Source organism: Pseudopipra pipra, chromosome 3 (assembly GCF_036250125.1).
Source record: "Pseudopipra pipra isolate bDixPip1 chromosome 3, bDixPip1.hap1, whole genome shotgun sequence".
Taxonomy (NCBI): Eukaryota; Metazoa; Chordata; class Aves; order Passeriformes; family Pipridae; genus Pseudopipra; species Pseudopipra pipra.
Genome location: NC_087551.1, coordinates 107,596,789 through 107,668,877, shown reverse-complemented (window position 1 = coordinate 107,668,877; position 72,089 = coordinate 107,596,789). Strand labels below are relative to the sequence as shown.

The window sequence follows — 72,089 nt, the reverse complement described above, 5'->3', positions numbered from 1 at the left end:
AGCCAATCATCTTCAGAACGAGATCATTTCCAAGCAGCAATGTACAACTCATGTACAACCTCTGTGTGCACCAAACCATTATAACACCATTAAAAAACCTACCTCCATCAGAGAAGTATAATAGTATTTATAATTTTAGTATACATTTTTTGTCTGGATTTTAGGTGAGATTTGTGAGAAGGAAGTTCTCCTGTCCTGTGTTTGGTTGCAATATATTATCAGCTTTATTAAGAGCTCCCAGTTAAGAGAAGCTACATTATATTGTTCTATTGGTCAATGTATTTGTAAATTAGCACTCAACCTAATGATGCTTAATCTGTGTAGGAAAAGCAGGTCTGTGTTTATTACAAGTGGCAATTTTCAGGTCTAACTACTTCAAATCATTATTGGTGCCTGCTGTGTCATTTTCTGTTTCTGAGAATGAATGTAACATTACAGTGCTCTTATGGACACTTTATTTAAGACGACAAATTACAAATATTTTGTATGTAATGAGAATCTTATTCATATGTATATTTTATTCAGTATAATAAATATATATATCTTTCCTGAATATTTATTTCCCAAATAATGCTATTGTGAAACCCAAACTTATGCTTCAGACAGTTCTTGTAGGTTTAAAAGTGAATGACTTAAAATAAAAAATTAAGTTCTAATGGTTTTTTTCCTAGGTTGAGCTTAATTAAATGTTTGTGTTTGTGCTAGTGTTTGTTAGTTGCTTTGTACAATTGACCCCTCACAATCTTCATGAAATGTTGACTGTTAATTCATGCATCAACTTCCATAATCTATGGATAGAATTAAAAACAAGATACAAACAAAAAGAAGAAATACTTCATTATCTCTACCATAACCAGTAGTTATTTCAAGGCTGAATTTAGATAATATTTTGTGAAATTTGCACTTAGGTTATTTTCAAAATAGGAAATGAATGGGTAAATAGGAAAATATATCCTATTCAGATTTTAATCCTAAATATTCAGATTTACCATTGAATTTGGAAAGATCTAGATTTTTTTTTTTAGTGGCAGGTCTTTCTATTTTATGTGAGATTTGAGCAGAAAGAAAACAATAAATTCTATGATTCTGTTAATTCTTATGTATTGAGTATTCCTTGGCATGGTTTTGTCTTGAGCCAGCAAACCTTCGAAAACTTCCTGGCCATGATTATAACTTGTCTTGGGGACTATTTTACAGTAGGCTTGGATGCACTCACCTTGTTTTGGAGAATAAGGAAGTTTAATGATGAGGGTGCAATTAGATTATACCAGTTGAGTGAAGGAGCAGAGAATAATCCCAGGTCCTGTTTGGAACACCTGGGGCACAGATGTAGGTTTTTTGTGTGGTTTTCTAAGAACCTGCCTTTGTTCCCACTGGAAATGGTACATAGTGACTTTTCTAGATATTTCATTGGATAAACTACATTGTCACTTCCTAATATAAAAGAAAGGTTGCTGAAAGTACAAATTACTCATTCTCCTCTGTTTCTGCGGAAAGCACATCCTTATTAGAAGAAAGCAAGCAATTTCCATTTTGTCCAAACAGAATCGATCTGAAGCTTAGCTGACAGGTTGTTACTGCAATTTTCTTTGTTTCATGGGATAATGCAGGGGACTGGAAAAGGTAGGAGGAGCTTGATGGTCACATTCATTCAAATGATCAAGCAGTTCATGGAAGTGACTTATTTTCTTTCATGTGCTCTGTGTCAGGGTGATCTTTCAGCTGGACAGGTCAGTTTGTTCTGAAATTGGGCATTATCTGTTGATCTGAGGCCTAAAGTGTTTGCTTAATTCTTATCATTATCCATGTCAGTGTTGTTGTCCTTCCTTCCCACACACCAAGAATTACACAATGTGAAATACCTTCAGAAGGTCTTATCAGGAATCTTTTGTGGAAAGAATAGACAAGTCTGTAAAGGCAAGAAAATAAGTAATTGACAAAATATAACATTATCGAAGAACTATATACCACTAGGAGTACATATCCAGCGAAATAAATATCAGAATATAAATATGTATTGAATATAATGAATTTATAAAAGTGGTAGCTTTGAACTGGCTACCATAGGTAAACAGGAAAGAGGTGATTGCACAGATTTCACCATGGTTTGTGCAATTGCATGTAGAACCTTAGGCATATGCTTTAGTTGCTCTCCTACTCTGACGTTCACAGTCTTCAAATAATGTGTTTGGTGCTTCCTCAAACTATTTATTCCCCCATGCAGTGGCACATTCGTTGCAGTGTCAACAGACACAGAGAAAAACTGCTCTAAATTCTCAAGACTGAAAGTCAAACTACATACTAGGCTCTTTTAGTATTCAAAGAATTTGTAAAAAAAAAAAAAAGGAAAAAAGTTGGAACCAAGGATTGTTTCACCGAGAAATATCATTTTGAAGATTTATGTTTTTCTTAACAATCTTGGCATTTTGGAGACTTTTCCACCCCTCCAAAAAAAAAACCAAACTCAACAAAACCAAACCAAACAAAATATAATATAAGTACATATTTGGGAACAGTTAAGAATTTATTAAAAATGAAAATCAAACACAAGTATAAAAATAATTTTTCTTTACAATCCAGAAACTTGCTGAGAACTTTAACAGACTCAAGAATTTTTCTGCTAAATAAAATAAAAATATCTGTAGTAGGATTTTTGTTCCGATTTTAAATTTTCCTTGAATAGTGATTAATAGCTGAGAACTTCTGAGACTCTTTCAGAATTCTGTCCTGATGTGTCTTTGTCCTTGGCTTTGATGCTGGGACACAGAAATTTCAGGACCAAAATGACCATAATGTATGTAATGCACTGAAGGGGTTGAAGTTGCATAAAAAATCTCCACTTAATGGGTTTTGAGGTTGTATAGACTTTCCAGATTTCTCTCTTAAGTAAATAAATCCTGCCTATTTTGCATTTTAAATGCCAAACTGTCTTCATGGTATCCTTTTTCAGTTCTTATTAAGCAGATTAATATGCCTAGTTCTGATAAATTTATTACCATTTAGACTTTTAATATATAGCAAAGAACTCTAATTATACTTGGATATTAACCCAAAATCTGACTTAAATGCTAAAAGACGGGTAGGGAAGTGCTGTGATACCAATGGTTCTCTTAAGATCAGTTCAATTCACAAGGCTTCCACCTTCATGAACTGAGTTGAAATTTTGTCTCTAAAGCTTTATTTCACCCTGAATACAAAAAATTCTTATGGAATTAACGACGAGATACTTAGTGCCATGTAAAGCTGTGACTGTCATTTTCTATCAAGCTAAAAGCAATATTGGGATGGGAAGATCCAATTCTATATCTTCTTTTCCAGCTACTTCAGAATTGGGGAAGACTTGATAATGGACACCTGTTAATTATGCCTGTTCTGGGAAAGTCTTACTGTATAAGATATTCAAAGCTGCTTCAGAAGTATATATTTATCTGATTATTTTAGTTTTCCCTCATAGGAGATGATGAAACATAATGTGTGATAATTAAGTCTGTTTGCCCGGGTGGGCTGAGGCCACATTTTGAAGAGTGTTCTAATATCTGATTAAAGAGTGACTTAAGAAAATGGTCCTTGTAACCAAATGAATGGTAAGGATGTACTGATAATTTTCAAGGAAAGAAAACCACAAACTTTTACAGACAAGCTTCACAAGCCAGGCTACAGAAAATAGGCTAAGAGGTAATGATGCTAGTAATGTGACTTCTTACATCAACCTTTCTTTGGAATCAATAAAATAAGTCACAGTCATGGTAATTTCACAGGAGGAACTCACTGAAGATAAGCAGTATATGCTTGATTGAATGATAAAGCAGAACAAATGAAGATAGCTCAATCTGCAATGCAGAATCTTAAAACTTGGGAGATTGTCCCTTGAATTTGGTAAACACCTACACTGTGACTATTTGAGCCAACTCACAATAGAAATTGTGAGTATCTAGAAACTGCAAATCCTGAATTTATCTTGAAGATTGCTACGTCGCTATTGATTGTACACTATTACCATGCAATTAATGATGCTGTTAATGACCTTCATTTTCTTCCTGAGCCTTGGTAATCTCTAATTTACCTTTTTTTTTCCCCCTGTGTCAGAGATATAGATCTTTTATCGTTTATTTAATTTGATTTTTATTTTTCCTCTTTGTTTACCATGTCTCAGACTGCTAAATACTTTCTATTAATTGCAATACAGGATTTCTATTTTGTCACAATTGGGTATTATGGAGCTAAAAACATATATGTTGCCCTAAAAATTTACACATTGATATCGTGACTCTGTCCCTAAGAAACTTGATTTAACTTTGAAGTCAGCTCTGTTCTGAGAAGTGATTGCACCAGATGGCATCCTGAGTTTTCTGCCAGCTTAATTTCCTGTACAATTCTATGATCTAACCAGTAAGAGAGATCAACCATTCAATGCCTAACTCCCATAATTTATGGACTTTCCTGTACACAGTTTGAATTACAGGATTGTTACTGCCACAAATCAAGACAAAATGTATGTAAGATATCCATAATTGTAAAAATAATTTACTTTCTGTATGAAAAAACAGGAAAACTAAAAATTCAACTACATAAGTAGTGCAGATCACTCAAAATTATGAAAGAAATGTAATGTTAATGGCACAAATTTACAAAACATTTTATCTAAGTTGGTATTAAATATAAGAAAGAAATATCTTCTATTTGGGTGGTCTAGATTTGAAAGATCCAACTTTTGAAAACATTCTTCAGCTGTCTCAATTGGATGCTTTTAAATTCCTGTAATGTCACAGAAAGGCCTCTGTATCCTGAAACCATTTTTAAAACATTTCCTTCCATTCGTAATAAAAGAATATAGTTCAGACTTGAAAATACCTTCTCACCTTAAGTAGCAATAACTCTGATATTGCTAACAGCATTGTCATTCCTCTTAGTGCTTCTTAACCAAAATATCCAATGTAACATAACAATATCCAATCCAAAGATATGGTATTTACACTGTATCTTTACTAAAATCCTAAGTGCTTCAGGGATCAAATGTTCTTCACTGCCAGTTCAATTTAGAAATGATAAATGACTGCCTGTCATAGGAATTGGTTCTGGAAGAAGAGGTAATTTGCTTTTGGCCCTTTCCAATAGCAGCCTGTTGCCTGATCTTATGGTAAGGTGGAGCCAAGGTGTTGTTGCTCTCTTTTTTCTGTTTATTTCCTTCCCACCTGGGGATGAAAGCAATGAACATGCACTGAACCTACCTATGTGTAATGCTAAAAAAAAGCCACCTGGTACTGGGGAAAAAACAAAACTGAAATCTGGCTAGGGCCTGTCATAGTCTTATACATCAGCACATATCTGAGCCATGAAACAGTACTGGGCAGAGCCACCACTGTGTCACCAGCTGTCATAAGAAATTAAAGGGAACCTATTCTTTGGAAGCAGAAAGACTTCAGTCCCAGTTATGAATAGTGTATGATGGTCTTGTGGGTCATTAACAAACATGACAGTGACAACTCTAAAAACTGGAAAATGGGCACAATAATAATTAGATTTTAATAAATTTGAACTGTTTCTCCATAACACTAAGACCTGTGAGTGGAACATAAGTCAGTTCTTTTCTGTACTGTCTTAGGAGTATGTGCATTTAAACAACTCTTGATGAGTGTATAATTACTCACTTGTTTATCTCACTTTTCTGACTGGATTTTACAATTTCCTCTGTGAAGTATGAGGTGGGATGAATACTTCTGACCTCTAGTTAATGGTAGACAATGAAACTGTCCTAGATATAATGGTCCAGATTCAGTTTCATTGAAAAGACAACAACACTATCTCCTGGTACTTCCTGTCTACTATGTGGACGTGCAGGTGCTCAGACAGGTTAGACTCTGAAGATGCAGGGGCAGTACAGTAGGTTTTTCACAGAAAATTACTTCAACAAGCAGCCTTGGGAATCTTTTCAACTGCAAAGGCCTGTGTGAAGTATTTGTACAGGGAGCAGGACTCTTATCAGTACTGCTGAGTCCACCACTGTTTATCAGTATTGCACATGTAGGTTAAAACTGGTGTCACTGACAGAACGAACTCAAGCCTGAAACCAGTGACTGCCTGTACCTCCTATTTACCCCATTCCTTATCAGGGAAGTTATAAAGAAGCTGTTCTACCTGAGCTCATTTGGATTATAAAGAAGCAACAAGGAATTCCATGCTTTAATTGCTGAGATCCCAGATACCTGGACTTTGCACATAACAAATCTCTGTTGGCTGTAACCTTTGCACAGCACAATAAATACGTCTGCTGTGTGGCAGTGAGCTCATTGAGTTAGTAAGAGAAAAACAAAGAGACTGCTTGAAATTAGTCATGTAAAATTACTCTTAAACACAGAAGGAACCACAGCTTTACAATGTATGCTTTAATTTATTTGAATAAAGGAAATACCTTAATAGAGGAAAAAAGTTTTTGTCTTTCAGTATTGTTAATTAATAACAGTTTTATAACAATGTTTGAATTTTACTCAGACACGAAAGTCAGATATAAATAAACAAAAGAAAAAAGTACTTTTTGGCTAGAGAAAGCATTTAATATGTGCCAACTGTAGTGCCAGATGTATGCTGATACACTTTTTGGAAAACTAAAACCAGATAAGTAATTCAAAGAGTATTGTATTTGTTTTCACCCAAACTTTTTTTTTTTTCCCTGGGAAAAGCAAAGAAAATATATGTGGGATTTTCATAAATTTTCCCTTTGTATTTTTCAGTCAAGTGAAAAGACCTATAGTTTTACTGTTAAGAGTTGGAATTTCAAAGAGAACTGGCCCTGGAAGAGAATTTCTTAAGGCATCCAGGCAGAGAAGTACAAGTGACATGAATGCTTGAAGTAGTGACATAAATGGAAAACTTAAACTGTTATTCCTGTTAGGTGCCCTTATGTATCACAAGATTCTTAAATGCTTTTGTAAACTGGCTGTAGACATTATTCTCTTTTCTTTGGGTTTAATTGTTTTAGATTAGAACAACAATGCAAGCTATTAGCAAATTAATATTCTTTTTCCTTTAAAAAAGTAATGCAGGTGTAAATTTCAAGACTATTCTTTTTGTTAATTCCCAATGTTCAAACTTATCTTGTTATTTTTAACATACATGTTTTACAGGGAGATAATGCAGAATTCTGTTCATGGAAATGCATTGGACTAATGCATTGGACTAACCCAAAGCTTGGATTTTATCAACTTGCTTTCAAAGGTTGAGGTAAAAAAAAAGACCTTTGAGCACATGACATTGAATGCAGTTAGGATTTTAGGCAGCTGATCTTATTAGAGTTGTTTATATAAATCTTATTTGGGCACATGAGGTCTTATGAGTGCTTATTCTTATAGTGAAAACTAAATTTGGTGCCAAAATGTTTTATGTTCCCTGAAGCATCACTGTCTTGGCTTCTCAGTGCTGCTCTCTCCTTCAGGCTGTTTATGATTTACCAACAAGGCATTTCATAGTCAGCTCCTCTGGGAGGTCAGTTCAACCAGTGGTCTCTCGGCACCTCTAACACACATGGACAGCATTTATTTCAACACGAAGTACAGCAGTCACAGACAGTTTCATCCAAAAGTACAGCTGGAGGAAGCATCAGACTTGTGTATAACAGTCTAGAGATTAAACTAACTGTCCAGGAAATGGAAGTCAAGGTTTCCAGACTCTCCTCAGTCCATATATGTCCTGACTTTGCTCAGCTTTCAGGTGACTGCTTAGCCCCTTAGCTGATAGACAAATATGCAATGCAATGCAAACCAGTCACCACTTCTCTTACTCAATTATTTAGTAGATAAATTTTAATAACATTTTATTTTTACTTTTACTCAGATATTAGGTCTGTGTAGCATAGCCCAGCGTTGCATGCTGAGTCAAAATTCCCATCCAGATAAGGAGTCCTGAGCAAGCAAAGGCTAAGCTCTGTTTCTTACAAAGGAACACTGATGGGCTAACATCATCTTTTTAATTTCTAGGGAGATGATAATAATAGTGATAACATACTGATTCCTTAAATATCCTCAGTTTAAAATACCACTTTCTGAGAAGTTATGCTTCATCTTACTTGTTCTTTAGTGGAAGAGACACTGTAGCTCTTTTACTTTCCAAAGTACACAAAATAAAAGTAAAGAAATAAAAAGGAAGCAATCAAAACAAATGGGAGAAAAAAAAAGAAAAAAAAAGCAATCAAATCACTGAATGGTCAAGGAAGTTAAGAAACAGCTAAACTTCCTGGTGACAGCTGGCAGCTGCAGGGGTAAAAGAAGATAAAAGACACTCCTTTAGGCTATTTTTCAGGCAATCTCTCTTATGAGGAAGAGATAGGGAAATGAAAGTGGGTTGTGATGCAGGTAGCTACTCTAAGAAGGAGCGAATCACTTCAGACAATCTGAAGATGCAACTGTGAAGATCCACTTCTTAATCTGGATCCAGCACATGCTCCTAAAGCGAACCTCCTGCTTACTCTGGTTTGATTCACATCACAGAGCTGTCTTGGAGTGCACGGGCTGTATTCCTTTGAAATGAGGTTAAACCAGGAGTCCACCTTAAGATCTCCAGTCCTAACTTGGGTTGTCTGTGAAATGGGTTGTGAAATGGGTTGTCTGTTTTGATGAAAACTAGTCTGAAGTCTACAAAACATGCATGCCATGGCTACTTGGTCTTCAGCATGAACAGTTCTGCTCCGCTTGTCCACTCCTTTGGATATGCAGTATTTGGTGGTGAAGGTGTAGCAAGATAAATGCTCAGGAAGAAAGTACACCTTTCTGATGTCTATAGGTGAATTTGGAAGGATTTGCCAGGTCAGTGCCTAAGAACAGGAAGCTGAATAAGCTCAGTGAATCTCAGGGTTTTTTCTACATTGGCACTAGCCACTGCACAAGCCTCCAGCTCCTTATTGTCAGTGTGAGGCAAAGCCAAGGTTCAGTTCCAAAAGAGTACCATAGTTAGGAGTAATTTGAAGATTAATATGAAGTTGTTTCTTTCTTCAGCATTTGTTGTGCCTTCACCTAATTTTTTTCCTAGTAGGAATGTGTTGACCATTTGTTACCACTTATACAGCTTTTAGGAGTAGAAAATGTAAAGTGCAGACAGATCATAAGGATTGTAACCAAATTCTGGACCATTTCAGAAATCCATGACCAAAATACCATATTTATTAAAATAAAAATAAATAAAATCTAAATATTAGTGTTCGACTTTTAACTCAGATATGAGCTCAATTTATTCTGGCTTCAGAAGTTACTTCATGTCAGCTAAGCTGATCTAGCTGTCGACATACATATGCTTAACCCTATGGAGAGGTGAACTTAACCTGACATTGAGTTGCATTTGCTGCAAGCTGGGATTGAGCAGATGGAGAATTACTCTGGTAACTTGGCTTTTCAACTAAACCTTCATTCTATTCCTAGTGGATAAGCATTCAGCCATATGAAAAAAAAAATGCAGCCATGTACCTTGCATGTTATTTCTTTTCTTTGAGGTAATAGGGATTTATATGTTTTATGATTCACTATAGAGCACTAGGAATGGTTCATGACCTAAATTATATTGAGCTGCAAAACCTAAGATTTCATACAATGAAAACTAGTTCTGCAATTTATGTTTAACAGGCCATGCTTCCCTACACCCCTTTGAAGATGAATAGTATGGCACACTCACTGGCATTCAGAGAAACAAATGGTTAATGGTGAGGATAGCAAAATAAGCTTTGTAGAAACAGTGGTCACCAAATAAATGTTTAACTAAAATAAATTTGCCCTGGATTTCTTTGGCAAAATAACCAGGACACTGAAAAACACACAGACGTTTTCCCAGCAGTTTTCATTGCCTTTTTATGGAAAACAATAGTTTAAAATTCAATAAAAAAAACTCCAGTCTCAAAATACTTTGCTTTCTATTAGTATTTGTTCATGAGAAATTCTTCTTGAGTCTGTGGAGGGTTTTCTAGGAAAAGTTTTCTGTCTTTAAAAGGCATTTAAAAACTCACAAAATACATGATGAATCTCAGTTTAAAATATTTGAGTTCTGTGTGTTGTTTTTTTGTTTGTTTAGTTTTTGTTGGTGGTGGTTTGGGGCTTTTTATGATGCATCTTTAACTATAAATATTTGTGGCTTCCGTATAATTGTTGGAAGGGAGTAGAAGTGCAAATCCACCACTGGGAGCGTCCATGGCAACATGGCACATGACTGCTTTTAGCCAGAGCACTCTGGGAGAGCTGTAATCCCTAAAGACCCTGACTGTTACTTTGGGCCAAAATCTTTATATTTCAGTAGCCTTTACCTGCTGTCCACCTATTCCCTGACTTGTTTGAGAGTTTCAATCTGAGTTTGATCTGTGCCAACCCTCATCCAAATCAGAGATCTAGGAGTGTGCTGATAATACAAAAATAGAACAACCAGGATTTTTGGGCTTAACCTCTTCCTTTAGCAGATTTTTTTAATGGATAAGTAATGAAATCCCACAGGACTGAAAGATTCTCAAAGGCCTTTCCTAAGGGCCTTCTATTTCCCTCTGTGAACAAAAACTCAAAGGATGAAATCCTGGCTCTCTCATAGTCGATGGCAAAACTCCCATTGAACTTCAATGGGAATAGGATTTCTTCCAAAGTGCACAGAGTATTCCCAAGTCGAAATGTAAGCACACTGGCTTATTAATAAATGCACAATAACACAGCAAGCCAAAGGCAGTATAAATACTTAGATGGAGTGTGATTCAATTTAAATGCCAATAACAGACTTACTTTTGGAATCTGCGAAGCATCCAGATGCCACAACTAAGATCTCTCACATTCAGACATCTGGATTCACTGATTGCTATTCAAAAGGAAATAATTAATAAGGAAAAAGTGGCAGAGTGGTGCTATATATCTAATGGCACAGGACTTTATAGTGATTATGAGCTATTTGCTAATGCTTAAGTAAGTGAGAGCTGGATTCTTTTTTTACAGTTCTTATTCTACCTTTTTCCAAGAGAAAGTGATAAGTAACAACTGGAGTTAACGGAGTGCATATGAAAATGTCAGGAAATTTTAGAATTACAGTTTAAAAACATCAGAGAAGGTGAGGATTTTGCTTAATTTGCTTTCCATGTTATAGCTATATCTACAATTTAGTTGGCATTTATGTGTATGTTTGAGTTAGAGAATCCCACTATTGACTTTCTACAAAAAAACCCAAGTCATATATGTTCAATAGATTTGATTTAGTATGGGGACATCTTTCCTGTAAGGAGTGTAACTGAGGCTGAGTGCAGTGGTCTGTTCATTTTCTTTGTGCTTCAAAGGAACTGCTAATTAACTTGATACAAATAAGAAAGTTGTCATAAAATAGCTGAATTTGCTTGTTACTTTTTAGTGTTTCTTATCAAAGAGGAGTCTTGAAAATATTCTTCCTGCCTGTAAAGGCCACAGAAAAGATGATTCATGCCTTTGAGAGAGAGAGAGGGGGAGAAAAGTCTTTTACATAGGCTTTTTTTCCTGGTTTTTTTTTTAATCCTATCTTTGCAGGACTGGTGACCCTAACCAGGGGTTTTAGCAACAATCTTTTCACAGTGGTCTGAAGGTGAAGTAATCACCTTTTTTCTAATCATTTCCGCTGCCATCCTATAATGAAAGCATTTGCAAGTTAAGGAGGTACTTGGTAAAAAAATTTTCTTTGCACTCATTGCTATGTAATTTTTAGGTTAAGAAAACTATTTTTCTCAGTTTGTACAATCATAGCAAGACAGAAGACTACCACTTGAAATTCCCACACCTGCTTGTGACATAGCACTTGGAGCCATGCTGATTTTTGTACTGCAGGTATCAAACATGAGCAAACGCTGACATCCTCTCTGTTTTAATTTATGTTAAGAGTGGGGAAGATCACACACGAACTGCATAGTTGTTTGCAGTGAATTCACTGCCCTTGATACAAGCAGTGCTTATTTTAAGTGATTAAGGTGTCTATTTAAGTGATTCAACAAAAGTACACTGGGTTAGATGTACAAAGTTAGATTAAATAATTCCTAGATAATTAAGGTATTTATAATCTCATTCAATTTCAGCAATACTTAAAGCTCCAAAGCGATAGACTGTAAAAATTCTTAGACACCAAAATGAGAAAATAAGCATGTTTTGAGACTTTATAAAATATTGTTATACTTTGAAATCTGGCAGAGTGCATCTTATAAATATTTAGTGTGTAGCATTAAAATCTGAACCAGCTGTCCAAGAGAGCTTAATGTTCAGTGGAAATAAATAGGCATATTTAGCACAAGTCACCTGCTCTTTTTTTGATTTAGCTACAGGAGAAGATGAGTTTCTTGCATTAGCTATAAGAGGAACCTAAGTTCCAGATGAAATACATGTATTTCTATTATAAATGTTTGGTCAGAATAATTTAGGTGACAAATATAAATTATAGATACCCCAAATTAGGTGAAAATAATCCTGCTTTAATTCCATACCTACCGATAGCTAAATGCCATTAAAATATTGCCTGAGGTGGCAAATCAAAAGAAAACAAAGCCATAGCAAAGTGGAGGTGTTTTAGTATAGTGTCTTGCTATACACTATTTAGCAAAGTGTCTTGCTATAATGTGGAATCTTCTGGTGCAAGATGTTCCTCTACAAGCCTAGGAAGTTTAAAGTAGTTGAAAATAAAATACCCACACTTCAGTAGGAAAATACCCTCCCAGGTTAACCTTTAGCAGAGGACCACAAGGACTCATGGCACTGAGGAAACTAATTAAATATATACTTTAAAAATGAAAAAAAAACTGGGAAAAAAAAAGGCAAAAAGAATGGAAAATTTGATATAACATGGCTTACAAACATTATCCTAATGGAAGAGGCGTGGAACAGAAATATTGTGTAGGCTTTACTGAACTGAACAATTAAGACGACTTTGGTTCTGTGTCATGTTATTTCACTATGAGTCCAGTGCATACCTCTTATTCACAGAGAACTTCTTAAGAATTGTGATTTTTTTTGTGTACCTAAACTCATATTTCAAGATGCTGAACATCATTTCCTCAAATTGCTATTTACTTGTTCCTCAGCTCCAGAAACATTCTCTGGTGTCTTCAGCTGGACTACCAAACAAAGAATCTGGTCACACTTACTGGCTTTGATTTTTCTCTGTCCTCAGGTTGTGCTTTTGTCAAATGACAACCCCATAATTCAGAAACTTAACAATGTACAGAGACTTTAGTTAGGCTTGCAGTACATTTGACAAAAGTTAGTAGGTGAAGAACCATAATAAGGCACTTAGTTATCCTTTTGGGAGTTTTTTAGGGCACAAAATATCCTTATCTACTTCCATGGAGCAAGGTAGTGGTGTTATATAAGGGTGATGAGAGTGTGTCAGCTGTAATGGAGCCTGCCTTGATATCCCTTCAAGTTTTTTCCATCAGGTCTAGTTCTTATTTAACTAGTAAAACAGATTCTGTCAGTTAACCATAACATGGCAAGCTCCCTCATATCAAAATATTATTTGTGTAGTTTCTTATTTTTTAATGCCTTCATTATCTGTTAGGTTAACAAGTTTATGCTGCGTTTCTTTACTTTGATCTTTCTTCTTTTTATGTCATGCACTTTGCTCCTTGACCCCTTCCTCAGTCAGACTGAGCTTGGCTTGGCAAGTGTCTGTGTAGCAAGGACTACAGTGCATGGAGATGATCTTGAACTCGGTAATAGTGGTTCTGCTCTCAAGCAGAGCCAGAGCAAGGCAGAGCTCAGAGTACCTTTGCTGCCAATCATTCATCCAGCTCCCAAAGTGGTTTTTGCTGCTTTGTTATCATGACTGAGAAAAATCTCAAATTGCCCTTCCTTTTATTTTACTGTTAAAACCTGAAACTGGTACTTGGATTGTAGCAAGATGCTAGGAAATTATTATCTTAGCAACTTTACTGATGCAGAAGTAATTAATGCTGTGCATTTCTTTAATGTCTGTAATTGCAGAAATACATTGTGCTAAAATGAATGCAAATTCTAAGACAAAGCATTCTTGATGGCACCCTTGTTTTCTAGGAAAAGCTTGCTTCCATGGAAGCAGCTACTGCTCTGTCCAAGAAGCAATTGTTCTAAGCCAGTGCCTCGCTCCAGAGTTTCAGATGAATTCCCAGTAAACACACGGCAAACATTTTGCATGCAGTGAAATGGTATGTCAAGAATTTTTACCTTTAAGCAATTTCAGATACTTGAGGAAATTTCACCATTGTGGCTTAGAACTCTGAGAACTGATTTATTCCACAGTTCTCCAAATATATTAGTGAACACAAAGCAGCTCACCAGTTCTTTTTAAAATGCACCCCTAAAAAAGAATAGAAGTTACCACGAAAAGTGAAGAAGTCATTCAACATTTACTCTAACAGCGCCAAATGTTTTTAAAAAAGTTAGGCTCCCAAGTCTGTGTAAAGTATTGAAAACTAGTAGGCTGATTTTCATTCAATTAACTTTTCAATCAACTTTTTAAGATTTAATGTGGGCTACCAGATTATGACAAAAAAAATCTTCGTGGTGCTTATTTTAATTGTTTAAATAGGCAATCATATTTAGCAGTTAGCAGCCTCATCTTAATCATTGTCCTTTCAACATCTTCACTCAGATATTTTCTATCATTAACTTTTATGACTGTCTATATCAAAACCAATAAATACGCTATTTAAGAATGTCTCTCTTTTAACTGTGTTTATGACATAATGACTTTTTCACTGTTGAATTTATGCCTGTGCTAGCGAAACACAATGTACGTGTTTTCCCCCCACATCACTTGGAATTCATTCCTTGGTTGATATAAGTAGCTAACTGTAAGCCAGTGGAAAGAAATCTTTAAAATATTCATAAAAATTTTCATGAGTAATGACAGCATAATAGATTAATAGACATACACACACACATATACACAAATATGAGAATAGTCACTACTTTATACCAGTAAAGTATCAACATTCAACATTTAATGCTTTATTTGCCTGGCCATCACATTTCACAAATTAGAACAGAAAGATAAATTAAAGTTCGAAGAGAGTTTAGTGAATTTTGCTGTCATTCAACAGTTCATTGAAATACCTTCTATTCCTTCTAATTCTTTTCTTGCCACAGAATGGTGTAAATTATAAAGTATATTCTAATAAGCAGTGATTAAAAAAGTTGGTTTTCTTAATGGAAAGCCCCAGTGAAGGGAAAAAAAATTTACGAGCATTTTGAGATAAAACCCAGTGAAAGGTAAAATGGGACCTGGCAAGGTGTGAGTGTCAAGAGAGGTGGCCAAATCTCCTGCTGAAGGGAGTTGGGATGATCATGGGTGGCTTCTTACAATGTTGAAATTTACATCCATGGGAATAAATCTCCTTAAATCCTGCTCACCACTTACTCCAGATCTTATTAAATAGTTTAGAGGAAATTATGTTAAACATCATTCCTCTACATTAATTAATAAAATGAAATGTTTAATAAAAACTGTGTTTTTTACGGGCAGAGCTTTTGGGAGCAGGCTGACTTGCGTGTATCAGATAGTTTGGAAGAATAACATTGTCACACTAAACTAGATACCTCATTGAGAACTGCTGTTTTCTACCATTTCCAGTCATTGTGGAAGAACAGGTTTGTTTTAATATTCTTTTGCATTATAAAAGCATTTATTTTTGTTGCAGGAAATAATTTCTCAGAAAAAAAAATTTATCCAATTGTAGAGCAGTTGCTTTGGCAGAAGTCCCAGATTTATTACGATTGCATGTATTTTTTGTATATAGTGGTAATCCTATGTACAGCCTTAATCGCAGAAATTATGGAATCTATACACAAAGGGGTGATACCGCTTAGGCACCCCTAATTTCCATTCATAACTGGTTCTTGGTGCCTTTGAAGGTCTTGCTTTTTGTCTTCCTCTATGTTTGTGCATTCCCTGACATAGTCACGCATCTAATAAGAAAATATAAGTGCAATACTGGACCTGAGTACTTTTATGTCAGAAGACATTAATAATCTGTGTTTTTCTGCATAATTGTCAGTCATTGATGCAGTTCTTATTTTAGAAGCATTCCTGACATCTTTGTTGTAGGTTTTTAGTTAGATTTTTTATCTTTTTTTTTAAAAAAACCCATTAGTGTGTGAGGAAAACTACCATCTGATGTTGCAATGAGGGGCTTTACCTTTCAGTGTAATGTTTAACCTTAGGTGTAAATGTACGCAAACAGAAAAATTTTTCTGTAAGAACTCTGTAGTTTTAGTCTAAGAAGTAACCACTGTGTATTTTCATCTTTCTCTTAATTCATTGCTGGTCAGCAAAGTTCTGCAGCATTTCTGAAGCAGAAAACTGGAAAGGACTATTGAAATCCTTAGGATCATAGTCTTGCCTCCTATCACAAGCAATTGTGGCTTTCTTATGTTGGTCATAAATGTATTAAACGAGGCTCTCAAAATGTGTAGTTTTGGTTCCTTAAATACCACTATTCTTCTGCAAAGGCTCATAGACTGATGTATAATTTCCAGTCTTTGGCCTTGATGCACCACTGGCTGCTTTATTTTGGGCCTGTAACATCATCACCCTTAAGCTTGTGTGGTTTTTCTCTCTTCCTATGGATTTACAGGGATCAGTCATAACCCTCTCAGACTTTTCTAGGACAGAATTGTCAGGCTGGTTTTTCTCATCTTGAAAAAAAAGACCTTTTTGTTTCCTTATTGGTTTGGATAGTCCTTCCATTCCCATCTGGTTTGAGTTCTTGTTTGCTGAATATAAAGAAGCGCTTAGAATGTTTTACTTGAAATTCCAGCAATACCAGGTAAAAGAATCAGTAATTACTCTTATATTCTAATGAGTAATATATCCTTACCACTAGTACAATACTTTCAGTTCCCTCTGTCTGTTCCTAAATGAATTGCCGTTCCCTTTGCACTGCAGAAACTGATGCTATTCCTAAAGTTCTAATTCTTAAGATTATTTAGTTCCTTCCTGGGTGACCTGCTGATCTCTTCTGTGTTGATTATATCCCAGATCCACAGAAAGATATGACAGGATTCAGTCAAAGTTTTAGATTCACTGTATGTGCTGAGTTGCTCCCCATCTCTGATGGCAGTGTCATTGCAAAGTGCCACTCTCTATCACTGGAAAGTGTTGCAGCAATTCTGTTCCTATGAGTGCCCCAAGCTTTGATAGCGAGAATTGAGTTTGTTATCAATTTAATTTTCAGACCAAGCTTAACAGTATCTTTCTATCAACTCCTTATTTCCTATCCTTGCTTTGCTTTACGTTTTTCCTTGCAGCATTCATACATTCCCTTTGGAGTTTTGGCAGGTCTCCCTTAACCCTTCCAAGATCTAAGTTTTTTGCTGATATGCTCATTTTTCTTAATCATTGCTAATGTTTTGCTTATTTAATAGTATTTTTCTGACATACTGATATATTCAGTTAGGCTTGGAGTTCTTAATTTCAGGTTTTGTCCTCTTGTTTAATATGGAAATTCCAAAGTAACATTGCACTAAAGAAATTACATTCTTCTTCCACGTGTCTAAGATCATGCTCTGAATTTGATCTTTTTTCCCCCAAGAACTGTTCTCTTTTCATAAATGCTAGTTGTTGGGTGATCATTTCTCAGTTTCCTGGGAATAATAATCAGTAATCTACCTGTTTTCCTTCCCCTGTTAAATGTTTATCCTCCTCCTTTGAAGTTAAAAATTTCTGAAATTCCACAAGAGGAATCACTGGAAATAACACCACTTTCTTGACTGTTTTCCTTAAAATGCCATAATCTAGACCTGCTTCAGTAGAAGAAGCAGGATCAGCTAGACCAGCACCTAGATCCTGCCTAAAAATTAATAGAAAGCTTTTCAGGCTTCCTCACATTCATATCTCATACTTATAGCTAGCATTGCAGACTTTTGTTCACTGCATATATTTTGATGACAAAATATAATGCCTTTGATGGCTTATTAACTAATTCTTGGTAAGGTGTTTCTCAGGCTTTTAGATCTGACCTGTCCTGGAGTTGAGAGGAATCCCAGCATTTTTCCTCCCTGCTTGTCTTCGGTCCTTAGGTCATGGCATTCCATTGCAGTTCTTTGACTATTATCTTCGTGTCTCCTTGGACTCTACTCTCCCAGGCTACACCTATGCTAGCAAACTAAACAGAACTATGGCAAGTGGGCCTTACTTTTTCTCACAGCTAAATAGCAGAGTCAACAGCATAGTTTTAGGCCAGCCTGGCAAGCACTTTCTCAAATAATGCAGAGGCACTGCTTCAGACTTCTCTCCAGTCAGGAACGATTCTCAGCACACATATTGCACGTGAGCACTTTGGTGACATGAGAGAATTTAACTTGATGGACATGGACTGTGCTACGACCCTTGGACTCTGACCCAGAAAATTATCCTTGGCCTATTTTATTTCTCAAGTACAAACAAAACCAACTGTACTCATCACCCTTTTTCCCTGGAATTAGTTAAATTTCTGTTCTTCTTTGCCAGAAATTTTCTGTTTGTGTCTTTTTTATTCTCCACTACAGCAAATTTGTTTGTCAAATAAACCTTTCTGTTGCAAGCAGTGTCTTAATTTCTTTTCATGAAAGTTACTGTCTGCATTTCTGAACATCTTTAGGTATGTGAATATTTGAGCATCACATTCCTAAATTATCTGCTCCATTCCTTTTTGAACACCACCTTTCCACTCCTCAGATATTTTTCCCCTTATATTCTACTTTTTAAAATACATAGTGTCATCCAGGTCCTCATACAAACATAATACACATTCTAGCTTTCTGGAGCTACTCTCTCCTGACCATCACCATCTTCTCTCTCTGGACTCTAAAGAAATGTGGAAAATCCCATCCAAAGTAGCCTGCTTGTGGTCTGTTTGACTGCTGACCATTTGGTGTTTCAATCTAATCCTACTTTCGTGCTTTGGCTGAGTTAGATGTCCATAGCAGTGATTAAAAGCTCAAAGTTTCCAGCACCGACTCAGCTAAGAGTTGGTAAGACTGTGTATAATTTCATTTCAGAATAATTTTTTACCAAAGCACAAAATGATGGGAAAATGTCAAACACTTTCCCAACATAAATCTCAGGTAACTGAAATTCAACATTAGGCTTGATATTAATCCAATAAAACTGAATAATAAAAATGTTAACCTGAATTTCAGAGCACAATTGCCATTTCAAAGACTTGGAGTTTTACATTCTAAGCTTTACCGGTTTTAAACTTTACCATCCATTACCAAGTAACCACATTCTACACTCCACATTTTTCCTTAATCTATATTCTATACTCTTACTTGGGTGCATCAGTAATTATTTTACTTAACATACAGAAAAACAAATGTCTATCTATGTAAGCCTGTTGAGAGAAAATTCTATGTGTGAACATAATTGAATCTTTGAAACTTGTTTTCTAGTCTCACTAGAATCATGCCTCATGAATTAGTACTCAGACTGAAAGATGGTTTTTTATAGAATATAAAATAGACTTAGAGAAACTGCTACACTCTTTCCCCAGCAATGTCAGGTGATTCAGAGAGATATGCTAGAATCTATCAGAAGAAGCTATAGAATTACCTTCCTATGAAGGAAAATTCTTAGCTCACATGCTTAAGCATGAAAATTTGGATCATTTCAAAACTCTGTTGTCTGTGATATGGGTATCTGCAGGTCATCTAAATGTCTAAGTTTCCATCACAGTCTGTGGAGATCTAAATGTTTAATTAGATGAGTGCCTGATGCTATCTGAGTTTCCCTATGTTCCTGAAGGAATGGCAGCTATGATGTATTACAGAAAAGTGGTTCTTAACCTTTTGATATGGCAGCTGGAAATCAGACAAGCTACTCTAGTATATGAAATTACTTAAGATGTCCAAATTTTGACAAATATATAAATTGCATCCTTTCTGTATTTTTATATTGTGTCTGCCTGTTTCAATGTCTTTTGGCTATATTCAGATCACCAGCTCAGTCAAGGAAAGAAGTCTTCTTTTATATCTTTGTAAAAAGCAACTGTGATACTGTCACAGTCCAACTGGAATAGGATATCCAGGAGATAAGCAAAACCAGAAGGTACATAAATAAATAGACTTAAACCAGAGGTGTCCAAAGCTACCTGTGGATGATGTTTATTGCTTGTATTTATTTAGTTAGATTAGGTATTACACTCAGATATTTTGCCAACTTTCAAGTTCATTGAAAGCAAGATTAAATAGACCTCGACATCTAGTATAATTTTTTTCTTGGTGGGTTATCTTCTTTGAGCTTCAATTGCTAGCTGAAAAGGGTGCAAATCTCCTGTAAGATCCATGTATTATCTCCCATCACTGTAAAAATGTCCTTGATATCCAAGGAGTTGAAAATACATTTGGATGGCACTGTGTCAGGAATGGATTTCAAACACAGGCACCCTCCAAATGTCTTCCAGTACTGCCAGCAAAGTAGATCCTCAGTGATTTTCATCTTTCCCAGTATTTGTAATTGGATTGTGTGCCTTTATCTTAGCTCTTCTTATCTCCTCTGCAAAGCACACAATTACAGTCTTCAGTCTCTCTCGGGTAGGAGATGGCATGGCTCTGACCTGTGTTTCTCTGATCCTTCTTACCTTCCACTACATGTTCTCTGAGTGGGAACCACAGGAACTGAATAATTGCCCTGTTTTCTTCTGTTATTATTGTTGTTACTGTTGAGAACACACCATTGTTTGCATTACTATAGTACTGTTAGGATATTTTGATACTGTTCTCCATTCTCTTCCTTCGTTATGTTACTTTTTGCTTTTTTGCCCACCTCTACACATTGACCATAATTCTGAGTTACTCACAACTACATGAACATTCCCTGCACACCAAATCTTTACCATGACAGGGGAATACATCTTATCTGAATTTAATATCTGAACATTTTAAGCCTGAAGTCTACACTAGACTAGGAAACAGCACAAACGTTACATCATGAGCTTAGGAAATGGGCAGAGGATTATTTCGGGAAGCCCTACAGTAAAGCCCTGTGTGTGTGGTGTATAGGTATTATGCTGAAACAGAAAATAGGAAGCAGAAATGAAAGAACAACACTAGAAAATAAAATTCTTTAAGTGCAATTGTAGCAATGAAAAGTAAGACATACTGGATACAAGGGGAAAGATGGTGAAAGGTTGAGGAATAGAAAGGCAATATGTGGAGCAGTCAGCAGTAGTGTCTCAGAACATCAAATGGCAACAAAGTGGTGGCTTTAGAATTGAGACAAGTCTGCATATCAGGTTGATTAACATAACTCCATTGTGGTCCACCAATTCATTCTTGCAGATAAAGTGACCCTTAGTGTTACATGTCTCTAGGAAACACTTCCTTTTTCATTAAAGGATGTCATAATTGTCATGTTGTTGTGTGGGGGGGTTACGCTAAAAAGTATAATTCAGAAATCTTCATTCTTGCCAACTAAGTATTTACATGTTTTATTTACCTTGATTAAGCATGTTTGTAAAGAACCTTAAAAAAAATTAACTTCTGAAAGTTTTCTTTCTGTTACTAAATAACATCTGAACTTAGTATTATCTGAACAACAGGATGTTCCTTTTTTTTTTTCTGAGCCCTAGCTGCTGTTGAAAGATTAACCTTAACCTGTTTTCAGAGTTTATACCTTATCTTAGTGTTAAAGAGGTTTGGTTTCATTTGAGTGATTGACATAATGAATCAGTACATTGTTTATAGCAGAGAAAATTGGACAGTCATGTACAAAAATAAAACAAAATGCTCCATCTTCACTGAACCCTTTACATAAGAAGTTTTAGCTTAAGTGGCAACTGTCTGCAACCCATTATTATCCAGAGAGGCATAATTTCAATAGATGTCATGGACTGATTTTCAAACCCTCAGTCCCCAAAATCAAAGCTCTATACAGAAGGAATTCAGTGCTGAATGTGAGACTATGACCACATGATTTGATACTTAAAACTGGAATCATTTTGTGATGTCAGTCTAGTCCCTGGGACATCATCAAACATGTAGGCAGGGCCAATAAGGGGTAGCATGCATGTGGCCAACACCATTCTTTCTGACTGTGTGATAAAAAAAATAACCCATGATTTTACTAAGAAAAATGCACTAATATTGGAAATAAGTTTTAACCAAAACTCTAGATTTGGAACCTCCTTGATTTTGACAGGAATCCATATTAATCAGTGCATGAAAGTGTGTATCCATAGACAAGTGAGGAAATAACCATTCCATATGTAAGATGTTTACAGCAGGACTCCTATTTGCTTTGTGAAATAATAGGGACAAGTTAGTATTCTGAATAAACGCACTTCTCTCGTGCTGATTCATGTTCCATCACAGTCACATTTCTTCAAAACTGAATTTCAGTTGCAAACACATAACTCTTACTAATGTGGATTTTAGAAAACACATTTCCTTCAGCAATACAATAACAACAACAAAAAAACCTCTCATCCTATTTATAAGATTGATACTTTTTTTTTTAATCCTAATTGATAATATCATAGAACTATAGAATCACAGAATCATTAGTTAGAAAAAACCTGCAAGATCATTAAGTCCAATGTTTGACCCAACACCACCATATCCATTTGACTGAACACCATCACGTCCATTTGAGAACAAGAGGAAATGTTAAGCTGAAACAGGGGTGATTCAGATTAGATGTTAGAATTTTTCACTGTTAGGTTGGTCAGGCATTGGAATAGGTTGCCCAGGGAGGCATCTGGATCTGACACTGGTTGATATGGTTTAATGGTTTAGGGGTTACAGTGGTAGTGCTAGATTGATGGTTGGACTTGATGATTTTAAAGGTGTCTTCCAGCCTTGGTGATTCTACAATTCTATGATTCTATGCCACCTAAACCATAACACTAAGTGCCACATCCAGTTACTTTCAGGATGGTGACTCCACCACTTCCCTGGACAAGCCATTCCAATGCTTATCCATCCTTTCAATGAAGAAATTCTTGCTGATGTCCAACCTAAACCTCCCCTGGATTGGCTTGAGGCCATTTCCTCTCCTCCTGTCACTAGTTTTCTGAGAGAGGCATATGTTCATGCGTGGTGTTGAACTCATTCTGCTGAGAACAATGAATTTATTTTTGATTATGGTCATATGCAGGTGTGGATTTAGGTATACATCACTGACCCATCACAGAGAGTACAGATGACAAAAATAGCCTTCTCCCCTCCCTCCCCCCCTTCCTTCCTTCCTTCCTTTCTCTCTTCATCTAGTGCTCCTTGCTTACCTCCTTTTTCCCCTCATTTCCTCCCTTTTGCTTATTAATGCTGTATTTTTATCATCATCTATTAGTGCCTTATAAGCTACAGAGGTATCTACTGTTAAAAAGCTGCCTTCTTAAGTAAATGAAAGGAATGAAAAAGTACTCAGGAAAAAGTAAGAGTTCATTGAATTATGCTATAGGGATATAAAGTCCTTAAAAAGATAATACAGTAGAACAGACAATGAGATTGACTTCAAATCAAAGTTTCTGGAATAAAAACAATACATGAAAAGGATAATATTTGTTACTGCAATTTTTATGGACAGTAAAGGAGTAATAAGAAATTAAAAAAGAACAGGAAAGATGACACCAGTAAAATAAAAAATTCATTAAATACAGCAAATGCTTTACTTAAAAAATACATAAAACATACATTGAAAATGTTTTAGATTTGACAGCACATTTTACATGACTTGTACCTGTGAAGAGGAAGTATGTAGTATTTCCCTGCACCACATTTTACATCTTTAAAATGTAAATTTAATTCCCATCAGTTGTATGTTAATCTAGGCTGGTATATTGAGTTTTGAAAGGAACTCAGAGAGAGGGTAAAAAGACCTTTCTTCTCAGATAGCTTGTAAAAAGGAAGAATTTTGGATATCATCAGTAGAATTGTGCTGCTTAATCAGCAAAATACTCAGGTATATGGGTAAACTGAAGATATTTTAATGATACAATCCATCTTTAGGAATAAAAAGAAGGATTTTTTCTGAAATCTCTGTGACTCTTGGCCTGTCCTAGAATTTAAAATCACAACCACTACAATAATGTTTCTAATTTTGAAAACATTTTTACCCTGGGAAGGAAACAACCCACTGCTCATTAAGGCTATATTTACAAAGGTGACCAGAAAGTGAAAAGCCTTTGATGTCAGTACCAATAAGATGAAGGATATGTCCCCTTTCTTTCTAACTTTTCAAAGCCTCAAGCCCAACAGGTGCAGTTCATCATCCAGTAATGAGATTTATAACCTGGTCAATATGTAGATTAAAGTTCAGTCCCCACCTGACAGCCATATCTACTATCACTCTTGTGGCTTGATAGGTTTTGTTTTCGTTTCTAGTAATATCATGCATAGTACTGACTCATTTTTCTTTTCTTCCTTGTGTACCATCAGCACCTTAGTAAAACAAAAAAAAGTGTATATAGATATCTCTTTCTCCTCCTCAGATGAGACATCGGGCAAACCTGTTTCCTTAACTGTCATGTGTGAGCTTAGTTCACAGAGACTTCCTTGTGGCCTTCAAGCATCTCCAGTGTCACAGGGGGCATCTTCTGCAGTATTAATTATCTAACATTAGGAGAAAGTTAGAAGTGATGGCTTCCTATGCTCTGGAAAGCAAGTTAGTCTATGGTTTTATCCCTATTGCTACTATGAAGGTGGATTTTTTTTTTTCCCTCTCTAAGGAGAACAGTGTCCTAAAAAGACTCAGGAATGATCTAGTAAAATCCCATGTATTATTGTGTAGAAATTGGTGTTGCACAATATCAATCCGTTAAAGCTGGTGGATCAAATTGATGAATCAGCTCAGAGAGAGTGAAGGCGACCTGTCAGACTCTTTGACTTTGAGTGATTATTGAACAGCTCTCAAAAGCAGAAAGAAAAATGAACTGTTCAGAGTGGTGGAAAAAATGAACTCCCAGAACAACTGGAAAATATTTAAACATTACTCCTGGGTGTGTTTGTGAGCAGCAGAAGCCAGCAAAAAGAAAAAACAGTAGTTCTATAAATGATAATTCCTACATTCAAAGCTTACATTTAATTGAAGTGCAGAGGGCTAAGTGTTTAACTGTAGTGTGTTTCCTTGAGGAATACAGTATTCTGCAGAAAATTAAGATATGACGGATCAATATTTGAAAAGAAATAATTATTTTAAAAAAAAAGAAACTGTTTCTATTTTAATGAATTCAACTTGTAAGTCTGGAAAACAAATTGAGCCTCTGAGAAGTGGCCAGATGTGGAGATGAGGAAGAGCATCACAGAAAGCACAGTGGTGGTGTGAATTAATTTTGGGAAAGCAGTTGGAACTTTGCAGGCAGAGATGGTATCCTGTGCACATGAAAGCCTCTAGAGACAGCATGAGCTCTAGCAGTATGAAGATGATGGAGGGTTGAGACCATGGGAGAGATGAAGTAAAAAGTTGCACAGAATTTCAAGCTGGAGATCTCAAAAACCATGGTTCACTGAACCCCTTATGTCATGACACTCAACTGGAATACAGTATTTTGGCAGGGCAAGCAATATTGAAACATTACAAATGGACAGAAAGGATGACAAAATGCCACTGGTTCAATGGAACAGCAGCAGGTAATTTTGCTACAGAAATCCCCAGGTTGTCATTGTGAAAGTAAATGGGTTATTTCTTAGTCTTACCTTTTTCACAGATGCAGTGAACATCTGTACCAGAAACAGTATTATTAATACAGTACAAGATCAGTCTTCCAGTGGTGAGCTTAAAAGAAAGTGTTTGAATGGAAAGTGTGGACAAATAAGAAAGAAATGAAAAAAAAAAAAAAAAAAAACATGAAAAAATGCTGGTTTAGAAATACATCAAGCACTTCACCATGTCACCTTGTTGATGAGAGAGAATAAAGTAGAGGTTTGCAACATCTTTGTAGGAATCTCACCACAAAATTAAAAACTGAATTTAGAGATCCAACCTACTGCAGTTGAAAAGTACATTTCTTTGCCTAAGGACAAGACAAGATGAAGGAACTGGGAAGGTTTAATACTTTGAAAGGAGAGTATGAATAAAAGGTTCAACAGAATTAGTACATTTTTTTGTTAGAGTTGAAAGAAGACAGACCCCTTTCCCAGGAACATACTCAAAAGAACTAAATAAATATGTAAAAAGGAAACATTTTCCATTACCTACAAGGAGAGAAATTCTGGAGGAGATGGCTTATTCCAAATATTTTTCTACTCTTGATGCCTCAGCAGGCTTCTGGCAGTGATTCTTAGACAAACAGAGGGTATGTTTATGCACCTCCAACACCTCCTTTGGGAGACAGTTTCCCCCAGTTGTCATTGGGTTATACTTTGCACCATAGGTGTTTCACCAGAAAATACAACCATTTTTCTCTGATGAGAGACATGCTAAGACCTAAACAGATGACACTGTGATCTGGGTAACACAGTAGAAGAGTAAGACCAAGGAGCTCCCAAACAAGCAGAAGTTCTGGCTCTTAACCTGAATTAGTTATTAAAAAAATACGAACATCAGGTAGTGGGTTTATTTCTTAGAAAAGAAAAGAAGAAAGAAGGAGAAAAAGAGGAGAAAGGAAGGTGAAAGGAAGGAAGGTGAGAAGAAAGAAAAATAGAAGGGAGAGGACAGGAGAAAAAGCAAAAGGATTCTTTGGAATATAAGTAGCTTAGTACCAACCATAACAGGTTCCATGAACTGTCTGTTTTGTTGTCTTGCAAAAGTGTTTGAATGAAAATGAGGTGCAAAACTTAATAAAGTATCTAAATGAGTTAATTTAAGAAGATCTTATCCTGAGACAATGCAATGACCTCTTTCAACTGTCAAAACAGTTTGATGCAAATTTTCTCTCCAGTGAGAGAAAATCGGTGTCATCAAGCAGAGTAAAAGACTAAAAATAATCCCTCTTTGGAAAAGACAAATGTAGGAAGGAGTTGGTCCAGTTTCAGATGAGTGATTTGATGCCGATTTCTCTGTGTGGTTGTGGAAAAAGGTGAAGTCTGAAAACAGAGTTTCATAAAATAAATTGTTCTTAGTAGAATCAAATCTAGAGTCTGAATTTCATGAGAACTACAACTAAGACTTTTCAAAAAATTGTTAATGAACAATATGGCTTATAAGCAAATTTTAAGCACCTCCTCAGTCTCAGAGCATAGGAAATTGAAAAGTCCTTGACTTAGGGTAAGCACTACTTAGCAACAAAACCTCAGTGTGTTGTCAGCATTATTCTCTTACTAAATCCAAAGCACAGCACTGTACCACCTATTAAGAAGAAAATTAACTCTATCCCAGCCCAAACCAGGGCACTGGGCAATACAGCAGTATAAATCTGTCACAGTAGATTGGTGCAGTTATGTTACTTCTGTGCTTATGAGCTGACTCATAATTTTGGTAATCTTTATAGCCTTGCAATGTGATATTAACACACTCAGGTTCAACTTCAGCCCAAATAACCACCTGAAGGCAATGAGAAGACACAGGCAAAATAGGGAAATAACCAACTCTGAATGCTGAGCATTCAAGAACTCTATTTATCTGCAGTGCTACAGTGAACAAGTAAATAGATTTTAAGAAAACCTTGATGTTTGAATGCAGAAAAAGATCAAATGCTATGGGCAAAATTATATCTTCATGCAGTCTCTAGCAGAATCATACTACAAAGTGAAATTATTACATATAACAGTGTGAGGCAGCTGTGGACACAAAAATAAACAGAAAACAATGTTGTTTTTTTGAAGTAAAAAATAATAATCTCTTATTGGTTTATTCTATCTGTGATTGGTATAAGCCAAGGACAGAAACTGAAATGATAAGGTCAAAGAAATGCTTTCTTCCTGGTGTCTCCAACACTGATGAATCCACAAAAGAAATTTCTGCAAGAAATCTCTGTGAAATTACATACTCCTGTTAATGTCATCAGACAAAATCCTGATAGCATGGAAGATGCCTCCCTTATTGAAAAGTGCATCCCATTGTACATCAATGTTTACAATTTGGTTGAGCCGATGTTAGGAGTTACATGATCACAGTGCATCCTGGGAAACATAATCCATCTATTATGTCCAAGAGAGAAAGGGTATGAAGAAATTTGAGATTTAAAAGATAACTACCAATGATGTATGGTAAAATGGCAACATTTCTAGGTTAAAGAAATTACTGCTTAGCTAAGCCAAAATTTTATTTTTGATTCAACAAGCTAAGGGAAAATATTTTGATTTCTGAATGTCAAAACATTTCCATTTGATCAGATATATGGAAATTAAATTTGGTGAACAAAATGTTCTTAACTGTTTCCATAGGCAATTTTTTTTACTGCCTTTAGTTTTGATAGGTATGAATAGAGAAAGAATTCAAACTACTACAATTTCTCATGATATAAACCCAGTCTCCATATCCATAAAAAGTGGGGGGTTTTGTATTTTAATCATTTTTATCTTCTTCCTTCAGAGAAAATTTAGTCTTTTTTTTGTATTTTTGCATTAGCAAACATGAAAATGAATATAAAAATAAAGAAAAAAAGAATTATACAGAGCTTACTTTCAACAGGGACATGACCTGATTTACCTCAATACTGCAAGTAATTTTTTTTTTAGGAAGGTATATGACAAATTTTGGTACAAAGGGAAAAAACCCAACTTTCATTCTACTGCCTCTAATTGCACAATACTCTCATTTTCTCAAGTACTCATGCCCTTAAGCCTCTCAACATCTATACGACAGCACTGTTAGAGTCTGTAGCTGAGGGATTTTGCTTTTAAAACTCTGTTTAAAAAAAAAAAAATCAACTGGAAGTTGATTTTTCAAAAAAATGAACTGGAAGAGTGACTTATCTCCAATACATGCTCAGTCTTCTGCCTTCAGATAAGCCTGGGGACAGCATGCCAGTGTTTGAGGACAGTGTCCTACCAAGGCCCTTTGATCTACCCTCTTGGTGGAGGTAGGGAATGGAGATCTGCTTTTGGGGCACCAAAGGCACAAGAGTTTTCTTGCTGTGTTAGAAACAACCCATGCACCTGAGAATGGTCATGTAGGAATTAGAGCTTCTCCCCTCAGTGGGTGGCAGAACCAGCAGCACAACTGGAGTGCGTCTACACCAGTGCACGCAGCATGGACAACAAACAGAAGGAGCCAGCAGCCAGTGGGCAATGGGATGTAGATGCCATCATGGGAACATGGTGGGATGACTTAAACAACTGAAGAGAGAGGCAGTGGCATAGCCCTGTATGTTAGGAGTGTTTTGGTTCATCGCAAAATCATAGAGTTCATGAAATCACAGAGTTTTCAATTCTCAGAGGAGTGAGGATGGGGAAGTAGCAGACGTGCTCACTGGGACAATTTCAGTCGTTTTTGAGCCGTCTTGACTAACTGGAGAATTCCCAGTTTACTGGAGGTTAGCTCAATGATCTCAGAGGTATTTTCCAACCTCAATGATTCTATGACTCCCAGTAACCAAAGCAGAGTGTTGTGTGGAGCACAGTGAGGATCTGGAACTCTCACCTTTGGACCTTTGGCAATTTGCTCTGAGCTTTCTAAACTATTTGACTCAGCTGCTTGCTACAGACTATATAAATGTACGTCCAAGTCAGAAGGCTCATTCTTCCTCTGAGGCAGCAGGGAAGATTTGAAGAGGGAAGGAAAAAGAGGAAAAGAAAGAGCAGCAAGGGATTTCAGGGCTCACCATGGGCCCTGTGCAGCTCTTGCTGCTCTCCCTGCTGCTCAGCAGTGTTCTCACACGTAAGTACTGCCTTTTATATTAGTGATTTTTCCTGCTTTATTTATGAACCTGTTAAAACACTAATGTTGCAAAAAAATCAACAGAACATTGGCTTATAGAATTAGAAAAGTTCAGTGTGACAAAGATATCATCCCTTCCCTTCACAGGAATGGGCAATCACAGGAGGATCCCAGTGTAGAAAAAGTCACAAATGTTGCCTGATGTCTTTTGTACAGATTTAATGTATTTTGCAACTTGTATGGCATTTTTCTGTAATCTTGTGCTTTTAAGCCCACTCGTGGAGCTACTGTAGCTTGGAGATACCATGCAGACCTAGCCCAGCTGTTGCTAACCTGTTTTGTGACAAATGTGAAGACAGAGAGCAGTAAAGCAGATTGTATTTGGCAGGCAATACTGGCCTTTGAAATAGAGTTTTGTGTTGAAGGGACATAGTCATCAATAAAAGTAATAAAAGAACTAGGTCAGTAGAGATATTTTTTTTGTAAGATCAGAAAAGACAGCCGAGATCGATATGGTGCTGTGGATTTTGAGCTATCCTTGCTTCCCAAGAAATGGCTTTTTAGAACAGGACACCTTAATGTTACTTAAGGCTTCAGGGAGCTTAAGGACAAAAGTGCATCTGGGCAAATTGTGCAGGTCTGGTTTTATGTGTAGATCTACTTAATCATAAATATATCTTTGTTTAACTAGTATTCTTTTGTTGGCTGATGTTATACAAATTTATTGTTATGCGATAAACCTTGTTTTATTGGTTATTAATAATGTTATTAATATTATTTTAATAGTAATAATAGTAATTCTGTTGCTATTGGTGCTACTGTGACAAATGTTAGAGTCTATTTCTATAGAGTGGTCTACCTTAGAATTCCCAGAATGAATATTCGGAAAGTGTGTGGAGAAAAATGCTGGCCTTCATATGTGATATCCAAAAAATGATATAGCATCTAATGAATGCAGCAAATTTACTAGATTATGTTTAATTTAATTTTGTTTTTAATAGGGTCATATGGAACATACCTAAGACTGATTAGAACAAATGGTTCTTCTTAACTTGAATAGGCTTTTCCTACAAAGAATGCACTCTCAATATTCAGAAAATATTTCATAGCAGAGAATTTTAGTACTAATCTTCAAAGGTGTTCTTTTTGAAATGTACAAAAACCAAAGTATAGCCATTCATCCATTTAACAGTATTTTTGTGTGCTCAAATTGACTAAAACTTAAAAGTAAACTGTGTTATGTGGTACAATCATCTGTCTACCTCTACATTTTGTGCCTATCCTTTGCAAACTGTCTATCTACCTAACACAGGGCTTTAAAAAATACTTGTCAACCTAGAAGCTGACCCTTCTCAGTTTAAATCAAATCAATTTAATTCTGTGATTAAAGACCCTATTATGGGATTTTGGTTCACTGTATCAAGGCAACTGCTTGTAACTCCCTTTAGATTTGACTCTGTACTGCAAATGTTAATAGTAGCTTTGTTATTTACATCAGTCTTTCAAACTACATCAGAAGTTGGTATGAATTAAAAAGGTCTTACAATGAAAATGTAGTATTTACATTTATATATCCATAGCCATTGAATATATTGTATATAGCTATAAACTGCTTTGTTGTATAGCTATAAACTGCTTTTCTAGCTTTTAATTCTTGGTTTTTTGTGGTTTCTTTTTTTTTTTTTTACAGAGGAAGAAACACCTGAAAGTGGAAATCCAGGATGTTCAAGTAACTGATTTCTTGCATTTGCTTTTGTTATATCCCTATTTTAACTGAATTCATTTCTCAAAGCCTGACTTTTCCAAATCTCTTCGTCTGAAATAACTGAAATGAAATCGATGGCAATATTTTGAAGTAGTTATTGCCCTTTATTTTAGGTATTCGACTATCCATAAGGATTGATTCGAGTAATTGTTAAAGTTTCCCAAGATTGGACAAGCTAAGAATGAGTTTCTGAACTTTTTTAAAGCTCCCATTAAGAAACTACTTTCCACTGGGTTTTTGTTTTTTCTTTTTTATTTGTTTGATTGTCAGGTGCAAATTCCTTAATCTGAAAATCCCTATTTATCAAATGTGAAGCTTTAACTGTGAGGTTATGTACATTACACTTTACTGTGGCCTGAATTTTACATCTTGTTTAGCCTTCACAGTGGCTGCTAAGCCCACAGAATTGCACTTGGATATCTAGCTAAATACCTATAGAATAAATCATCAGCTCTGTTAGCAAGGACAGCAATTTCTTTAAACAAGTGAAGACTCAGGAAATGCTGACTTTATGCCCTATCTTTGTAATGAACTCTGACTGGCCCTGACTGCTTGGTTAGATACATAATGTTCAACCACAGGGTCAAAGTACTGAATGAATTGTTTTGTTGTTTGTCTTCAGGGTTTTTTTTTTCCTTGTTGGGTGCTTTAGCACCATCTCCAGGCAATTGGGTTTACTTCAGATGCCTGAACCAACTCGAAGACTTCTGAGTTTCATTGCCAATTACTTGTCTATTTTTGATCCAGTAAATTATTTGGTATTTTCATTTCCAACCTTATAATTTCCCTATTATTTTCTGTTTAAAAGCAGGATATGAAGCAATAATTAGCCTTTCACTTTAGCATGGTAGATACTGGTGTTGCAAAATTCTCTGAGAGTGTACAGTTATTTTCCAGGATAGCCAAAAGTGACACAAATAGTGTTAAATTTTTAATAAAATTTAATTTTAGAGTTAAATACATAATTTAATTAAGTTTTCAAATGTTTTTAAGATGTTGATTATGGTATGACAGCTAGTATTAATTATAATAATTCTGTTTAGCAATTACATGAATGTGATCTCAGCTAAAATATTATTAAAGTATGTAAAATCTATAAAAGTTATAGTTCAATGAGGAAATAAGATATGCATAGCACTATTTTGTTCCCCTCTCTAAGTATGAAATTCTATGACAGGCAAGGTTATATTGTCATTGGCCTCTGACATAACAAATATTTTATAAAAGAAGAAGAGTAATCTGCATTCATGCAGGTGTAGGCAGGCAAAATCATACAGATTTAATGGTGGGCATTTGGATTTACACCAGGATTACCTATCTTTTTTTTTTCTATAAAATAGATCAGGACTCTATTAAACACAGAGGAGCAGTTTAGGAAATTGCTTTTCACTCAACATCACAACAGAGCCACAGACCCAGTGAGTTGCCCAGCCTAAACTGAGGGAACAGCAATTTCTGGTTCAGATTGACCTAAACTGCTTCATCACAGACACTTAGAGTACCTGATCATCCTTTTTAGTTTAAAATGATGCCTGCACTTGCAATGGAAGTGAATTGGGTTTGAGGGCATGGTTTGGCCTATCTTATGCATTCCAGATACCAAAATAGTATCTTATAGTTCTGTATTTGACACTGAGACTGTTTTTTTTTTTAATGTCTCTATTACCCCACTCATTCCTGCTTGTGGAGTTTAAAATTACAGATGAAGGCAACAGGGAGAGATTAAACACAGGTGAAGGTCATTCCTTTGAGGAAGCCTATTAGGTTTTGGGGCTTCCTTTGATAGAAAGAGAAACACCTCTTGAAATACTCCCTCCTGCCTTGTTCTTAGTCATAATTTAAAGCTTTTCCCTTGTTGGATGCTCTTCATCTAACTAAAGTTTATCTCCATTAAAAATAGTCTACTCTATAAAATTTTCTGATCTAATAAATGAATTAGAGTAGATCATATTTCAGGAGAGTCTGGAGCAGAAAGATCTTCTGTAGATTCAAGTGAAATGGTATTGAGGAATTCTATTTTGGATGTTCTGTCTCTTTGCTTTCAGTCTCAATCATGTAACTGGTAAAGCAGCTTCTTGCATTTTCATTATGATGGAAAAATCTGAGCTGAAATGAATCACTTTATTACCAATTGGAAAACTACCATTTGATTGGCTTAATTTAGAAGCAACAGGGTAATTTTTAAAACAGTTCCACACCTTAAGTTTTCTCCTGTTTTTGTCATTTGCTTTAATGTGGCATGATTTGAAGGCCAAATGGGGTTATATTGGCAAATCCCATCAAACAGAGCAGTGGACCCCAAAATTTAAGCTGCCCCACAAGTTTGGTCTTACGCTTCAGAAATAATCCAGCTGATATAAAGGCATCACGTTTTTTTCTCAAGCTATTTTGGAAAAGGAAATAGTGGCAGGATGAGTCTTCCTGTTTCCTTTATCTGTGGCATTCATTTTAGTTACACAATGCTAAGCATGTAATGTAAGGATTACATATGCATATCCTACCTAAGTCATAAAACCACTCGTTTTCCCAATTGCAGAAGATGCAACCAGATTTAAACCCCTCCGAAAATATGTTTACTCATATGAAGCAGAAACATCAAATGGGATCACAGGAACAGCAGATTCTCGAAGTGGTTCAAAGATCACTTGCAAGGTAGGCAAAGAGGAGTAAATACAACTGATTAGGACTGTATACTGAACAACATGGGAGCTGGCAGCTGGAGGGCATCCTTCAATGTTTTTCCAAGCAAGACCATTCTTCTGAAAGGCACATATTGACTAAGGCACACAAAGACTAAGCCCTCCCTGTCCTAGACAGAAGGCACTGAGGATGGCAGAAGTCCTTCACACCATTGTGCCAGTGCATTTCAAACCTGGCTGTACTTTTACAAGAGAGAGAGGCAATACTTGGAAGTTTAGTTTTCCTTGGCTCCCAGGCTGAATCTACCAATGTCCATCAAAAAATTCTAGAAACTGAATAACAACAGTGCATTGAAGCCATGAAGACCACAACAACCTGTTGATGGTGACAGTCAAGACAATACCAGGACTGTAGGAGTAAAAGGTCCCATAGGCCATTAAACTACCCGGTGTCCCTTCATTTTGTCCAAAACTTTCTTATCATTGTGTTGTGGTTTTTTTTTTTCTTTAAACTGAGTAATTGGAAAAAATATTTTTTATTTAGCACACACAGTTTTAGTAGAGTCTAAACACTGATCAGTGTAATGGCTCAAGTTTTCATACAGTTCTAACATTCTAAATTCTCAGAAACTAAGTTTCTTGTTTACCATTTATGTCACATACTCCATGCCATTAGCCAAGCAAATACCTGCTCTCATATCTTCTCCCTTGAGTTACCTTAAGCTACTTAGAGAACTTAGGAATTTTTTCCAACAGCTGCTAGCAGGGGGATTCTGACACTTTACAAAATCAAAGGAATTTTCAAAGTGGTAACTGGCTGATCCTGGAAACATGATAATGAAAAAAGATAAACATATTTGTGTTTTCAGGTTGAACTGGAGGTACCACAGCTGTGCAGTTTCATCCTGAGGACAATGCATTGCTCCCTGAGGGAGACGTTTGGTGTTGACTCTGAGGGAAGGGCTGTTCTGAAAAAGTCCAAGAACTCTGAGGACTTTGCAAGTGCCATGTCCAGGTAAGCAATATCAATTATCATCAGTACTTGTGACCTTTAAATGGAACAGGCTGCAGTGTTACAGTCTACCCTGACTGTGTTTTTCTAGGCATAGAACACATTTCATGATAACATGGTAGATTTGAAAGCTGGTTCCACAGCAAAATTCTCCCTGATACAACTTATAGTTAACATGGCATAGTTCTCAATTGCTAGTAGGGAAGGCTTTTTTAGATACAGAATTTTCACCTGGAACATTTTTGTCATTTCTATCATCTATATCAGGAAACTGTTGTGTAGTCTCCAAAAGATTATTGCAAGTGTAATGTTCCTTCTTGTAAGCACATTCTCAAATGGCTGCATGCAGGCAGTTTAAGATAACTTTCCTTTGCTAACTTGATGCAGACTGTGCAATAGAAAGGCATTTGAGACTGAAGTCCAGATTTCCAATCCCAGTCTTTAATGACCTATGCAGTTTATCTTTTCCTTCTTTATCTGCTTTTGTAACTAATGGCTACTACTCCCTCCACCCAACTAGTCTCTAGTGCTTGTCAGTGCATACTTTAGTCATGCATCTTCATGCTTGTTTCAGTGCCTTAGTATCCATCCTGTTTCACAAGCCATAAATCTCAAAACAACTTGAGACAGTGTTAAAAAACGTTTTTCAGAAAACCATCAAGGTTTTCTTTAAAGACTGCAACTGCTAGAGAATCATCCCATCATTTTGTAGCCTATTGGAGTAGTTAATAATTACCTCATTCTAAAAATTTACTTATGTCCTCTCTGAATTTATGCAATTCCAACTTCCAGCCACTGCTCTTGGTATTTGCTTGTCCTTAGATAACGTAATCTGGTGATATCAGAATGTCCTTGGTTAGAATTTTGCTGCTTTAATAGTAATACTTCCTATTAGTAACAGCAGTGAATATTAAATAATGATAGCCCAGCAGTTTATTGATAACGTTCTTTACTGTGTGTCTTTAATATTTCATTCTAATGTTGTTATTTTGGGTGCCAGGCATGAGCTAAAATTTAGTATTCAGGATGGAACAAAAGTCAAGCTGTATCCAGAGAAGGACGAACCTCTGAATGTACTGAATCTCAAGAGAGGGATCATCTCAGCTCTACTTGTGCCAACAGAAACAGTAGAAAATGAAAAAATAATTTCAATGGTAGGTGTTTTGAAAGTATTTCCCTTATTTCCTTGACAAATGGAAGAAAGCTCACCTGAGTAGAGTTACTCCTGAACATCATTTTCAAAAGGCCTGGAAATTCTCATAAGAAAAGGTGCCTTTTAACTAGGTCAGAAAATGTCTGACAGCATGAGCAGAGATGCTGATTTCTTTCTTCTTTCCAGGATACTGTATATGGAAAGTGTGACAGTGAAGTTGAATTCAAGTCCAGAAAAGGAAATGTTGCAGAAGATATTTCAATTACAAGGTACCTGAAAGGCTGTGACAAGTTCAGTCCCATCAGAGATCATGTCAGCCCTATTGCCATTGTAAAGGGACTGGTAAGTATATGATGTAAGATTATATGATATGAGATTTTTCTCACTACCATATAAAATGATAAAACTACTACAATGACTAAGTTTTGTATATATTTATATTTGCTAAAAATTTAAATGGTTTTTCTGCACTATTCCATTATATCAGACTGTGGTTTTGTTGGCAGTCAATAGAGAAAAAAAAAGATACAGAGAGCTTTTCATAGATGAAGTTAGTACTATTGATTACATGGTAACATATCAGATCATAGGCAAATTTTTAGTTCTGTGGGTCAAAATTTTCAAAATTCCAATTTCATGTAAAACATAAAAAACCCATACCATGAAGTGTGTGTGATGTGCAGGAGGAGAGGGCTCTAAATGTGGTTAAGCACACTGTTTGTTCTGCCTGTTAATCCACAATGATCAAATGCAGTTGCTGGCATGGAAATTGTCAGATTTCTTTCTGGTATAATGGCATTTTTGCCTTAGAGTGTTTTAACTTAAAAAAGATAGGGTTTCATATAATGCTGAAAACACATTTTATAATTTCTACCACTGCTACAGTTTTTTGTAGAATTCTTTAAAATTTGTATAATAAGAGTGAAATTAAAAAGATCATCAGTTGTTACAAGGGGACTGAACTACTCTGAAAATTACGAATTGGTTTTATGAAGGAGTCCTTTGTTGTAGGCAGCAGGGGATCAATCATGAAGTAACTACTAACCCAAATATCTTGATAAGGCCTGAGGGAAAATTTTGGTGGGATTTTTGCCCATGAAGAGACTTAAGACTAAAGATTATTACTGGCACAATTTTGTCTTTGTGTGAGAATAATTCCAGTTATTCATCTTTTTTTCCAATATGCTTTAATTTTTAATATTACAGTAAAACTGTGTCAGCCTTTAAAACTATGATTGTTTCCTATTTTACTCAGTAAAATGACTGCCAAACGATTTATTTTACAGAACAGCCCATTATCTACCCTTCTAAAGAGCACTCAGTTCTGTCATTACAATATTGATGCAAAGAAAAGGCATATAAGAGATGTTGTCTGCAGTGAAAAACACCTGTTTCTGCCTTCCTCATACAAGTAGGTTGCTCACTATTTATCCTTATCCTTTATTCATAAATATTTGTTTTAAATGATGATGTATTACATTCTGCCCTGATTTCATCTCGAAATATACATTTTGTTTTTAAGAAGGTAGGAGACATATTAAGACCTCTCAAGGGTACTTAGACTCAACTAAAGCAGTGAATTTTTCTTTGTTTCCTAGAAATCGCTATGGTGTGATGACAGAGGTCAACCAGACCTTGAGGCTTGAAGATACCCCGAAGATCAATAACAAAAATTTTGATGGAGGTAGAGCTGCAGTTCTCTATTACACAAGCATAGGAACAAAATACAAATACAGAGATGATTTTTTTAAACAGTGAATTAATTAAAGATGCCCCTGAGGGGACCAAATCAATTCATAATTTTTAAAGAAATTTAGTGAGGAAAAAGGTTGAGTAGAAAATGGGAAAACCTGAGACTTTTAAAAACCCCTCCAAATTAAAATAATCTTTAATTTTAAAATTATTCTTAATAAATAACAATGTATAATTTGCTTGAAAAGAAATTCTAGTCTTATTGGAAATTAGTTTAATGAACCCATTTTTGCTACCTATAATATCTTATATCCATAATTTCTTATACCCATAATTTCTTATGCAACTTTTATCTTCAACTGGTAGATGTAAGCAATCCATTATTACTGTATATTTTGTTCTAAAACCTACCTTTTGACTTGTAATTGTTAGTCATAACATATTTTTCCTAAAATATATATTAATTAAAAGTTGAAAAAGCAAACTATGCTAATATAAAAGGTGTTAAGGAATTATCTTCATGAAAATGTAAAACAATTTATCCAAATATTCAACTTTTGGGGAATTATATTTAAATTCCACTCCATTATTTTTGTTAACTGTTCAGCTGTTCAACTTCAACAGTTATCATATAAAATAATCTACAGAGTTTGTATTTATGCAGAATGTAAGATAGATGATAAAAATTAACGTAGCTCCTTGATAACAAATGCAATTTTTTTTTAATTGCTAGATGAACTGGAAGAGAAGGGACTTGCACTGGAAAGTACAGATGCCAAATTCCCCAAGCAGGGTGATGTTGTTCTGAAAACCCTTCAGGAACTGCAGAAACTCACAGCCTCTCAGCAGAACCAGCAGAGAGCAAGACTCTTTTACAAATTTGTTTCAGGGCTTAGAAATTTACATAACAGCACTCTTGGCTCTCTTGTACCAAAGATGATGGAAACCTCAAGGTATGGTACAGCTGTGCATTGTGCAAGTACACCACATGTCAATGTTGTGGCAAAATCTTTCTGTAGTTAATTTGCTTAGTGGTTTTAAAATAGAGGTGAATTAGATATATAGGGTGTCTTTCAGAAAGATGTCATCTGTATTATCCAGAGAGAGAAATAAAGAAGGGAGAATAAAACTGTGGATTTTACATTTTTCTATCAGAAATGCTCAGCTGTTGATTGGAGCTCGAATATTAAATATATGAGAAAAGTATAAGAATTCAAATAGATCTGAAATTTCTAGTCTTATATAAAAAACTAATATTGTTTATATCATTCCCCCATCAAATATTCCAAATTTACTGGAGAAGTTGAACTGGAGTATAATACAGCCCAGTACAGCTCCTCCACCATCCCAAGTGTGTGTGCTAGGAGCAATCCTGTGGATAGTTATTATAGCCAAAGATCTTTCATGCAGTTTTGCTCAAGGACAGTGGCTGTAATTCCAAACTCCCAAGTTTGATTTATAGCAAAGAACAGAGTTTTGAAGGTGAGACTTTGGGAGACATGGAAGAACACTATTCTTTGGTCTGACCCTGCCCTCTGCTCCCCACCCTTACTCTTCTGTCTGAACTGGACTCGAGTCAGTCTACACATATTTTATGTCCTCAGTTTGTAGAGGAACTAGAGCCTCAGTCTGGTTTGATTATATTAGTTTATAATATTTAAAGTTGTGGGAACGTCTGTTGTGAAAAAACAACAAGGTATGCCTGCGTAATGGTGATATTCTTAATACTTTCTTATTGTTCTTATTTAATTTTGTTACTACTATAACTTGTAAAACATAAGAATACATATTTAAACACCTTAATAAACCTGTCAAACGTTTGTTTCAAACAATCAATATGCAGCAAAAACTGCAAACAGGGAATTAATTAGTCAAAGTCGTCTCTTCTCCTTTCAGTTCCATCACTGTTCAGGCCCTGACCCAGTGTGGGACTCCAGAGTGCTACAGTGCAGTCCTTCAAATCCTGAGAACTGGAAGTGTGAATCCACTTGTGGCAGACCTGGTCACATACACCCTGGGACTATTGCCTTCTCCAACTCCACAGAGAATACGGGAAATTCTTAACATGGCCCAGTATCAGCCAAGTAGAGCTTCTTTTTATGGCTTGAGTCATTCTGTTACTAAGTAAGTAATGACAACATGCAATTGTACAAAATAACCTCAAGGTTGCAATGCTTAAAGTAAACCCTAAGAGTGCTCACCTTTCAAGGATTTTTTTGTTGTTGTCATGTTGTTGCTCTTCAGGAACATAATATAGACATTTCCCATTTTCTTCCTTTGTTTCTAATGTGTGTCTGTATTTCTTTAGGTTCTACGATGAGAAGAAGACTGTGACAGAGGAAATCACAGATGCTGCAGACTTCATGGTATCACTGCTTGGCACTGATTGTTCCGGGGAAGATGAACTCACATACCTCACACTTCGGGTATTTTTATTTCCTTCTTTCCTTATATAGAACATTATTATAAATTGTAGTGCATAGAGCACTCTGCTTCTCTTGGTGGAAAAAAAAATATTTGTCACCTTTCTGTGTCTTCCTCACTGACAGGCTATTGGAAACATGGGTGCAGTAATGGAAAAAGCTAAACCCAACGTGAAATCTGTTCTGAAGACATGTATCAGAAATGAAGCTGCATCACTTTCAGTGCAGAAAGCGGCCATCCAGGCATTCAGGAAAATGACAATTACTGAAGAGGTAAATTGGGTCACAAGAACCAGAATAAACTGTCCTCAGTTCACCTTGGCTGTTCGCATAAGTTACTGAATATGCAAAAACATTCCCATTGTTTCATAGTTCCGATATCTCCGCTTCAGCTGTCTCCAGCTTTTTTAGAACTCTTTTATCTAGTTTCCATACACATATCTGAGAAGTTCTGCAGTCTTCTGACTCAGTGGCTGTTGTTTTTTTGAGAAGCAGTTGCTTTGTATAGATAGTTTAAATGGAAGTTTTGATCTGTTCCTGTTAGTGTCTTAAATGGAGATCTGCTTATTCAAAGGTAGTGTTAACTAATGAATTGTTCCAGATTTAAATGTATTTAACTAGGAAAAAAATCAGGTCTCTATTTTATACTGATATTTTTTTGCCATTATTAATAGTACTGGTTAGATTTATGTTTACATTACTGTGACATTACAGCATCTCCTACAGAATGGGTGTAAAACCTTTCTCTATTTATATAGGACCGTTCAGCACTTCTCAAAGCATTCCAAGAGCTGGATGTACCTACAGACAAACGCCTGGCAGCCTATCTCATGGTGATGAAAAATCCTTCCCCAGGTGATCTTGCAAAGATTTTGAGAATCCTCACAAAGGAGAAGAATGAGCAAGTGAAAAGCTTTGTTGCCTCACACATTGCCAACATCCTAGATTCTGAAGAAATAGGCATTGAAGAGTAAGCAAAATTTAGTTGTATATTGGTCTCTTAGGAAAAACAAAGTTCCAACTATAACTGCAGTGGTAGCTGTCGAGACATGAAGTTTTTCTTGGGTTTATTTGAATAAACATATCAAACTGAGTAAACTATGGCTTTGTCAGAGCAGTGCCAGATTATAGTCTTTCCCTTAAGCCTTGTTTTCTGTTAATATGTGCAGAGAGCTAGCCATTTGTAATCACCTCAGCTGTATGAATGACTGCAAGTGACATAAAAAAATTAAGACTAAATGAGTGCTTGGAATATATACTAATCATGTTTTAATTGCTATCCTCTTCCCTAGTCTAAAAAGCCGAGTTGAAGAAGCTCTGAAAGGAAACGAGTTTCCAACAGCCAAAGATTTCAGAAAATTCTCACAAAATTATCAGATTTCCAAAAGAGTTTCTGTACCTGGAATTGACCCCATCTCTGCCAAAGTAGAGGGAAATGTGGTATTTGACCCAAACAGCTATGTTCCAAAAGAGACCATGCTAAAAACCACCCTGCATGTGTATGGATTTCACCCAAGTGATATTTTTGAGGTACAACAATTATCAAAAACATTTGCTAGTATTCAGCTGTTTTATTTCTCGTTTCTGTTTTCTTATAACAACTTTCTGTGGATAATGTATTGTTTTTACAAGCTTTGGGAGAAACCTAAGGATAACTATGACTACAAGGGGACTTTGATTTGATCTCAATGGGCTCTAGAGCAAGCCATCCGTTATGTGATGTCACTTGCCACTGACTGGATGGACGACCCTGTTGAAGTTATTAAAGGGCTCAACTAGGGTAAAATAAACCCATTTGTAACAGATTGACTTCATGCTAATGAATCATTACTGGCACACTGAAGTACTCATAGTAGATTTTAAATGAGAAACAGCCTATGTGGGGGGGTTTTATTATTATATATTATATGTTATATAATATATAATATATATTATATATTATAATTATAAGACATTAATATAATAATAATAAATATATTATTTTGTAATTATTATAAGACATAGTATTCCATATCTTCCCTTAAGTGTCATAGACCTATAGGATACACTTTAAACACATTGTTTGTTCCCAAGAAAGTCTGTTTTGTTGTAAAGTTCCAAAGAAGTGAGGGAATTGTCTCAGTTATGCGTTGTCCTTCCTATTCATTTCAGCTTGGCTTGGATGGAAAGGGTTTTGAACCAACACTGGAAGCATTGTTTGGAGAGAAGGGATTTTTCCCGGACACTGCAACCAAGGCCTTGTACTGGGTTGATGGCAAAGTGCCAGAGCAGGTTTCCAAGGCACTTTTTGACTATTTTGGTCTCTCCCAGGATGGCAAGCAGGATCAGGTACAGCTTGAAAATATTTTCTGTGCAGCACAGCATTCCTATTTTTACACAGTAATTACAGCATTTACCTCTTTTTTTTATATTTGCCTTCTTGTCTTCTGGTGAGCTAAAATACAAACCCTTAGTGCTATTTAACAATGTGTTTTCTTAATTGTATTTGGGAGGGGTCTTTACCTGGAAACAAATCTGTAAGAGCACATGCAGAGTAGCTGACATTCACTAAGTAACTGTTCTAGATATATGATCTTACAGATTTCTTATAAATCTGTTTTGCTGCTTTCTGACTGAATTTTCAGGATATCATGAAAGGAATAATACTTAACCTTGAAAAACTGATAAAAGAATTGAGCAACAAAGAAGCTCCTGAGGGAAGAGCATATCTGAGAATCCTGGGAGAAGAACTTGGGTACATGAAACTCAATGATTTCAAATTGCTGGGAAGCTTGATTTTAAAGAGTGCTAAAACTCTTCAGATTATTCCCGAAATGGTACGTTTCTGATACACCAATGTGCATTATTAATTTTTTTCTATTAGATTTTTTTAAGATTTAGATCATATTTAATTATTATGCAAAGATATTTCATACCACCATGAAAATAAAATTGCTTAAAATAAAATATCCATGTTTGGTCTGAAGGACTCTGAGAAATCCATGAAGACTCCTCAATAGCCAAGAGGAGTCCTCCTGGAAGATTGGTGAGGGGAAAGAAAGAGAAAGTTCAGATCTTATTGTATTATTGAGATTTCTACTGGAACAATGCCCAAAATCTTAGTATAGGTCATTAAGTTATACTATGAAATTTCTAATTATGAAAATATATGTTAATATTAAAAAATTCATCTTTGTCATGTTAAATAGAAAAGAAGATGTAGTACAGTTTAGGAATATTTGGTAAAGCTCTTCTTTCATTGAAGTAAAAAAAATGCTTTGCCATTGACTTTGGGAAAACCAAAATTCACCTTTGTATGTGTATGTTAAGGTAGATAATACCAGTGTACTGAGGCAGGTAAAAAAATCTCGTATTTGTTTAAAGTTCAGATTTTGCTAAACAGTCTTAAGTACATTTTTTGAAGGAAGGAATCTGTAGAATTTAGATTCTCTACTCCATATGAAATTAACTTTTCGATTATAGAGTTGCAACCATTCCCTGATAAATTTTTAGAGTACAAAATGCTCCTATTCCAAAGTGTGTATTTGTTATTGTTCATTCCCTTGTTTAATTCACAGATTGCACAAGCCATCTCAAAAGGTGTTGACAGGGATTTATTTGTCCACTACATATTCATGGACAATGAATTTGAGCTTCCAACTGGAGCAGGTTTTCAACTGAAGTTTGCTTTGTCTGGAATAGCAACACCCGGGGCCAGAGTAGCTGTGAAGCTTCAACAAAAAAGCGTAAGTCTCAATAGCTGTCTATATTTATTTCTCCTCCTAATAATCTACAATCTCATTTATGGACAAAACTGTAACAACAGTAAAAATTTTAAAGATTACAAAATGTTCTTGATATGAAAAAACCCCCTCATTAGAAGTCTTTGGTTAATTTGTGGATGACATTTAGATTAAATTAAGAAGTAATGCATATAATAAATTAAGTATGAGACACAATAAAATTTATTAATTAAAAGTGTTTAAATCACTCTTTAAAAAATAATCCTTTTAATCTCTGTTAATTTCTCTCTCCCTGCTCTCAAATTACAATGGTAAAAAAGCTGCAGTTTGTGAATTTACCATTCAAGCCAAAAAATTAACAAAACATTTTTTGTGGCCAATTCAAAGTGAAAAATTTGATTATCAGTTCAGAGAAATAATGAAAATTGAGTCAAGAGAAACATTTCTTTACCTGACAGGAAACATTTTAAAATTGTAACAATGAAAGAGGATATGACACAAAATTAATTATCCAGTTAAAATTTTAAAAAGTTAAATATTTCCATTCTTTTTTACACTTCTGTAATTTTTTTCTCTAATTTAGTCAATATTTCATAAAAATTTCTTAGTAGTTTCAGTTCATCTAAACTTTCAATTTTCCACCATGCATAAGATTTAAATAATAATAAAAAAATAAATGCTGAAAATTAGCACTGGTTGCCCTTAGTTACCTTTGGAATTTTTCCAGAATTTTTCATTCTGTCACTTCTTTCTGTAATGGCCAAAACAAAAGCTTGCAAAAAAGCTGGTTTGTGTTTAAAGAAGTTCAGATCTTGGATCCATTTCTTTTTTGTCAAATAGTTTGCTCATTGTTTTTAAAAATTGTTAATTTTTTTTTTTACAATGGAAAACTGGCTCTTGTCTTCAGATTTAAAAGTACATGCAAGTATCTCCATGTAGAAAATCTTTCTGAAGCATGAGTATTTTTACATTAAAGTAGGTAAGGATCCTTGGCATTACCATCTTACTGTACTCGTTACATTACAGTTATGACTTATGTGGTCCCCTGATTATGTGATATGAGAATCAGATTTTTTGAGTAGCAAAATCAATTATAGAAAACTTACCTCAAGATTATAAAGAGTTTTATGTTTGCTTTAAATAACCAGCAAGAATTGTATTGGGCAAATAAATAACCCATTTTGTTTTTATTAAATAGATGCAAGCAGACCTCATTGCTAAACCTTCAGTAGCAATTGAGTTTGTAACACACTTGGGAATAAACATGCCTGAATTTACCAGAAGTGGTGTGGAGATGAATTCTAATATATTCCATGAATCTGGAATTGAAGCACATGTTGGTGTAAAAGCTGGACAACTGAAATTCAGCATTCCTGCTCCAAAGACTCCAGTAAAGCTCCTCAGTATCAGGTAATGAGAACTTTCAAGGCTGTGCTCTTCCTTCTCTTCTTGGCTTTTATTGTGGTGGAATTGAAATGATAGGGCAGGCATGGAGAAATTTTCAGTTCAGAAAAATCCCATACATTGTGAAACTGGGATAACTTCTTTCATAACATAGGCAAATAGCCCAAATAAGTGGCGACTTGGAGTCATGGCTTAGAGATTATTTAATTTGTCATTATTTTTGAAATTTTATACAAGACTTACCATTTCTAATATTTTATTTTCTTTCACATAAAATTATTATAATAGCAATATTATTTTAGATGGAATCTAAATGGACTACTTACACTAATTTTAGAGAAAACAATGGCTCAATACATTATATTTATCAATAATACTTAATAAACACATTGATTATTTAACCACCAAATGTTATTTCATTTAGCCCCTACATTAATAAGTGAGTTTTATTTAGAAATAATCTTGTTAAGAGGACAATGTCTGAGCACCTGTTCTGGGAATAAATGACTGACTTTTCTGTTCCAGCAATACACTGCATTTGGTGTCTCCAGCCAAAACCGAAGAGATTCCACCTCTGACAGAGAACCAAGAAACCTCAACTTCTTGCGAGCCTTTCATGCCTGGTCTAAACTTCTGCACCAAATTATTGTACTCTAATGCCACTTCCACAGAGGCAGCTCCATACTTCCCCTTGACTGGAGAATCCAGGCAAGTCATGTCAACCTAAACTACGTTTATTTTGTGCTAACTGCTCTTCATTCCCAGGGCCTAGTATCTACAGTACTCTCTTATGTAAAGCTTACCTTTTAAAATCTTTAAAAACAGACTAACATCAACAGATCAGAAAGCTGTTGAGAATTATATGATTTCATCTATTTGAGGTCATGGACAAAATAGTTATTTACAGGCCATTTGTTTGCTCCTTCTTTAGATTTGATGTTGAAATAGTGTCCACAGGTGAAGTGAAGGAATACTCTGCAAGTGCAAACTATGACCTACAGAGAGAGGGAAGTGACCTGATAGACACCTTAAAGTTTGCTGTCCAGGCAGAAGGTAAGAATCTGAACAAACTAATACAGTTAAGCTCAGTTTTGAAGTGTGTCGTTTAATAGAAAAGAGATTTTTATTAATAAATCATAATAGAATGTTTTACAGTATAAAATAGAATACCATTTTCACACCCAAACAGTCCAACACGTTAACTCCATTTTCTTATATATATACAATCCCAGTGCAAGATTTTCATGGTGAGAGACTGCTTTTGTATTTTATAATTTAAATAGAAGTGTGAAGTTGTTGAATGGAAGCAAGGAAGTGGAGATGTTACTCGGTTCTGTACAAGGAAGAGAAAAATGCTGTTTCTGAAAAACATGAAAGTAAAGCATACAAACCATCTGTAGGATCATTTAAATAATAAAATAGTGATGGCGTTAGTGGATCATGTGTTTAAGATGAGAAGAAAAAGGATGACCCAGTTTCCGATTCAGATTCATGAAATGTTGTGTGAGGTCTTTAACATGATATAATTTTTAGTTGATCCTTTTTTATTCTCCTTTTAAGAAAAGTCCAAACAGATTCCATAGTCGTGAATGACCAAAGTGCATTATATTTTCTAGGTGTAAATCAACATGAGGCCACATTGACCGTCAGGTACAACAGAGGCAGAAAGATTTTGACCAGTGATGTCCACATCCCAGATGTTGATGTTGACTTTGGTACAAACCTCAGAATTACTGATGAATCCATTCCTGGGAAGAAAGCATACACCTTTGTCTTAGACTTTAACAACAAGAAGATTCCTGAAGTTACTCTTAGTGGCCAGATAAGGTAACATAGAAAACCATTTAGAATTTTACAGCTGCCTTTGAATAAGACTGAAAATTTTATTGAATGTAGAAAAAGTGGGGAAATTTTATCCTATTTTGGAGGAATTTTTTAAACAGAGAAACATATAAGCTTCTCATTAAACCCCTCTTTAAAAAACTTTGAAATATTTAATTTGTAATAGATCAAATACATATATATGATACACCAACTGATCTTTCTTACTATATGCATATATATAATTTGTATTACAAGTTCCTTGAGCTAGTTCTTCCATGTTTGCACACACATGACTACAAGAATGCATTGTACTAGTGTTATTGCAGGTGTTATATCCAAGGATATAAACAAGGCAAGGTTTGTTCAGAGACGTATTATCTTTTACTGGATGTGTTTGGCTCTAAAAACGTTATTACATCTCCCCATGAAGAAATCTAATGGCACTCAATAAGAAACAAACCCAAAAATAACTGAGAGCTTCCTGTAAAAATTCCCACGCTTCATGATGAGAATATTTCCGGGAACACCTACAGGGGAGCTAACAAAAATGTTCAGCCTGCCAGGGTTTCTAAAATTGTCTGCCTCACAAGCCCATATTGAAATGGGCTGATCACATTCTTTAATAAACCTCAATCTTCCATGGAATTCTGTGATCTTGATGGTGCCCCAGGGAGTCTTTGTCTTTGCTGTTCATGCAGAATTGCCTCTGATATCAGTGGGAGCTTTGGACAGATGTCAGGGACCTCAATTCCCTTTCATTTGCACTAACATAATATTAGAAGTTTGCTCAAGTCAACAAAGTTACAGAGATATAAAATATATGGGAATAAAGGAAAATGAAGCCCAGTGGCATAATATATTTTGTCAAGTGTTTTGTTTCTATGCAATTCATGGCCACGGTCTGTATCCTTAGTAGAGAATTCAACTAGAGTAAGGCATTTCAGTATGTGGTTCTGGTACAACATTATCAGGACAGGTACATATTTCCATCCTTTTCAGTCTTATGAAATTAACATATTGTGTGTATCTGCATAGTAGCATTATAATAGTTTACCACAGGTTTTCCAAAGTAACTAGCAGAAGCTGAAAACATCCACTGAATTGGAACAGAGTTTATGATTTTGATTCAATCTGTTATAACACCTATTATGCCTCTGCTATAGATTTATATGCTGAAATTGTTCCTGAAGCATAAGTAAAAAAGTATAGTGCAATATTTTTATTCACATTTGCTTTTTTCTTTCACAGATATGCTGGAGTGGAAGAGGCAATGTTAAGAGGCACCATTTCTATTCCTCGCCTGCAAACTGAACTTAGAAGTGAAGCATTGGCTAATTATTCACCAAACAAAGCATATGTTCAGATCAGCTCAGCTGCAACAATTCATGGAAACTCTGTTTCAGAAAGAGTTCTTCTCAGATATGGTAGGGGCAAAAACATGATCCACATATACAACTTATAAATTTAAATGTATTTTTACATTGGTTTATAGTATATCTCTCAACAGAATAAGAATATGACTGATTTTACCCTTTCGTTTTAAATTCGTGATTTTCAGATTCTGAGAAAGTTGAGCTAGAGTGGAATTCAGGTGCCACTGCTGCTGTGAAAAAATTGTCTTCTGGCTTCCCAGTCGACTTTTCAGACTACCCAAAAACTTTAGAGAAGCACGCCAACGAACTGCTGGATCGGAAAGTGGCTCATACGGACATGACATTGAGACATATTACGTCACAATTTATTGTGGTATGGTTCAACCTACAGTACATATTGCAGCTCCACCACATAGCCCTGCTGAATTCTTGCCTCCCCAAGGAAGCCAAAATAGGAGCTACTTGTAAAAGAACTCATCAGATTGAATAAGCTGTACATTTCCAACTTGGATTGAACCAGTCACTTTATCAGATATCTAGGGCTCAGCATATGGATAGTTACAATGACTTCTAGATAATTTTACTAGGAAGTCCTAAAACTTGTTATTTACCTTGAAAAACTTTTCTTGTTGCAGGCAACCAATACTTGGCTGCAAAAGGCATCAAAAGATGTCCCCTATGCCCAGACTCTGCAAGACAAACTAAGTGGACTGCAGGAACTGAACATTCAGAAATTTAACCTGCCTGTTATCACCATTCCTGAAGAACTTTTCCTGAAAAGGTGGGGGGTGAAATTGAGATAGCGACACAGGAAACTTAAAATAGTTATTTGCTCATATTTTTGTGTTATTTTATTTTACTTTGTTTTTATAAGACAGCATGGAATTGCTGTAAACAATAGGATAAAATTGGAATCATAATGAAGAATTTTAACACCAGATAAATTAAATTATAGGGAGGAATTAATGCATGTCTTTAATGTAGATTTGACTTTACAGCAGTCACTTATGCAGTATGTGAATATAACATGAAGTATTGTATTATATTGTAAGAGTACTAAATGAAAATGCAGCATTCAACAGACTTTAAGTCACGGAGCTACTGAAGACATATTTCCCATAAATCTGTGTCCAGCAACTCTACAGACTCTTCATCTTTGGCCATAACCCTAGTAGCTCTACATTTTCCTGTGCAGTCCTATTGGACAGTTCTTCCCATCCCCTACTCATACTGGTTAACCTTCTCCAGTAGAGTCACCTGACCTCTTTCCTTGTCTGACTTGCATTTTGTCTGCCTTAGATCTGTTTTTCCACGTATTATATTATGGTAATATGAATGTTAATGTATGTTAATGACACACAACTCTATTGCTTCCATTGTGTTCCTGAGCTAAGTATAAGCAAGGAAGAAACTGTTTTTCTCCTATATTCTTATCATCTGTGCTAATAATAATAATAATAATAGAATTTTTTACTGCTCAGTTATGTTGCTTTTTAAATTTTTTATGTAAAGGAACAAATTTCAAAAGTGTTTACTTAATTTTCATCCTAGGATGTAGCTCTAATTGTAAAAAAGAAGATTTTGCAATACAAAAGACCACTTAGGCAAACAAGAAAAGTATCTTTGCCAGCCTATTGTTCATTCACAAATTAAGGCCAAGTTTCCTTCTGTTTTGTCTTTTTGTAATTACACTTTTTCCCCACAAGCTTTCCAGTTGACGATCCATTTTTTCCAGTCCTCGCTCTTAGTCAAGTGGTCAGATTTTTATTGCTTTTTATTAAGAATAAAATAAATGCTGAATATTCGGATGAAACTTTTGAAACACTTATAACCAGAAAGACAATTTTTAATAATTTAGATTGTTACAGTATCTAATGCTAATAAAAATTCCTGCATTTCTATAAGAATGCCTCACTTTTTTCAGGAAGAATATATATGCCTTTTTCTGGTACTCAGCATCCTACAAGTGAGGCAGTGTTTTTGGAGAATTTTTTTTTTACTTGACCTATAAGTCTCCCTGATTATGAAATGAGGGGAAAAAACATTGACAGAATTCACTAACACCAAAAATACTTTCAGTACGTTTTCTGATGAACAAGTGCTTAAAAATATTGATAACAGATATCATTGCATTTCCCTCTAAAACTAAAGTCAGGACATTGGTATAATCATGGTAAGTAAGCTCAGTATAATGGGCAGGGTAGGGAATCATGGAATTTTTTGTATATGCTTTATGAACTTACAGTTTCTAACAGAGTTATCTTTATTTTCTAGTGAAGGCCGGATCAGGCACTACTTAAATAAAAACAGTTTTGTAATTGATATTCCGTTGCCCTTTGGTGGAAGATCATCCGATGACATATGGATGCCACAGACTGTTAAAACACCTCCTCTGGTAATGGAGTCAATGGGAATAAGTGTGCCATCTCGGGAATACAGAATTCCAACATTTAGTATTCCAAAATCCTATCCCTTCCGTGTGCCTTTACTGGGCAAGTTGGAGGTCTCTGCTAATGTGTACAGCAACTATTACAACTGGACAGCAGCGTACACTTTGACCAACAGCACCACAGAGAGAGCATCCGGCACAAAAACTAGTTATAACATGAATGCTGACTCAGTTTTTGATCTACTTTCCTACAGTGTAAAAGGTAAGAATGTGTGCTAATACTGCAATATTGGCAAAACTATTTTAATTGCTTTGTTTTCCCTGCATCAGGTACAACACATGAATTTGTCTATGCTTGTTTGAAGAAAGGTGTTGCATAATCTCAAATCACTTTCTTTTTAAAAATATTATGTGTGTCTGTTTACTCAGGCAGTAAAGGTGAAGTCAATTTAATTCAAAAACTGTTTTAAGGTCCACATTTTTCTGGATATTCCTTAATGAAGATAGTGCCCTTCAAAACTGCAGGCAAGATTCTACAAACACTTGTGTAGCTGACAAGTCAAGTGTTTTCAAAAACAGGTGTGCATGTGTATGCATAGATATGCCCAAAATTTATTTCTCAGTCTATTTATATGTATATATGTATATATTGATATATATATATACACATATATATGTATACATATATGCGTGTATGTATGTATATATATATATAATTGTCTTATAGTTGATCTATGTCCATGTATTGCCGTAAGATGGTATTTTTAAGTTAGTTCCCCTAAAATTGCAGTTTGAGTTTTCAAATTGCAAGAGGACAAACTGACTTCAGTTTTTTCCTAAACTCCTCACCATAACTGAAGAATGATAAAGGAAACATTAAAAAACAGGAATGGGCTATTCTTGAAAGTCCGTCTTCTTAATTTAGGTTTAAATACTGACATAATTTTGTGTCATTTTATAACATTATATTTAGTAATGTAAGGACTTAATTTATTCATAGTTCAAAATCTTAGCTTCCAATATCAAAAAAATAGCCATTTTTACAGAACTATTCAGGATTTATCAAAACACTTAGGCCTTTAAAACAAAATGATATAACAGTAATTGCAATTCAAGCAGTAGCATAGAAGTTTAGTGGCATCAGACAAATTGTTAGAGACAAAATGGTATAGATGACACTTATATTTCACCTCCTTTTTCTTATTTCAGGTTCTGGAGAAGCATCATATAACAGAAATGGATTCATCTGTGCATATGAAAATCACCTAAAACACAGAGTCTTAACATCAGTTCTAAAGTTCTCTGGCAGAAAGAGTTATGAACCTGATCCAGTTGCAAACTACACCTTATCACTTACAGCATCAAGTACTCTGGGTTCTCAGCTTTCATTTTCCAGTGATATTATTTCTGAGAAGATAAATAACATGAACATCAATAACGTCAAAATGGAAGGGCAGCTGGTAGCGGCCCCTTTCTTTGCAAGAAGCATTTACACTCTGTCAAGCACATACAATGAAAAGAGACGGGTTTTAGAAGGAAAATCAAATCTGAAGATGGATTCCTCTTACTTTGAGGCTACCAATCAGATGTCTGGCAGATACAGTGATGGTTCATTTTCCATTACTTCAGTTTCTGATGTACAAAGCGGACTATTAAAGAACACAGCTTCAGTGAAGTATGAAAACAGCCAGCTCAAAATGTCATCTGAAACCAATGGGAGGTATCTGTATACTGCAGGTGTCCATAAGCTTGAAATAATTTTGTCAAAGAAGCTGGCAGCACTTCGATCTGAGTACCAAGCCAATTACGAGCAAATCCAGTATTCTGCCTTGTTTGCAGGTTCTCTCAATTCTCAGGATCTTGTTTTCAACACGGATGTATCCCTGACTGATCAAAGAAATCGAGCTGCACATAAGTCATCACTCAATATCAATCGGTATGGTCTGGCCAGCAGCGCAACCACAAACGTGCAGTTTAGTCCACTGGCAATGCAGAGTGAAATGAATGCCAAGCTTGACAATGCGGGAGGCTCCATGTCACTGTCCTCTTCTGGGCGCTATGGTAAAAACAATGCAAAATTCAATCTAGGTGGGAGAGTGAGCCTGAGAGAAATAACTCTGGGAAGCGAATATCAGAGTACAGTTCTGGGTATGGACAACAAACATGTTTTAAACTTCAGAGTTAATAGAGAAGGACTCAAGTTTTCAAACAATTTGCAAGGATCATTCAAAGATATTAAGCTGGAGTACACAAATGACTTGAATATTCCCGGCTTATCCTTAACATTTGCTTCAAAGTTAGATAACAGCTTCAGCATTGACAAATTCCACAGGCATGTTTTTGACCTACAACTGCAGCCTAGCTCACTTACAGCTAAACTAACCAATAATCTTAAATACACTAAAACAGAAGTTTCCAACAAAGCAGAACTGCTTCTCGAGCCTCTGAAGATGAACTTGGGTGGCAATGTCAGAGGAGCCCATGGAGCAGATGAAATAAGGCACACCTACACCCTTACATGTGCTGGTCTAACTGCAGACTTGAAAACAGATACAGTGGCAAATATTCAAGGCGCAGCGGTGAGTCACAGAGTTAACCTGGATGTGGCGGGACTTTCTTCCTCAGTTACTATGAACACAAACTGTGATTCCAAATCTCTCCGTTTCAGCAATGCTCTGCGTTCCACTATGGCCCCATTTGCTGTCACCGCTGACATGCACACCAATGCTAATGGAAAGCTGGTTGCTATGGGCGAACACACAGGAGACCTGTACAGCAAATTCCTGTTTAAAGCAGAGCCTCTTGCTTTCACTTTCTCCCATGATTACAGAGGATCTACCAGCCATACCTTGAAGTCTAGCAGAAGATACACTACGCTGCTTGACAACAAAGTTCATGTGCTTTTTACTCCATCGGAGCAGTCAAGTGCTTGGAAATTGAAAAGTCAACTAAACAATAATGTATATACACAAGATCTCAGTGCTTACAATGATGCAGAAAAGATTGGTGTGGAACTTAGTGGAAGAGCTTTAGCAGATCTCTCTGTAATGGACACATCAATCGTACTACCATTAACATCCGAAGAAGTTAATTTAATTGATGTACTGGGCCTCAGGAGCAGCGTGTCAGAGCCTCAGGAATTCAGCATCTCTGGCTTTGTGAAGTATGACAAAAATAAAGATATGCATCTTATTAACCTACCCTTCTTGGAAAGTTTGCCAGTTTACTTTGAAAAGCTCAGAGGCACCATTCTATCCACGCTGCAGGCCATACAAAGTTACCTGAAGAACATCGATGTAGAACAACATTTGAGAAAATACAAGGCAACTTTGGATAAACTCCCACAGGACATTAATGATTATATGGACAAACTGGATATGAAAAGCAGAGTTAGCAGCATGAAAAATAATTTTGTTGCTTTCACAAAGGACTACAGAATAACATCTGATGATATGCAAATTATGCTGGAAAAAGCCATGGACAATCTTCAAGAAATACTGTCTCAGCTGCAGATCTATCTGATAGAAGTTGAGCAATACATCAAAGACTGTTATGAGCAGTATGACATTAAAGCACTTATTGTACAGCTTCTTGATCAATTAGTTGAAACTATGACAGCTCTAGATAACAAATATAAGGTAAGAACAACTGTAATCAACATCATTGAAAAATTACGGGGTTTTTTCCGACAATATGATCCTAACAAAATCGGAAGCAGCACTTTGGCTTGGATTAAAAATGTAGATGATGAGTACAGGATTACAGCTAGGATACAGGAAAACCTAGAACAACTCAAGATTCAGATTCAGAATATTGATGTCAGAAGCATTGCAGAAAACTTGAAACGGCAGATTAAAACATTTGATACTAAAGAAATTTTAGAAAAATTTAAGCGTTCCTTGCCAATCGAAAAAATTCATGAAATTCTTGAACAAATCAAAGACTTTATTCTAAATTGGATAGAGGAATATGAAGTATCTGAGAAGATCAGCGCTTTCCGAGGTCATATGCACAAACTGATTGTAAAATATGAAATTGATAAGCAGATATATTTTTTAATTGACAGAATGATAGAACTGCTTAACAAGTACAGAATAAAAGAAACCGTCCAGAAACTGACCATCTACCTGCAAAATATTGATGTGAAGTCATGCTTTGATAAAGTTGTTGCTTTTGTTGATGATGCTGTCAAGAAAGTGCAAACCTTTGATTATGAAAAGATGATAAAAGAAGTCAACAAGTTCCTTGACATTGTTATTAAAAAGCTCCAGGCTTTCGACTATAACCAATTTGTTGATGACACAAACAAAAAAATCCGGGAAGTGACCCAGAAAATAAATGAGGAACTCAGAAATCTAGAACTTCCACAGAAAGTAGAAGCACTGAAACAGTATATGAGAGATTTTAGAGCTGTGATTTCAAAATACATGGAACAACTAAGGGACACCAAGCTCACTGCGCTAATTAACTGGTTCAGGGAGCTCATAAACTCAACAACATTTGCTAATCTGAAAGCCAAGATAAATGAACATCTGGAAGACCTGCGAGAGAGGATTTCTGAAATGGATATTTCCCAGGAATTGCAGTGGTGTCTTCAGAAGATAAGCCAGTTCTACAATTCTGTTGTCATATACATATCTGACCAATGGAACATAGCTTTAAAAAAAATTACTACCTTGGCTGAAGAGTATGATCTGAAAAATTGGGCTGAAAATTTAAACCAGTTTGTTGAAACAGGATTTATAGTCCCTGAAATCAGGACTGTTCTAGGCACTATACCTGCCTTTGAAGTTAGCCTGCGAAGTCTTCGGGAAGCAACATTTCAAACACCGGACTTCTTTGTTCCACTGACTGATCTGCATATCCCCTCCTATGAGATCAATATTAAGAAATTAAAAGATATGAAAATCCCAATGAAATTTACTACCCCAGATTTTAAAATTCTAAATGCCTTTGAAGTTCCTTCTTTTACAATTAACTTGATTGAGATTAAGCTTCTGATTGTGAGAACGATAGACAAACTCATGTCTGGCGAATTTCAGTTACCAGCTGTTGATTTCTATTTGAAAGATCTAAAGATGAGAGATATGCCTTTTTCCGACATTACTTTCCCAGAAATACAAATGCCTCAGTTTCAAATACCAGAATTGTTGATTCCAAAACTAAATCTAAATGAGCTCCAGATTCCTAACGTGAAGATACCAGAGTTCCAGCTTCCACATATCCCACATACTGTGACTGTCCCTACATTTGGCAAATTGTCTGGTGCTTTCAGAGTTACCTCTCCGTTCTTTACACTGTCTACACAAGCTGAGCTTCGTAATGCTACAACATCTGCAAACAGTCCAGAATTTGCGACCTCCATTTCAGCTCAAACAACATCCAAATTAGACTTCCTAGTTTTTAGTGTTATTGCAGATTCACGTCTCTTGGCCCCTGACATGAAGCAACTGAACCTTAAAAATGCCATGAAAGTCAACCATAGGTTCCTTAAAGTTGATCACTCAAATGAAGTGGTATTTCTAGGAACTTCAGTATTGGGTGAAGCTGAAACCAGAGCAAACTTACATATAGAGAGAAGTTTAATAGAACTACAGAATAATTTAATGGTCAAGCTGCAGAGAAAAATTTGGATGCAGAGTGGAACAGCGTATTCCCACAGACTGAATATTCCTCAAGCCGATTCCTACAGCCATGCTGATCTGTTCAGTAATATGACAACAGAGGTAGAAGCAGGACACATATCATTTACCTCCACTGGTAAAGGAAACTGGAAATTGGTTTCACCTCTTTTCTTTGATGAAGGCACTCATGATTCACATGCTATTTTCAAGGTTGAGGGCCCCACTATTACATTTTCTGCCAACAACAGAATAAATGATAAACACCTGAGAGTCAACCAAGCTATGAGATTTGAATGTGGTTTCCTAAATTATGCAACACTTCAGATTCAGTCTGAAATTGAGTCACAGCGCGTGGGACGTAGTGTTCTGAATGTGAAAGGCACGGGACAGCTTGGAGAAATGAAAGTAGAATTAACAGGCTCTCACAATGCTCGACTCCATGGACGGATTACTGGAACTGTAAATAATGAGCTTTCCTTCTTGGTACAGCCTTTTGAAATTCACCTTTTAACAAACAATGATGGAAATGTGAAAATCAGCTTCCCTATGAAAGTGACTGGCAAAATTGACTTCCTGAATAACTATAGGTTTGCCCTCAGTTCATCTGTTCAGCAGATCAGCTGGCAAGCTACTGGCAGATTCAATCAGTATAGATATTCCCATAATATGTCTGCTGGCAACAATGATGACAGAATTGAAGCTCATGTCGAAATGAATGGTGATGCCAACCTGGACTTCCTAAATACTCCTCTAACCATTCCTCAGATTCAGATTCCCTACACTGGACTCAAAACTCCTCAGCTAAAAGATTATTCACTGTGGGAACAGGTAGGCCTGAAGGAATTATTGAAGACAACAAGGCAATCCTTTGATTTAAATTTGAATGCTCAGTATGAGAAAAACAAAGACATGCATGTAATCACCCTTCCTTTAGCAACAGTGCAAGAAGTACTTAATAAAAACATCATTTTGTTCAACAAACATTTTGAGAAAGGAAGAAACGCTGCTTTAGATTTTCTCACAAAGTCGTATAATGAAGCCAAAACAAAATTTGACAAATACAAAATACAAACATCACTGAACAAACTACCACGGACTTTCAGAATTCCAGGATACACCATTCCAATTGTGAATATTGAAGTTTCTCCTTTCACTGCTGAGATGCCAACCTTTGGTTACACGCTCCCAAAAGAAATAAGCACAAGAGGATTCACAGTCCCGTTTATTGGCTTTTCAGTTCCATCTTACACACTAGTCTTACCTTCTCTGGAGCTTCCAGTCCTTCATGTCCCACAGGATCTACGCACCTTAAAGCTTCCTAGATTCAGAATCAACAGCCCAGCAATCTTAATTCCTGCCATGGGTAACATTACTTACGACTTCTCATTTAAATCCAGTGTGATCACTTTAACTGCAAATGCTGGGCTGTTCAATCAGTCAGATGTTGTTGGACATCTCAGTGTCTCATCCTCTTCTGTCATTGATGCACTGCAATTTAAGCTGGATGGTTCAACAAGTTTGACAAGAAAAAGAGGGTTGAAGCTGGCCACAGCACTGTCCCTGAGTAATAACAAATATCTAGGAGGAAATCATGATAGCACTATTACTCTTTTAAAGAGGGTCATGGAAGCTTCAGTGGCAACAAATATAGAAATGGATACACCAGTTTTAAAAATTAATTTCAGCCAAGAACTTTCTGGAAATACAAAATCTAAACCCACTCTTTCCTCAGGCATAAAATTAATATATGATTTCAATACTTCCAAATACGGCACCAGTGCTAAGGGAGAAATTGCTCACAAATTTGCTTTAGAGAGCCTTACAAATTACATATCAGTAGAAACTTCTACAAGAGGGGATATTGATGGAGTATTTTACACTGGAAGTGCATTTTCTGGAAGTTTAGACCACGAGGCAAACACCTATCTAAATGCTAATGGGGCTCGGTCAGCTCTCAAGTTTGAGGCCCACTCTAAAGCAGATGGACTCTGGAACAGTGAAATCAAAGAAATGCTTGCAGTTGAAGCATCTACCCATCGTGTTTATGCAGTCTGGGAGCACAACGGGAAGAACTATGCACGATATACACCTCTTTTCACAACAACAGGGGCTCAGAGATGCAAAGCAACCTTGGAGCTGGCTCCTTGGGAAGTATCAGCAGATCTTCAGATTCAAGCCACTCAGCCAAATTCCTTCCTGGACACAGCATCAGTTAAACAGGTTGTTGTAGTGAAAATCAGTCCTGCAAACCAGAAAGTTGGCTGGAAGGGTGAAGGCCAAATTCAGTCATTATCCCTCAGTCATGATATGCAGTTATCAAATGAAAAATCAAAGGCAAAATTTGATGTTTCTGGATCTTTGGAAGCATACATGGACTTCCTCAGAAACATAAAGTGCCCCATTTCAGAGAAGAGCTTATGGGATATCTTGAAGTTGGACGTCACTACCAGTGCTGACAGGAAACAGTATTTGAATGGCTCAGTATCCCTCGTGTACACAAAGAGTGAGGATGGTAACTTTTTCCCCATACCTGTGAATAAGCTGACTGATGGTTTCACTGTCACTATTCCTGAGTTACACCTGAAGGCTCCAAGCCCTGTTCTCAACACTCCAAAGTTCAGACTTCCTTTCACCACTCTCCAGGTCCCAGCATACACCATTGACCTGCGCAACATCAAAATTCCACAGACGCTAAGCACAGTGCCATTTGATGTCCATTTACCCACACTGCCAAAACTAAGATTCCCCAAAGTGGATGTAGGAGCCAATTATATTACATTAGAAGAATATAAAATGCCATTTTTTGAGGTCACAATACCTGAATACCAAATAACGGTGTCTCAATTCACTCTTCCAAAGAGTATTTCACTTGGCACTTTCCATGTAGATCTGGATGAAGTAGCTAATAAGATTGCAGATTTTGAACTGCCTACAATTACAATTCCTGAACAGAAAATTGAGATTCCTCCTCTCAAAATATCCTTGCCTGCTGGAATTTACATCCCATCATTTGGTGCCTTGACTGGATCTTTCCAAGTTGCTTCCCCTTTGTACAACGTCACCTGGAGAGCTGACTTGACAAACAAGAAGGACTCTTTTGAATATTCCATTGACTCTACATGCAGCTCAACATTGCAATTCCTGGAATATGACCTGAATGGTAAGACATTAAAATTCTATATGCCATGATTTGGGGGGAAATACTGTATACTGCACTTTTTCAGATTTATTTTTTTCCCCAGGCTTTGCATATGAAGGTGTTGTTCTCTACTTAGCATTGACATTAGATGATACTTCTTTTAGCAGTAACACCATTTTTTCATAAATTATTGTCAGAGTCTCAGTCAGTCATCTTGAAGGAGATAGATATAGATATAGATATAATTACATATTGTGAAAAAATGGGAAAAATGGGAAGTATCTTCCTAGCAGTTTCTTACTTTAAATTGTAAAACAGCATAGCATTCCACCATTACTTATGGTAATACATGTAAAGGAGAGAAGGCAGGTTGACTTTTTAACTGTTTCAATTCAAATGAAGAAATACATGTTTTTTTTCCTTAGGAACTAAACAAATTTGAATTCAAAATTTTTTTCAAGCCAGAAAATTGAAGTCCCATATAGCATTGAGTTCTAGACTTTATAATAATACTAAAAATATAGATCAGAATAAAATTCTAAACTCTCAAGAAATTAGAATACCCACTTATGATCTGCATTAATGCAAAATATTGTATCCATGTTGAGATAAAAAATGTGAATTTTAAAATACTCCAGTTGAACAAATATTTTCATATCTTTTCATTTGGGACATTATGGGCATTCAGTTTCTTGAAGCAGAATTTTACATACCAGTGAAACACCTCACAAATGGCTGTCTAACATGCATGTAGTTTGTATTGTTTGCTGGTATGTTCTGGTAATACACACATTTGAAATCTTTTTCACAGTTGTTTCAAACTATAAATACGAGGAAGATGTGCTTGTTGTGAAGACCACTGGCAGCTTTTCGCATCGTGACATGAGTGCAAACTACCAGGAAGATTTTACTCTTTCGAAAATTGGGTAAAGATTTGCTCTAATAATATTGTTTCTAATAGGTATAATTGCCAATGATGTGTTGTTACTTTGATCCCTAATGTCCCAGAGGGCTTTGCTGTAATTAATAAGAATCTGTGTAGCTACCCTGTCATTATTGGCTGTGTCTTTTTCCCTCTCAAGTTAGCTTGAAAGCTGTTCTCTCTCAGCATTCCTAGAACAGCTTTTCTCAGCAGCCACATTTCAGAAAGCTGCTGAGATATAAACACAATAGTTCATATTCAGAGCAGTTTTAGATCTGATCATCAACGTAATTTTTTCCCCACTGGATCCCTCTGTCATCACAAGCCATTACTGAGTAATTTTTATTCACAAGCGCTGGCAATAGGGTTTACTGAGTTGGCCTTCTCACTGCCTGTTTTGATCTGCAAGTATTTTGTTGATACATCCAAGGGACAGAATCTGTGAAGGCAAGTACAAATGCAGACAAACAGTAGTGCCTATGCTTGTGTTGGTGAAAAAAATTGCATTAGCTTGTAGAAATCTATAGAAACCTGATGATGGTACAGCTACAGGTTTTGTTTTGCTGTTGTAATTTAATGAAAATTCCCAACAGAGCTCAATATAGTTTTATCTAAAACAGGAAAGTTGGAATGACATGAACTTTTGAATGTGTCAGGCTAAATTCTAAGAGATGGGGATAGCAAAACTCTACATTTTCTTTTCATGATAAAGACATTGTTTGCATACGTATATATAAAGTAATAGGTGGTATTTTATGCAGACATAGTGCATTGGAATTGTACTTTGTGCATTCCTTCATAACTGTGTATTTACTGTTGTTGTAGAGCCATGGAAAACAGTGCATCACTAGATATCATCAGCCCCGCTTTCACAGATGTCCATATGCGTTACCATGAGAATGAAAGGAGGTCATCCCTCTCAGTATCTTCACCCTCAGCTGGGACCCTGGGTTATGTCATTGAAGTGGATGACGAAATTCTCACTGGCAGAGTTTACTACCAAACTCAGGTAAGCTTGATAGAAACAATAAAAAGCAGAAAGGTTCGGTGTGGTCAGAGGAAAAGTTTCCTTTAAATTTTGTGTGTGTTTATGTTGAGATATAAATTAACCTCCAAATAAAAAGTATATCATCAGTAATTAAAGGTTTTTTTTCCCACACTGGCCTTTCTGCTACTAAAAGTAACATCTGCATGAAGAGGCTGTTTCAGCTTCTCCACACAGTTATGTTTGTCCTCTCCTATGGTCAAGAAGACACACCCACTGAAAGTCAAGAAAGTGCGAAGTCAGTTTTAGATAAGCCACCCATCAGGTTTAATATGTAGCTGTCAGGCTACTTAGAATTAAAATAAGAAGTAAGTGGCCATTATAGGAATCAGGCCACTGGAAGGGGTCAGACCATCTGTGAAGTGCCTTTCTTAATCCATTAATATGTTACAACACATAATGAGAATTAAAAACCTTACTAGATTTGCTAACAAAACATACTTCTTATTATTGTCATACTACAAGAATTTCAGAATCAAAATCTTACCTTCCAAAATGATATACTAATTTAGGGTTCGCAAGTGACTCATAATTCACTATTTACTACTAAAAATGGTAAAATTTTACATGTAAATAGATTCTTATTTGAGGATTTCTTAATTACTCTGTAAATTGTCTCATTTATTTAAATAATTGCAAAATTAAATCTTTTAATATTTCTATATGAAAAAATTCTTTTTGAATTTACTTTAAATTATTTCAGGAATGAGTAAAAAGCTCATTTTCCAAAGTAATTCACCTACCTTATGAGACATGATAGGCATTTAATAAAAAAGAAGGAAAAATCTTATTTAAAGTCAAATTTTAAAAAAGACCAGACTAAGTTATGTTCTGGCCCTGCTGTTTGAAGAAGCTCAAAGTAGTTTGTCTTAATATATGATAAAATTAAAGATGCAACAATGAGAATATTGAAATATGCTCAGAGATAATATTAGATTTGTTGTATATACAAGTTACAGTTTTCTTATCCTGTTTTGTATTTTCAGTCTGCTCCTCAGAAGGACATTGACATATTAACAAGTGAGATATCCTTCAAGGAACCTAACTGGACTCACATGAAATTCAACTGGAACAAAGACGCTGCCAAAGACTTGCTGTTGGGTCTGAAAGAAAAAGTGCCTAAAATGACAAATGCAGTCTACAGGTATGTTAATCGGTATCATAAGGAGCATATGGGAATAGAAATTAGTGCTGCCACCTTAAAGATGAAGAACATGATGCAGAATAATGCTGACAAAGCATACACGTTTGCTGTGAAACAAATAGATGAAATAGATTCTCAACTTCGCACAGCTGCCAATGAGGCCTCTGGCAAATATCAGGAGTTGAAGTTCAAAGCTAAAAGGCTGTATCGAAGAGCAGCAGATCAAGCTGAACAGTTCAGCTATCAAAGAATAAAAGCAAAACTTTTGGATGTCACAATTGACATAATAGAAGATTATCACCAGAAAATTAAACACCTAATTGACTCAGCCATTGAATTCCTGAAAACCACAAAATTCCAGGTCCCTGGGCTGTCTGAAAAGTACAGTGGTGAAGAAATATACCTCATGACTACAGAGAAGGTAGCAAAAAATGCTGATTTATGCCTTTCAAAACTTCAAGAGTACTTTGATGCCTTGATTGCAGCTATCAATGAACTGGAAGTCAGACTTCCTGCTTCTGAAACAATTCTTAGAGGTCATAATGTACTTGATCAAATTAGAGAAATGCTGAAAGATTTGCAGGACAAAATCAGGCAGACATTTACTACTCTTCAGGAAGCTGACTTTGCAGGAAGACTGAAGCAACTGAAAGAAGTAGTGCAACAAGTTTTTCAGAAGGTAGAAGAAATGGTTAGAAGCTTGCAATCCAAAAATTTTGAAGACATCAAAGTCCAAACACAACAGCTGTACAAAGATACAATGGCTTCAGACTATGCACAGAAACTGATATCCTTGACAGAAGATGTTAAAAAATACATTTCTCAATTCAAAGATTTTAGTCAGAAGACTTTCCAGGACCTTTCAGAAAAGCTGCACCAGCTGCTCCTCTATATAAAGTCACTGCGGGAGGAATATTTTGATCCAACTACACTTGGACAGTCAGTGAAGTACTATGAGGTGGAAGACAAGGTACTAGGATGGCTGAAGAATGTAATAGATGTTCTTGTGGATTGGCACAACAAGAATGTTGGAGATCTTGCTGACTTGGTTACACGCCTGACAGACCAAATAAGAGAATTGGCGGAAAACTACAGCCAGGAATATTATGACCTTATAACTGATGTGGAAGGAAAAGGAAGACAGAAGGTCATAGAACTCTCATCTTCTCTTCAGGAAAAAATCCGATATTGGTCTGCAGCTGCTAAAAGGAAAATCGATGAACATAACAAGCAAGTCAAAGAAAAGCTCCGGGAGATCTATGGGCAGCTTGCTCATTCCCAAGAAAAGCTAATCAGTGAGGCCAAAAGGTTAATTGATCTAACTATAGAAAATTACTCTGCATTCCTGCAATATATCTCAGAGCTTCTTCGTTGGTTTGAGCAAATAACAGCTGAGAGCATAAAGCCATATATAGCTGTTCGTCAAGGAGAGCTTAGAATAAATGTGCCCATGTGACTGGCAGTCAATTTACCAAATGCCCCAAAACAGCAGAGAGGAACTCAGAAACAAAGTGTAAATGATGCACATACTGATTCAGCAAGCCATTGAGAAAGGCTCCAGGGAATGGGAAGAAATGTAGCAATTCACTGATGAACAACTTGCCACTGAGCAACTGGTCTTCAACAGGTTGTAGAAAATATTCAGCAGCACATGAAGAACTGAATGTACATGCAGAAGAGGAGAAGTAACTAGTTTGTACCACAATGTATTTAAAAAAACCAGCAGTCAGTATACTGGGGCTTCAGCTAGATACTGTTTGAATCTGAATTTGTAAATGAAAACTTAATAATCTACACTAGGTTATTTTAATAAGCTTAATAAGCCAATAAATGAGTTCTTTATTACATTTTTGTGTCATTTATTACAGCTACTTTTACTTAGACCATAGTGCTTAATCCAACAGTTGTCAAGGTCAATGGGAAGTCTTTTCTTTGATTTCATTGTATGTTGGATCAAGCCAATAATGTGCAATACATATTGTAAATAGTCACAAAAGCTATGAAGTTCATAGAGTAAACAGGTTTTAAGATAAAGGTCACATTCATAAGCCAGTTGAAGAAAGACTTGGAAACACATCTGATTCGCAGCATAGAAACACCTTCAGAGATAAATATGAGAGAAAAAGAAGAGGAAAAGAGCATGTACAAGATAAATTCTGGAAAAAAATCAAAAATTGAAAAAATAACATAAAAATATAAGCATATGTAGAAATCTGACTCCTGGAAAACTCCAGATAATAATATCAATGTTCTGTTAAGAAAAGTTAATTTATGCCTATATCAGTTTTCTGACAACTATGCCAAGAATTTTAGATGGGTTTTCTTTCTACTGGCTAATTTATGTTTCAGAAATACAGGGGTTTCTCACCTGTTTCCCCATGATATTTCTGTTTTCACATCAAATTGTCTATCTTTTACTTATTGTGAGTTTAGTTAATTGTCACAGTTTCACTGGCATCATGTATGATGGAAGTCAAAAAGTTTTCCCCTTCTAGGCTGAAACCTCAACCTCATTTAAATGAATTCTCAGTTTAATGATGAATTTAGAGAATTTTGAAGTCACTCACAAAATAGGACTGTTTTGAGTGGAAAATATGTGGACCTACTATGGTTTATTTTCAGCTGTTGGTATACTATATAGACAGTCCTTGAGAAAGGCTTGCTAAGGCTGAAACAATATTGCCTCTTTGAGAATAAAGTCTTTGACAAACACCACTAGAAATTTTGTGTACATGTCTGTTTTGATGCAATCAGTTCAATTCTGTGATATGGTTGTCACTTGTTCATTGATGGGAAAGCAGTCTGTTTTCATCCCATGGTATGATGAAGTACCATGGCAGAATGGAGCACCATGACTTTGACATCCCTATTGATAAAGAATATTATTACCTGAGTAACTCTGCCAGTAATGATTCTTATCAGATAAGCTACATGAACCCCAAAATCAGAATCTGACAAGCATGGTAGGATACACACGCCTATCTAGGTGTCAGCAGAGTGGGCATCTCTTAGAAAGTAAGGTAAATCCATTTCCTCTTCAGAGCTTTCAACCATCACAATTGCAGCAATAATTCTCAGAATAGGAGATAGAACAGTCCCCTGTGAACTGTAAAATAAGAAGTTTTGATTCTGAATAGAACTAATCTGCGTACGTCACCCTACCTGGGGGACCTAAAGGTATAAAAATCCCTGTTCACATGTTCCGTTGAGTATCCCAGTAAATAAAGATGTGGCCTGCAGAGCCCTTTCACCTTCATTCACAAAGAAACTGAAGCCTATGGGTCATCTGATCTTTATTTGATGTCAGATTGCACAACTCTTTTTCCTGAATTTCACAAATGTTTAAGCACAACCAGATTTCTCAGACACTGTCCGATTCTTGCTTCCCTTCGTCATGACAAACAGCTCTGTGAAACAAAGGACAGTAAAATAAATTATGAAAGTTATGGGAGAAGAGAGATTTAAAGTTTTGTTTTCTTTTGGTTTTCCCTCATGGCTGTTTATTTCTGTCCATCATCCATAGTTCTTGGAAGGATTATAAATTCTAAAAAAGGATTTACTTGTAAGAAATGGGTTAACTGAAAAATGAATATGCCAAATAACATAAATACTGGCTCTTTTTGGCAAGAGTGAAGCTTCCCAAGAGCAAACACAATAGTTTGCACACTAAACTGTGGTTAGAGGTTAGAGGAGATTTCCAAGCCTCATAGCAGCATTGCCGCCAATTGGATGAAAGCTCTCGGTGCAGTGATCGATGTCACAGCCATCTTGCAGTCATCCCACAGTTGGTTTGGGGAGGGCCTGGAAGCATAACATTGCTCTCAAAAATGAGGTCTTACTGGAACTTAGCTGTTTTGTAAATCCCCACAGCAGAGAGGCCATCCCAAGCATCACTTTGAAAACTCAGGCAATATTTTGACGCGGGAAGGGGTTGTTCATGTTTGCGTGTGTACGTCCCACAAGCATGCACAACCAGGTTTAGCTTTGATTTCCATAACTTTTCTTGTTGTTTGGTTGTTGTTTTCTTCCAGGACATTGCAAATTTTAGCCTTATTTTCCATGTGATATGTTACAGAATATGGACAAACCCACAGTTATTCAAATTGTGTTGCAATTAATTCCACTTATGAAATATTTGCAATACAGTAATTTCAAATATTATTAGTTCTATTTTGGCCTCTTTTCAGTCTTGTTTATATAGTAGGAAATACTATATTTCATTAAATTGAATTGTGTGGAAGATAACAGGGAATCAGTAACTATCTGGGGCTCAGTGACACTGCTTCTTTTCTTTTTTTTTCCTATAGTCTTCATCATCTGAATTCTCATAAATGCTAGAGAGGCTTTTCTTTATAATTTACAGCAAGTATCTGACACAGAGCAGAACTGGTTGTAAAAGTTTAATTAAGTGAAACATTTTAACAAGAAATTGAGAGAACAATATGCCCTGCTCTAACTAAGTGATTGTAGAAATAACATTGACAAGAAACGTGTGTGTTCCTAAATGAAAAGCTTTTGCAGACATAGGACAGCAAAAATGTTCCAGAATTTTAGATTATGCAACCAACTAGAGCTGATCTTTTATTAAGTGATTTAAAATTATATGTATAATTTGCTTCATATACAGAGATTCTACACACGTATCCACATCCACGCACAACATCATCAGCCTCTGTCTCTAAATTATGTTATTGACACTTTTAGAGCAACTGCCATTATGGCCTACTGATACCTTTCAAAATTTATATTAAAATATTTAGTTGTTCAGTAAGTGACACCAAATTCTGTACTACTCTTCTGCTGGCAGATTTATTGCTCAGGTGGGAAACCGGAATTTATTAAAGGCCATACGGACATACAGAATTGCTTGTATTCCATTTCTGCACAGCCAAATCCTGCCCCAAATGAAATCGATAGCAAAATGTCTATTGGCCTCAGCAGGAGCAGGCTTTGGCCAGTTAGGTGTATAACTTGAGAAGCACTCTGGGATCCTGTAGGACAAAACTATATTATTATCTATAAAACTCCACACAAAAATATCGTTGAAAAAGCATGCAGACAAGAAAATTAATCACTAACAAATTCAAGTCAGATCAGAATGAAGTTTGCCTGTGCAGCACTAACCAGAGCCTCTTTTATAAGTTTTTAATCAGTTTTACCTATATAACAGACAAAGTGTGCCAGGGCCAAGGATTCTGGGTTCTGGTCCCAGACCTTAGACATGGAAATATACATATACCTCTCATCACCCTTTCCTTTATTTCATTATCCATCCAAAGCATTAAGGGAAACTGGAACATTGTAGAATAAAAGCCTATGCTGGAAGTTTGCAAGACCAACTGAGCAAAGCCTTGAGCAGCATGATCTAAGGTAATGCTTGCCTCGCTTGGAGCATTGGGTTGTACTAGAGACCTCCCCAGCAACCCAACAGCCTGAGTTACTTTGTGATTCTCTTGTGACTAAACTGATACAGCTTTAGGTTGCCATCCCTAAAACTGTACCTAACACTGTAACCCTTTGGTAAATGGTTTATGGGTAATTGGCTTCATCATCATTTTAATATATCCACATAAAAAGAAGTTTTATGACATCCTTGCATGTAAACATATCTTCATTCTGATTGCAGCCATGAGGCACAGTCCCCAGTACTACACTCAGGTGCAACCAGCAATCTGAATACTTTCTGTCATGAGCTTGCCTCTGTTCTGGCACCATGCACTGGAGTATTTCTGCTACCGTTTTTATATCCAACATTCAATAGCCCAGTTAGAGGATTGCCATAAGTTTTGAATGCGAGTGAACTGGTATGATGGAGGCGCATTTCAAGGGCAAGAAATGGAAATAGTGTGGTCAAGGCAAACTAGATCACATCTGTCCATCTTTTATCTCTGGATAAAGCAACCCGGGTTCATCAGAGATGAACTAAGGGGAGGTAGGTGTCAAGGGTAAGGTTTGATAGGCTACAATTTCTGTTTTTAGATTGGCAGTAAGATATTGCAAGAGCTCTTCTACCATGTTTCTCTTCCAGCTGTCTCCTCTCCAGGAAATAGCTTCATCCTTAACCATATATAAAACACACAGACCCCCTGGCAAAGTGCATAGTTCCCAGGGTGTTTCCTGCCAGCTATCTCATATCTTTTATATAATAAATAATTTCCTTTGAAATTCAATGCATGTAATATTCATTTTTTATCCACCTGGACCATCTTCTGGAGAAATCTTCCCCAATTTGTCTTTAATATTTCTGGGTTCTGGGCCCAACAGAATTTGTGAGTCCAGGGGATTTCAAACTTGCTTTAACCTTTAGTGCTGGAAATCTTTTCTTTCACCTACTCTTGCACAAGAAGCAGCACCTCAGTTTCTCTTACTGATAAGAGTCTCTCTGCAGTGGGGATGGGCCAAGGCATTCCCTCGCCTTTACTTTCTTTAAAGTAATTTTTCTCTGTTATCTTGCTCAGCATTTGGATATGGAGTTGTGTCCGCAGCCAGCCAGTCAGTCCTACAACACTGGGTATGTATCTGCATGAATATAAGCTTCCAAAATTAAGTGGATAGGATAGTTAACAATGTAGGACAAATTCTTCATGGCTGATGTGATCATTCCCCGCAATCGTATCTCATACTGTTCATGTGGTCCATACTCACTTTGCAAGCATCCTAAAATACCCTGAAGCATTCCAGAAATTGAAATCTTCTCAGTTGGTTCTGCATCTTTCCTCTCATAGATTTTTCATGTCAATTTAGACAGAAGTACTCCTCTGCCTTACCAAACCACAGACACTTTCCCAATACGCAGGAACTGAACACAAAAACATGTTATCATTATTACCATTTATATTCTGCAATGATCTTGGTAGCTGTTAGACTAACAAACAGCAGCATTAGTTCTTCTCACAATGGCTGGAGAAGGGTCCTCTGCTAGTCTGGGCATTGGCAGAGAGAGAGTATCAAACACAGTGAGCAGCACTGCCACCACCAACTTGGGGAAGTAACAGAGGTTATGCGAGATGCTTTCACCACGCTTCTGTTGTGAAGAATTTGCCAGATGTTTGCTGTAAGCAGAGACCCACCACAAGTTATAACCTAATATTGATTTCCCAGCAAATGAATTCAAGGGGACATGCTACAAACAATCTTGAATTTATGGATAAATCTATTAATCTATACTGCCTTTGGGACTCAAGGAGCAAGTTCTGGTCTCTGAACAAGTGATATGAGCTAGCTCAAATGTTATATAGCCTATAGGAAATAGGACTTGGAACAGCTCTCTGTTCAGTGTCCAAGTTTCCTTAAAGAAGAAGCCAAAAGCCATATGCAGCATAGATGCCTGGGGGACTTGAGGCTTGATCTGAAGCAAGGAGTGAACCAAATGGGCAGCAGAGAGAGCATGAAGAATGAAAATGTTTACTACATCTACCCTACAAATGGCATGGATAGACACTTAGAAGAAGCCACTGGGGTGAGTAAAGGTGGTCTTAATCGAGGCAATGCATGGGGAAAACTATCAGACCTGCAATTCTCTGAGTGCTGCCAGCCACTTCTATAATTAAGCTACTGAAAGATGCTGTGGACTCCTGGGTTTCTGGGCAACCTGGTCATTCCTACTGGGACAATATTCTGCTCTTATTTGTGCTCAGCTTTGACCAAGGATGGAAAGCAAATGCTTAGCTTCCATAACATACTTTTCTTTCCCCACACATTTCCCCTGGTAGCACTACCTCTGCCATAGTTAAGATGTATTCCGATGTTGTTGCCAAGTAAAAGAAAAAAGTTAACATACCTGCTATTTTGCTGTAGTATATTTTCTGGTATTTACTCTAATTACAGGACTTTATTTCTAAAAAGCTTGAAAATGTTTTTATTCGGAATTGTTTTCTGTAGAAAGTGGTTGTATTCAGTACTACCACTGCTCTGAAAGCACTAGTAATTATAGCTCCATAAGTAGGTTTTATCTATGAAAGTTTTTTGTGTTGGAACACTCAGAAATCACTTCATGAACTAATATATTGTTTTGTTGCCAGTCTCATAAACAGCCCCACACACCAGTGACTCTAAAAGGTCATTTGTTTCTTTCCTTCTAATAACTGTAATATTCTTAAGTTTTAAATCAGTGGCTAGCCTGGGTGGAAGCAAAAATCCAAAGCCTGTTACAAGATGCTATTAGACACCTATGCTAAGGCCACCAGAGCTGTACCAGGGTGAATTTATGCTGATACTTTTGGTCTGTTTTTGGCCCCGGCCACCTGCAGTAGTTTATATTCTCCCTGCCAAGTTCACTGATAAAACAGTGAATTTGTCCTTGGAGGGAGAACTTCTGTATAAACTGTTTTAATTGGTGTTCTGTGATTGGCTATTTGTCCTCCAAGGTCGCTTTAAGTAGAGTTTGAGGAGGAGGAGGAGTGTCACTGTAGAGTCGTGAAAACCGATAAAGATACAAGGGGTCAGTTATGCGCAGAAAAGAAAGGATGAAATGAGCTGCAAAGTAACACTTTGTAGAGGAGGATGAAGTAGCGCCCCCAGACTCAATTAAGAAAGACCCCCAAAGCATACTGCGCGTGCGTGAGGGGATTGCCAAGGTTTTCACACATGCGCAGAAGACATAACCGGGAGGTGGGACTGAGGGCCTCTGGCTGGGCGGTGCTGGCCACACCCGGGAGGTTGTGGTCACTCAGTTAATTGTATAAAAGTAGATAGTGCTTTCTTAGAAAGGAGCTAACTTCACACCAAGGACAACGTTGCCTTTTGGCAGGGACACCTGCCAGTTTGTGAACTTACTGACTCTCCAAGGATGCAGCTTCTGCTATGGGTAATTATAGGTATGCTAGGTCAGTAAGATAACTTTATGGGCAACAACTGGGTAGCTGGGGAGGTCGTGCTGGGGGCTTATTTCTCTCCTCCTTCCTCGCTTTTAGGTTTGTTCATTTTGTTGGCCACATCTTGGTAATAAATATTGGTTTTTGTTAAGCTTTTAACGGTGTCACAGTTTCAAGTTTCAGTATGTCTCGAACTCTCTCTCCGAACAAGAGCAAACTTCTGCATTTAGCCAGAAACTCCCCTTTTCCCAGGTATATGCTCGCTCCCTCACACTTCACACTCCCATTGAGACTGCATCACATTATTCTGCAAAAAAAAGGAAGAAAAGTGGAGTGATG

General features: G+C 36.2%; 1 protein-coding gene across 1 annotated transcript; it reads left to right on the top strand.

Annotated features, from left to right (window-relative positions):
- The first annotated feature begins 29,514 nt into the window (after positions 1–29,514).
- Positions 29,515–65,659, top strand: APOB (apolipoprotein B). The gene is given in 31 exon segments (XM_064650629.1): positions 29,515–29,667; positions 31,358–31,396; positions 33,969–34,084; positions 34,941–35,086; positions 36,084–36,237; positions 36,423–36,578; positions 37,523–37,647; positions 37,835–37,920; positions 38,662–38,881; positions 39,825–40,052; positions 40,237–40,354; positions 40,478–40,624; positions 41,110–41,321; positions 41,644–41,881; positions 42,503–42,679; positions 42,976–43,167; positions 43,909–44,076; positions 45,272–45,483; positions 46,003–46,185; positions 46,409–46,530; positions 47,094–47,304; positions 48,550–48,725; positions 48,860–49,047; positions 49,310–49,455; positions 50,949–51,325; positions 52,273–59,847; positions 60,638–60,752; positions 61,574–61,757; positions 62,780–64,390; positions 64,392–64,551; positions 64,554–65,659. Coding segments are annotated over 31 exon segments (13,884 nt in total). The 5' UTR covers positions 29,515–29,612; the 3' UTR covers positions 64,601–65,659.
- Positions 65,660–72,089: the final 6,430 nt, after the last annotated feature.